The 59,668-nt window shown below is 38.7% G+C and overlaps 3 protein-coding genes across 12 annotated transcripts; 2 read left to right on the top strand and 1 right to left on the bottom strand.

The window, feature by feature from the left end:
- Window positions 1-376: 376 nt before the first annotated feature.
- LOC129751920 (ras-like GTP-binding protein RhoL) lies at window positions 377-50,387 on the top strand. Of its 9 annotated transcripts, none has more exons than XM_055747701.1 (5): window positions 377-499; window positions 6,430-7,301; window positions 32,366-32,622; window positions 32,683-32,800; window positions 49,611-50,387. In XM_055747701.1, exons 3-5 carry the CDS (start codon window positions 32,383-32,385, stop codon window positions 49,814-49,816), a joined length of 564 nt encoding a protein of 187 aa, XP_055603676.1. In that variant the 5' UTR covers window positions 377-499; window positions 6,430-7,301; window positions 32,366-32,382; the 3' UTR covers window positions 49,817-50,387. The 9 variants fall into 9 exon arrangements, with proteins under 9 accessions (XP_055603676.1, XP_055603673.1, XP_055603681.1 ...); XM_055747698.1 differs by having other exon boundaries at window positions 384-527; XM_055747702.1 differs by having other exon boundaries at window positions 404-516.
- Window positions 50,388-51,958: 1,571 nt separating this feature from the next.
- Window positions 51,959-53,006, bottom strand: LOC129756284 (transcription initiation factor TFIID subunit 9). 2 transcript variants are annotated; one of them, XM_055753106.1, is made up of 3 exons: window positions 52,922-53,006; window positions 52,690-52,858; window positions 51,959-52,628 (listed from the first exon to the last, which is right to left on the bottom strand). In XM_055753106.1, the coding sequence occupies exons 1-3, from the start codon at window positions 52,928-52,930 to the stop codon at window positions 52,018-52,020; spliced, it is 789 nt and encodes a 262-aa protein (XP_055609081.1). In that variant the 5' UTR covers window positions 52,931-53,006; the 3' UTR covers window positions 51,959-52,017. The 2 variants fall into 2 exon arrangements, with proteins under 2 accessions (XP_055609081.1, XP_055609080.1); XM_055753105.1 differs by having other exon boundaries at window positions 52,690-52,870; window positions 52,922-53,001.
- A 1,735-nt stretch (window positions 53,007-54,741) lies between these two features.
- Window positions 54,742-56,283, top strand: LOC129755874 (replication factor C subunit 4). The gene is made up of 3 exons (XM_055752565.1): window positions 54,742-54,968; window positions 55,031-55,898; window positions 55,958-56,283. The coding sequence occupies exons 1-3, from the start codon at window positions 54,847-54,849 to the stop codon at window positions 56,048-56,050; spliced, it is 1,083 nt and encodes a 360-aa protein (XP_055608540.1). The 5' UTR covers window positions 54,742-54,846; the 3' UTR covers window positions 56,051-56,283.
- Window positions 56,284-59,668: the final 3,385 nt, after the last annotated feature.

The raw sequence follows: 59,668 nt of genomic DNA, 5'->3' as shown, positions 1-59,668 counted from the left end.
TTTACAATTGTAATTTAAGTTTTACTCTATGGAGACCGCATTTTGTGTTTTGTTCCAAGTTTTTCAATATACAAAATAGCACAGCCCAACACTTTTCATTTTACCTTCACTCCATACACGCTCAAGCATGTTTGACAAACTTACTCGGCTTTATATGGTGTGTGTTGGTTGTACTTTTGAATACACGAAACGGGGCTAGATACAAGCAAGTATAAAAAAAAGTTAAACTTTGGGGGTTCATGTTTATCAGACTGCACGGGGGGCTCTAATCAAGTGAGTGCCAACGTGGACGCTGTTTAGAGAGAGCATCTAGAGAGTGAGAATCCCCCCAAATGATCCAATCTCGGTTTGATACTGGTCTAGCTGTTCATTCGCCTCCGGTAATGTGTTGTGAACGGTTGTAGAGTCACGTTTCCCCCATTCGGTACGGAAAGAAGACGCGCATTTCGCGGCTCGTGTTGTTTCATTTATCGGTGTGTCGCGAGAAAAAAATCTTTCGGTAGTGTGCATATTCTGGTGGATACCTAGTACGTAGTATTTGCGATTCAAAGCTTCTTTTCTAGAGGTGGCAACAACAAGTCGATCACGTCATCTTCCCTACAAGATCGGGAATTCTCTCGGCCAGAGTTAACCATTGGAAGGGCCTATCAACAACAACATTGTGTGGGCAGGGCTTATTTGGTCTTCTTAAAGCTCATTGGGTTTCCTTGGGCAAAGAAAGTGTTTGAGGATTGGCGACAATCGTGCCTTATCATTATCAGCCACAGTTATCAGCCTATCGCATATCCTGTGTCGTTGTGTCCATTTTTGACATTCTAACTCGATAGAAATACACTGCATGAACATGTGATAAAGGGGATGAAATTGGTGATGTGTGTCTGATTTTTATGACTGCCAGTCGTAAGATGCCCGTGTGTGCACCAAACATTGTGAAGATTGTTGTATTGTAAGATCAATTGTTTACTTAGCTAATTAAAGTGGATCGAAATATTTCGAAACAGAGAGCAAATAACAATACGTTGTTGGTCGTTCGAGTGTGGAGAACGTCGATCAACGTCGAAAGCTGGTTCGGTTTGGCGTGTGATGTGAATTTTAATTGAGACAAACTTGTTATCGTCGTCGGACGTTATCTTTTCTTCAGATCCGGAGGTATTTGGATTGTACAACTGAAACTTGGTCCACGTAAGACAGTGTTAGTTCCTACGTTTTAGAGGTTTCAAAACTTCATGACAACTCATGAAAACGTATCACAATAATCTTAAATCTCATTAATATATTCTAACAAACTCTTTACATTTTTCGAAATTTCATAGTTTAATTCCACAAATCAACACAAATGGATCTTCACTCATCCTAATCTAAGTTTTGGTAGCGAAAACTTGGGTTTTTACGGGATTTTCCTTCTTATGTTTGACATCGCTTAAAGGGAGACGTTGATTAATATTTTGAAAACTTGCATTGAACTTATTTTTGATTATCAAGGCCATCAGTTTCACAACCTGCGAACAACGCGACAAAATCATTATCACGATTTAGAAGACGTCTGTCGGATGGAATACAAGTAGCTTCGCGAAATACAGATACCGGTTTTTAAGTAAATATTTGTTGCCATCATTTGTGTGTGTTATCATCTGTCGATCGGGTTTTCAAAGTATTAGATAAACAGTTGGTTGCACAGTTTAATTGAAATGGACGATTGGTATTTTGGATTTGATAAGCAAGGTTTTCATTTACTTTGTCAAGTATCTTATCAACTACAGTCAAATGTGCAAAGCGAAAAATATTTTGTCTAAGGTTCACGACAACATTAGTTCCAAATTTGCTAATAAGAAAATTTGTAATGAGTTCATTTTCAAGGGTGTTTGAAAAACCAGAAAAATTTCGAGTTTTTAACCTTAGACTGCCCCAAATTTGTATGGGAAATTTAAAACCTGTGAAATGTTATACACTGCAGGCTAAAATTTATACTTGGCATAGTACAAGATCTCACGATAAATTGGCCAGATTGGATCACAGGCAGGGATCTCTCAATGTTCCTGGAGTTTATATGAGATTTTGAGACATTTTTTTTCGGAAGGAACACGAAAAGCCAGTATTTCATCTATAATCTGTGACCCCCTCGGCCCATTTCATTTGAATACGATTTTTCTTAAAGCTTACACAATGACAAATATTTCATTCGAAGACTGGGCTTCAAAAATGGGATGACTTTTTAAGGCTGGTTTTCATCACTGTTAATGAATCATCAAAACGTTCAACCGCCTGGGCACTTAAACAAATTGCATGCCATTTCATCTAATAATAACCGATTTCAACCAGTTTTGATGCTTCAGATAGTGAAATCTTTTTTTTTATGTTCAAATATTTTCACCAAGAGGCTAAATAAAATCATTTCAGTCAAACATACTCGATTTTTCGATCTTGAAGATTCAGAGAGATTCAATTTCGGTTGTTTTAAAATTTGATCATGGCTCTCAGTTCGGTCTGGTCGAAGCCCGGCACATTCAGACAATATTCTTCATCAATCATTTGATTTCAAGTTATTGATAATCGAAAAAGCACAAAAAAATATTTAAGAAAATATTATTTTCAATTGATCAACCCTCAAAATAGGTTCAGACACATAAGAAAATACTGAGTAAGGGATTGAAATCTAGACGTAATTTGACAAATATTGGCGTTCTTGGATTCTTATGAAAAATAAATTTTCAATGAATTTTTAAAAGGAGCTTTTTTTTAACAATTTGAATATTTGCATTTTTTGAACCATTAACAACTTAGCTTAGCTTAGCTTGATTGACTACTCACATCCACCTGTATCATTAAACCCGAAATGCTGCCTTATCAATTTCATAAAATAATCTGCACTGAAAAAGTTCTTTTTTTAATGTTATTGAATGACATCATTTTTGTCCCTTTTTTACAATGAATGCATTTCGGAAACAGTGATCGTAGGCGTGGTTCAGTAGAACGAATTCCACATCGCCAATGGTTGCTACTCCGTGATTGACCGAGGCCATGAATTTTGTTCAAAGGACAAAAGAATGATACTTAGGATTAGCAACTCATTCTCATTGTACAAAATTCATGCTCTTTCTTTTAACATCAATAACGGTGCCGGCCACGTCCTAGTAGTCAATAGATTGATTGGAAAAAAGAGAAAAAAAATGAAAGAACTAATTTGAACCTTAGGACCGAGGTCTCCTCTGCATCATTTTTTAGGGATGGATTAAAGGATATGATCAGGAGACACTTTTGACTAGTATGAAGATCTCTATAAACAATCAATGTTATCCTATTGCTGATTGCTTGAGAAATTTGAAAATTTAATAGTTGATCGATGATGATGTTTCTATGTTACTTTTCAACGAATAACTTCTACAAATATTATGGTAGGCATCTATCTTATCTGTTGCTTTTATCCGAATTTGATCATTTTTTCTCAAATATATTGGTTCCATAAAAAATTGACAAGTAAGCATTAACTTAGAAAATGTAACAATTTTGCAATCTCAAAGTCTTTTCATTGGTACTTTAAACCAACATATCGTAACTGTTGTGTATTGACCTAACAAATTCTAAGAAAAAAACAAATTTGACTATCTTAAAAATCTCGAATGAATAACTGTCACTGATCTTTTCTTAAGAACAGATTATCACCCTTATAAAATATATCGAAAAACATGGGAAGCTGTTCTATTATGGTTAGTCGGTTTTAAACATTTGAAAATTAATGAAATTCCGTAACAAGTTTCTTTTTCAAGTTAAGTTTAAGAGTAAAATATTGAAAAAAATCTAGCTAAGAGATCGAAAATCATGGAACATATAAATATCCAATCTTGGGACTTATTAACGTACGGAAATTCATATCATAAGATGCATACTTTCAAGGGTTTTTACATACATATTCTTCTTGAGAAATCTCTTTTCATGGAGTCGTTTCATTTTGTCTTCAAAAATGGAAGTACATTGTAAATGGTGTTCTGTTAAAACTCCGATTTTCTGGATTAAAATAACCTAAAAAAATAATTCTGTATTAACTTGAGCTTGAGCTTGCTATCAACTACGGTCCACCTGCGGCTCCTTCTGGCCAATGGCATAATGGTTGCACTCCGTGATTGGCTCGAGATAATCAACGTTGGCTCGAGATAATCAACGTTGGATGATGAACCAAATGAAAGGTGCTGGCTGGGAACAAGCAACACATTCTCACTGTCCAATTTTGAGAATCTCTATCTTTAATATGAACCAATAACGACGCCGGCCAAGTCCATGTAGTCGATAGGGGAAAAGGAAGTGCTGCACATGTGATGATTTGTTTTGCTGAGACTGGCTGTACGCCATCCCTCCACAAATCTCACGCTGAGTGTTTGGGGATAAGGGTAATGTGACATGGTGGCATATCACCTCGGTAAGCGATTGACCACTTTAATGCAAAACTCCTAAGCTCCTCAACTTCATAAGTTTACTCAAGAAACTTTTGATCAATCACAATAAAAAAAAAATATTGAATAAGGACGATACAAATATAAGCTAGACAGAAATCTTAAATGATCAAACTGAATAATGATATTTTCTTTTATTAGTTTTCCATGTTGAAAGCCTCAACCCAGCCCAAAACTTTGAAACATCAGAATAGATTTTCGAAAGGGCGAAATTGAAATGCGGTTTTAAGGGCATTAACGGCGTACGACATTAAAATCGATAACTTTTATTATGACAACATTTTTACGCTCAACATGTGTAGCTGACTCAAAATAATATGGAAGCATTTCTGATTATATTGATTGCTTTCAAAATATAATATATGAATGATGTTTTGTTGTTCAACACACATTTTTGGTCTAGTGAAGTAGAGAAGATAGTATTTATAAAATTTAACCAGATAACTTTTTAAATTCAAAACTTTATATATTTTTATGCATCTTTCATGAATTATTTTCTGTGCGTCTCTACTTCAACTTGATATTATTAATTTCCATAGTAAATTGTTTCCAGATAAAAAGTAATTTTACATCACGGATCAACTGAGAGAAGTCTTAAGACAAAGTCAGTTTAAAATCAAATTACGAAATCTTTAAGATACATTAAATTTAAATACGAATGTTGCATTGTATATGAAATATAACTGAAATCAATTAAAACGAAAGTTAAAAATGGAACGGGCTCACCAAAAATGTTATAAAAGATGACAATTTTTGATCTGTAAGTCCTCCACGAAACACTGGTCCTCGAACCCACCAAGCGATCCACTTTCCGAAGCTCGAAGGTATTGTTGGTCACTGAACTGGTTCCATCCGTCTAGATTAACCTATCACTCTTGATCAATTTCAATCTTCCAGATTTTAAAATTAAAAAAAAATAATTCTGTATTAACCGTGGATAAACTTTTAAACCTTATCTTTTTCGTAATAGTTTGAATTACGTAATGATCAAAATTTCAAAACTTGATCACTGAAATGAAACCAATATGTACATACCTACAAATTTTTACAGATTTTCATAAATAAGTTTGTATTTTGTTTTATTTTGTACTTTGATCAAAAGCACTAATATTTAGGTAACAATATGGTAGTTGTCTAATTGTCCCTTTAGGACTATTCTTGAATTATATTTTACAGTTTCCATCTCGGTCCCGGTCCTGTCTGTTTGAAGTCGTAATCGCTCGAAGATTGATCTCACAGTGTCCGGTTTTCACTTACATAATTTGAAATCCGCGGGTTCAAAATACTTAGCTTGGATTTTAGTTTGTCATAAATTTCTTCACGAAAAATTTTGCTCTAAAACAAACTACGTTCACTTTCTACGAGCACCGCCTACTCCTCATTTTATGAACCATTAACAACTATAGAAGAAGTTTGATAGACGTCGCCGTCGCTGATGTTGACGAAAACTCTGGTTTGGAAATTCGGCGATACTACATTTTTTCAGATTGACCCAAAAAAATGACCTGTGCCAAATTTCAGCACAATCGAACTTGATTTAGGGGTGCCTCAAAGCGCTCAAAGTATAGGTTTTTGTACCTTCAAAAATCACGAAATGTTCGTAAAAGTAGTTGACTGAAATCCTGGGGAATTTCACCATTCAGAGATGTGCCATGTTTTTCCTTTATCTCGAACTCAACTGTAAACCTTTTGGTGCAATTCGGGTCCTAGGTATTGTTTTGAGCTTAACCGAAATTAATTAAAACTATATGACAACAATCAGCAGGTGTGAAAACTAGCACGACAAACTGTGGTTGGGCACTGAACCGTGAGCTGAACAGACAGAGTCTCGATTTTATTCATACGACTTTCGGGGACTTATTCGTCGTCCGTGTTGTTGTTGTTGTTGCTGTTCAGTCAGATTCAGGCAGGGTGTTTGCCGAGAGTGCAGTTGGCAAGTGATTTACGCCTCAAGTATGACCGTTTGCGTCCGTTTCTTCCACAGCAGGGTGAGTGCAACGATGATGGTGTGATGGTGGTTGGTGCTTATCTATTGTGAAAAAGTGAAGAAAAAATTATAAAGCAGACAGCCACACTTTTGCAGACTCGGAAGAAACAACAGTGAAACAAACCCTCACATCACCAGAAAGAGAAGCAATATCGCACATTCGAGTGATAAACGCTACGGGATTTCTTATCATCGCTTGAAGTACGTACGAAACAAAATTTCATATTCGCTGCCTTGAGTTTCCCCTTCAGTCAGTCTGGCAGTTGGAAGACGAGAACGTCGGGAACGGATGCCTATTTGCTGTTTTTGCGCGGCCTTTGCAACTAGATATATGGGTTATTGCGCGTAGTGCTAATTTTGGAATCCGCGAGCAGTGAAAAAGGGGTCGCTAATTCAACACCTTTCGTCAAGTGGTGCTCGATAGAAATTTTTATTACTGTGAAGCAAGTTCAAAACCTCTTCCAATCAATCAACGAAGTGTTACGAAGACCTCGATAATGTTCCAACTGAGATAAGAAGAGCAAAAAATCAAATTTTTGGCAAGGTTTTTTTGTTGGTGATTACATAAAGAAGAGTGGTTTCTCGTGTGTGAAGAGCGCTCGAAAGCACGTTGTCACCTGTGCAGGTTAAGCTCGAGAGAAGAAAGAAGAAAAAACCAACAACCTGTAACATCAAAGGAGTTTCGGTTTCACTGGACCGTTGCCTGAATCTGCAGCACTGAGAGAGAAAGCTTTGTGATATTTAATTAACCGGTGTGTATCAAGCGAGGAGCAGGAGAGTAAAGGAAGAAAAAACTGGATTACATCAGGCCGAAACACCGGCCACAAACCGTCGACAAAGATACACTTTTGTAGGCCAAGAAACCAAAGGTAAGACAAAAGGTAACCAGTCATGCCGAAACGAAAAGTTATGATCATGTTTTTCTAGGAATTTTATCTCAAATTCCACTTAATGGGTGAGTGTGGAGTGCTCCGGTCGGTGATTCGGTGATTCACGCCGTGATATTACAAATCACAGACTCTCGCAGTCCTGAGTAGAGTTCAAATGCTCGCTTCTGCCCGGTTGGGTTTTTGTATTGGAGCAGAAAATAATGGGTGGCTCAGAGGCACAAACGTTTGGGAGGAAGGAAGTGTGAAATCTTGAAACCGACTGGATGGTGCAGGAATACCGAATATACTGTAGAGGAAGCGACGAGTTAATCGAGAAAAGTACTGGGTGTGGTACCTACACTTTGACTGTTTCGAGTTTTTGTTTGCTACTACTAAATACATACCCACCTCTAAAACAATCCACTGAAATGGCTTACTCATTTTACAGGTTCGAAACGTAAGGTATCGAGCCCCATTATCAACATGTGTGTCTTAAAGAATACATCAAATCAAGACGCAGATCCAACATTCGGTATAGCTACCACCTTTGTTGTCCTGTGTTGAACTCAAACGAGCACAATCATGGAAGTACGCGTGACAATGTTTGATCTTTAAAGCACGGTTAAGTGGAACATTTTGCATAGCAAGCAAATTATCGTTAGGATGAATTTTTTTCAAGAATCTGTGAACTTGAGATACAAAAAAAAACCCTAAATTGAAAAATTCAAAATAATATAATAATAATTTATTTATAGCTTAGTTAGCAAGTCAGTTGCCCGCGAGTTCGAGCCCAAGAGTAAACAGCAAACACATATGCACCGGATAAGTTCTTGAATAACTGTCCGCCAACTGTTACGTTAATATAAAGTCGCGTTTGCCATAAAGATGTTGAAACAAAAAAGAATTATTCGTTATGAAATTATGAGTTATTCACCGTAAATTTATTTATGAAATTATTTTATCGGCTGTATCTATGAAATGTTATATTCTTCGAGAAAGAATACCGTCAAACGGGGCATCATGCAACAGCGGGGTTCGATGCAACATTTATATAACACTACATTGAATCAATTTTTAATTTAATGTATTGTAATACAGTTATCTTTTAATGATAACAAAATGATGATGACATAATTTCTCGTATCTTAAGCTAGTTGTCTTAAGTTTTTTATTTTTATGTAAAATTTGAAAAATCGAGCAATAAATGTACAAATTTTAACATTTTTTGATGCCGAAAAAAACTTTACCCAGTATGACGGATCGGCTTGATAAAATTACCTACAAACTTTTTACAGGTTTCCTTATGTTATACCAACATTGTTGGTGTAAAAATATTTTTCGAACAATCACCCAATTATTTTAAATGAATATTTTTAAAATTCAGTTAGGTGTCTGGGGTTAAATGCAACAAAATGCAAATCAAAGAAAAACCTTGTAAATCTCGTTTCCGTGTGCTGGAATATGAATGATTTGCATCACGCGTTTGTAAACATTTAAATTTCATCCATCCAAACACTTATTTTCATGATTTCAGCTTGTAGAATTTTTCGTAGTATTATTTAACCCCTAAATGTATGCAGCATCCTTATTTTCAGAAAAAATGTGAAAATATGTTTTCACAGACCCAAAAACTACTGCAATTGGTCTTGTCATGCGTAATGGTCTTTAAGGCATCGCAAATATATTAAAAACTTCGAATTTTCGTACGTGTTCATAAGATTTTTCATTAAAAACAAAGTTTGTTGCAAGTTACCCCGTTTTCTAAGGAGTGTGAAAATCGCATGTTTTTAGAAAATTAAAAATAAATGAGGAAACCAATAATTTTTTTAACTACGCCAATTTGACGCCCCAGCAACCTTAAAACTTTTGATGCATAAAGGATACGATTAACTGTGAACATAAGTTTTTTAGAAGCCATTGAAGTTGAAAATTGTTGCATGTTGCCCCAGTTGACGGTATTTAAGCATTGAAAGATTATAGACGAATATAAGATAAGAATAAGATGAAAAATGTTTTAAATGAGCGTAAGGGTAGTTTTAATTTGAAAAACTTTTCATCCCATTTCATTTGTTTGTTTATAAACGGCCTACCTTGCAGTGGAAGATACATCCACGTGGGCCAACCACGCACGGCCTACTATTGTGTGGTGGTAGCTACCATGCACTGCAAGGTAGTGGTGAGGAACAAGGCTGTATGAGGAAAAAAGGGGGGAAATGTGATGAAAAGCTTTTCAGATTAAAATTACCCTTTCGCTTATTTTCAATATCTTTAATCTTATTTCGATTTTCTATCTGTCTATAATCTTTCAATTCTTATATATTCTTTCTCAAAGAATATAACATTTCACCGAAATAGCCGATAAAATATTTTCATGATTCGTTATTTTTATCACTTTTAAAGAATCATATATCAGAATGATGCTCCTTATAAGCAAATACCGTGAAAATGCCATAATTTTTTTTATCCCAATCAACTAACCATTATATTTTTTTGTGATGGTCCCATGAGGCCGATTTAGATCCTCTCTCCACCCAATACGTATCATTTGAAGTGGGAGGTACAATTTATCCTTTGAATATTAATTTACACATTTCTTTGTTATTTTCTGTACTACTTGGTCGTCTTATCAACTCCCGCATATGTCCATCACTGTACAGATTATATGTCTGATATCAGATTTCCATCGCATTATTAAGATCCCATTTGGGATTCTTGCATATCTTAAAAGTTTGACTTCACATATAGTATTGCCATTCTTTTGAGAAGCTTTTTATATTTAAGTTATCTTTGATGTCTTGCGGCAAGCTTCTATACATCTTTCTTAGCAATCTGAAGTCTAAAATCACATGCCTTCTCGTAACTGTAACTGTGAATGTCGTTTCTAAACGGTAGATCTCGAGCCAAATATGAAGGTAACATTCCAATTTTCATTTTATGGACAAACACTAGGCTATTATAAGCAATTCGATGTTTCAAAGACAGCTTTTTAAGCATGTCAAGCATAAGGCGTGTACCGTTTGCAACGTGTCACAACTCTCATAATCTTATTTTTTTTCTGCAATCGCTTTATTTGTGTGTCTGAAGCTTGAAATAACATTGTAGAACAGTAATCAAAATGTGGCATAATTACTGACTTCACATAAATCATTTTTGATTATTATATGATTTTAATCGCCGTAATTTGTATGATTATAATTTTAATGGCATGTGCGGCGAAATGAAAACTAGAGAGAATTTATTTTATAGAATTTGAAAGAAAGGTGGATAGACAGGCATTAGTGCGCCAATAGGAGAAAGCTTGATAGGTGTTGAAATTTTAGGCTAGAGGGCATGTTGATGAAAAGCTCCCATGAATTGCTCCCGCCTTTGCTCTGCACTAGCTAACTATACATGAGAAACCCAGAAAGAGAATTCCCATGTATAGCGAGCCCAGTGGTTTGAGAGCGTGTTTTTACGCACAAATTTTTACCAGTCCAATAAGACACTTAATCATCAGCAAACAGTTTCAGGTTTGCACATCAGGCACATTTTCACAGGCAGCTATATATATACAGGATTTGCATGACACTGTCAACAAAATATTCGTTGAATTTTTCCGCAGTTTCCAATTCGTTTTGTACTTCGGCCAATTTCTCTCACATTTCTGACGGAGAAACTGTACCATTTTTTAGACATTTTTCTGTGTATGCCTCGTTCGCTAACAAGAGCAATGATACTATTCTTCAGTAATGAATGAAAACCTTTAACAGATTCGTTAAAATCACAGCAAACCAATGAACCCAATCCTGATTCAAGAATTCTACAGAAATCGATTTTATTGTACAGACTCCAATCTTTTACAACTTGAAACCTTATCGATGTATTGTATTCCTAACTAAATCCAATATAAACGCTTATTGATTCATGATCTGACACCCGCAGATTTGGAAGAATAGTCGCTTCAGTTTCTTCAACGTTTGTTAAAACCAAGTCTATTCTGGTACTAGTGGACACCTGATGTCTTTGTTTTAACTTTTGAACAGGGACCATTTGGGATAAAGGTTATTTTGGGAAAAATCCCGCCAAACACACATATGAGACCAAGAGAGGGTCATAAAATAATTAGCTTTGTCTTTTGTCCAACATCTTACTAGAACTTCACCTGTAGAATAATAGTAACGCACAGATTTAACTCCTAGCGCCACCGGATCTAAAACTGATCTAATCTCCTTTCGAGTAACTTCAATATTCTGTTCACTGAGCGGCTTCAAACGAACTTCTATTTTAGTTAGCGAATTGTTTATCTCGTTCCCATCACTGTTTGGCGATACATTTTTTAACGACTCAGACTTATTTGTTGGGACTAATTCAATAACTTTTTTAGTGCCTTGGTTCTGATTAACAGTTTTTTTTTTCAAAACATTGGAATACGAATTCGACTTTATCGTTCTCATTCAGTTTGCGTTTTTAAGAATTTGAACGCAACTGATATCGAACTGCATCATCTCTTATATTTATATTTAAACTAGTAGCTGGTGTTGGAAGGTTTTCTTAACTTGACTAATGTGTGGGAGTGCACAAAGGCATCGGAAATAACTCCACAACAACAAAATAGGCCACAACAAAATAGGCCACAACGAAATCAAAACTAATATTCATTGCTTTGCATGTATTCAGGGAAATTATCATGAGCACTTACTCTTTGTCATCGCGTGACCTCCGCAGCATGTAGCGAATCGAGCGCCGCTTAGCAGCGACGATTTTCCGCAACTGGAACATGCATGGAACAGAAGCGTGCCGGCCTCTTCGTAAGCGCCTTCAAATCCTGAGAGCATTGGTGGATTGTCGAGCATGCTACATTAATGAATTCTCCTTCGCACATCCGGAAGATCCTGATCAAACATGCAGTGCCCTAGGCACCGAAACTCCTACTGGTGCTGCCACCTAGCGACGAAAGGTAACACTTGGCACGGGACTTCCTGGCCTTGGTGACGAGTCGATGTTTTTTCCTGACGCAGAGTCCTGCGCAGCTCCAAATGCGGCGGCGGCAACCATTTTTGGATTTCGGAATGCTTTCTCCCTCGACGACTGCAACTTTGCTGATGCCGCTTTGGCGGTCACTCCTACCGGCGATGCTGGCTTAGACCGTTTCTTCCCGAGGACACGTTTCAACCAGTAGATTTCCGGACAATGTTGCTGTCTTACTGTTCTTGGTGTTCGGTGAGTGCAACGAAATTCTCGATGGTGCAGCGTTGCCGGTTGAAGCCAGATTGACCACACGATTAGTTCTCGATTCTGTTTTGTTGTTTTTCGGAACTTACCCTAGATTGGGGTTATTGTTCAAGGGTTCTGCCTCCTGACCAGTGTGCTGTTCTGCACTCTGCAGTGAATTGCGGTTATCTGCGTGCACAGTAAGCGCAATCAGAATTAACCCAAAGAAAAAATGTTAAGTATACAATTAATCGATTTGTGTACTTTTTGACACACATAAAGGTTTTAACTCAATTTGTACTTTCCCGAAGACCGCGCGTACTTCTGTATTCTGAGAAAAAAGTTGTGGAAGTTTTCTTTTGGTTTATTTTTTCAAAATCTATAAAAAAAAACGGGAAACCTTTGACGAACCTTACAAAACGAACTCGACGCCATGCAAAACAGGTAAAGATATCAGCTTTCTTCGTTTGCGATAAGCTATTCTACAGCTGACGAAAATTTTTGAACGTCACAGCATAACAATTTTGTTTATTTATGACGATGGAGCGCAAACATGACGACTGTTCTCAAGATGGGAAATCCGATAATATTTAGGAGGAAAAGGGTAAATTGTGGAAATTTTGGGGAAATCCGTTTTGTCCAAATGTACGCAAAAAAAAACCTCATTTACTTAATGCGATAAGGGTCTTCTTAAATAAACTACAATAAACGAAACTAACCTCGGCAAACTGTTTGTTGATGGAGTGATTTATCAACTATAAGTTTGCCATTTTTTGTTTATTGAAGAAACCTCTTATCGCATTTAGTAAATGCGTAAATTTATACTCAGATAAAAAATTCTAATAAAAATATTACGACTGGCACCGTATGATAATTTATCCTCTAAAACACAAAACCGTTTTATCAGTTTCAGATACCACGTGGACAGAAAAATTAAATTTTCGACCCCCTCCGTGGACAAGCGTGGACAATTGGCAAACCCTTACCCCCCTCCCCGGATGTCCACGTGGGCAGATTTAAAATTGTTTTTTTTTTCTTAATCTAATTTGACAGTTAGAATACACTACTTATTGTTATGAAATGGCTGATTTTGAAAAAAAAAACGGAATAAGCATTTCTTAATATATATTTTTTAATTTAAATTTCTAAATTATCATATTTATCATTGCTTTCAAGTGGCTATTGTTAAAACATAAACTGGAAGGCTTGGCAATTTTAAGATATGCCCGGTGAATAGTAAAATTACAATTACTACTCATCTTAACTCGGCCGGGCCGACTGTGCAGTATTGGACGCAGAGACAACTGGGACACAGGGAGGAAGAAACGTGGACAACAGTACCATACGAATTCCATGGCTACTTATAGATGAGGTTTTAACGTTGGAAGCAAATATGCTAAATTTTCTGTACTCTTTGATAATGGTCCGCATGCGTTCGTCCTTCTGTGGATGGAAATGATGTTTTTCTGCACAGAAATCTATAAATCCAAGGTATAAGTGATAATTCCTTCCAAATTTGCTTATTTTTTCCATGAACTTTTATTTTTAAATTAGGATTGAAGTATTGTATTAACGTGACCATTTTCCAACCCGTTACTTTCACAGCACCCCTCTAACAAAAATCACACATCAACAAAAGACTCTTTACTGGCTTAAGAACCCGGCAACGTTACACGATTTGTCTATGTATCGCGTGACGAACATCTTTTAAATAAGTGGTCGCGAATCTCGTTTTTAAGTTTTTTTTCCTCAGTTTCAAACTTTTTTTTGCCTTGAGAGCATAGGAGATGAAAGCTTAAATCTGAGAAAAAAAGGTTAAATCTGTCAAAAAAAAAACGGGGAAATCTGAAAGATGTGCTCCACACGGTTTGTATAACATTACCGGGATGTGACTGGCTTACGAGATGGAAATTTACAACCAGATTTAAACAAACTTCATCACCAACAAGCTAAGTTTGAAAGGGACAAGAGTTATTCTGAAATAAAGTTAGGAATAAAAATTCCTTTTAACTGCTATCATGAAGTTTTACAGATTTAAGTTTAGGTGTGATTTGAAATTTTGAGATTTTTATGATTACTATAATAACACGTATAATATGAAATTCAAAATGGAACTCGAAATTATAGATTTTCTTAAAAAAATTGCTTGTTTTAACGTGACCAGATTTTTTTCATATGATGAAACTGCTGACTCCTGAATAAGATTTTTTAACAGACTAAATGAAAATGTAAACAATGTAGGTAGGTCTATTTTTTCATATAAATTTTCCAAATATGATTAGGAAATGTTTTTTTTTTCTATTGGTAAACTTTTATGATTTTGAGCTTCCAAATAAAAAAACACGGCCTTTTTCTGGGCTTCCTAGGCCATAATTTCAAATGTTATTTATATTTTTAATAAATATATTTTCAAAACTTCTAGGAAAAGATCTTTTATCAATCCATTAATTTAAAGTCTCTAGATGAAATTTTTTTGGGTAGAGTTTAGTGTTAAGGCCAATTTATACTTCACGTGAAAAAATCTTATTTTATCAATGACTCTAACACGCGACATAACTGGCATATGAAACATGGGAAATATGTGAAGGATGAAATTCCAGCCGGACTTATCCCTTAAAACCTTCTAGAACTGTTTTTATTTCGATTCCCCCGGTTTTCACTGCGAAAATTCCATCATCGCGGGGGAATCGGAATAAAAATAGTTCTATTAAGTTTTAGGGAAGGAGTGCTACTGGAATTTCATCTCTCAACCATTCCCCATCGATTTAACTGAGTCACAAAACCTAGTTTCGTCGCGTTGTTAAGTTATTGACGAAATCAGATTTTTCACGTTGATTTACCCGTGAAGTGTAAATTGGCCCTTACACTGTGTTAAGTATTAGGGGACACACATAAATTTTCTGGAATGAAGATCCCAGAAAATTAGTAATGACTTTAAAAAAATCCAACTTCGGAAATTTAATTTACGAAACTTATTTAATCTTAAAACTCTACCCTCAAAAACATTTTTTTTTAAATAAAAAAAATTACCAAAAATCACGACGCCCTGTGGTGCGAATGGCCCCGAAATAAAACCTCACCAGGCGCCTGCCGAGTGTCAAACCGACAAGGCGCGAAACGAACGTACAGGCAACTTAATTGATGTAGATTAATCTGAATTAATTGTAACGGTCGGTCAAAGATCAATAGCTCAGAATTTAATAAACATAATTCCAAACAGTAGCTGCCAGCAATACTGGTGGTCGTTGGAAGAGATTACACACATTGCCTTGATACAACAGATAGATTGATGGTCGAATAGTTCTCGTTGCAGAATAAGTACGTCACGTGATGCGCAAAGTTTTATACTTATGTAGTTATGTATGTGCAAGTAAGCCTACTGGAAAGTTTATTGTTTTTTCCTGTCCATAAAGTTTGATGACCAAACACCATGAAAGGTGCGACATTGATGCTTATTTTTATTGGCCGTTCCAATCATTCTACAATACCTAGTAGCAACAGCATTTATTTGGCGTCTATGATAGACGAACAGCACTTTGACTAAAAATCTAAAACATAAATTCGACTTTTCCGCTTTTGCTCAGGAAACCGGTAATTGCAGTTAGCACGTTGTCGTTCGTTGCTTTGAGTCATTTCGACACATCGAGAGATTGAGCGAGGGTGCTGGCAGTTCCTGTCTTTGCTACTGGCATTCGCAAACTAACGAAAGTTTGTTTTAAACTTCTTTCGCATACTCCTAGTACATCTTTCATCGTCATAGGTAAACCAGTTGACAAAAGAGCGATGGTTTGTCCAGTAAATATCATTCCGCGAAGTAGGGAATTGTTGACGGTCAAAGCGTGGTGAATCATATGATCGGCTAACCTTCTTTTTCCAACCTTCTGCGGAAACCCAGATAAGCGGCATCGAGTGTACGATGGCTTAGTCAACCTCAAAGCTGGTTGGGCTGTAATTTGGTACCAGTTAACCACATAGCTTCGAATGTTTATAGTGGTTCAATTACGTTAAGCGTTTTCATACTCATCACTCTGATATGTGGCACCACACCAACTAAGCTTAGCAATGGACGGAATGATCGGAATTAAATTTCGTAGTAGTTCTCATAGCGTACTCTATTTAAAGCTCTTATCAACGGACATTAGTTATTGTTAAACATTCTGTTCTTCTTAACCCTCTACTGCATACAAGCCCATATATACCCTAGAAGTTTTTTTTTTACTTTTTTTTAGCATAATTCAGTACTGTAAAAGAAACAATACTATAATGCATCAAAAATTCAATTAGCAGTTAAAAAAACCTAAAAAAATGTCTCTGATTGAAAGTTTAGAGCAATGACACTTTCTTCATGAAATTTGTTATGATATCTGGGGATTTTTTTTTATTATCTGACAATTTGCGCCGGGGGTCTTCAGATTTTCCCCAAAATTGAAAATATGGTTCATTTTTGCGACTTAAAAATTTATGTATTTTTTCAGATTTCTAACATTTTTATTTTTTGAGTTAGCTTCGGTTAGATTTTTTTGTAAATAAAAAATAACCATTTTTCAAAGCTACATAACTCTGTTGTTTCTCAACGGAAATTATAAAATAGCACATCAAAATGCATTAAAATTTTATCAGCTTTCCAAATAGAATAGTTGAAAAAAAATTAAATAATGACCTTCAACATGAAAAGTTGTAAATAAACTTTAAATGGCGTCTAAAAGTACCGTCTGCACCACCGAATATTTTGCAAAAAATACCATTGTATAGCTCTATTCATGATGCAACTTTCATCTGAAGACACCAAAGTGGGCCATTAACACCTTGAAGAGTTATGAAAGAAATAATGACAATAAATCTCTTTTTTTACATCGAAAACAAACAATGGTGGAACAACTGCACTCACATATGGAGATAGCAAGCACTTCTAACAACATGGAAACAAAAGAACTTACCAAAGCAGGTAAAAAACACTACTTTTTCGTGCTTTGTAGAGTGTTTGCAGCAAAACTGACTTTAAATTTTAACCAAAATTCTGAGTATCGTATTGTTTATGTGATATAACTAATAATGGGAATGTTGCTTTTACAACCTGGTCATATACTATATAACTTATTAATTTTTCGATCAAAGATCATTGTGAAGCATAATCAATGCCAATAGTAGAAGGTTCAGTCCCTGTGTTTGGGATCACAAAAATGTGATTAAAAAAATGAAATATAGACGTGCTTTACATAGTTTTTATATCGATTGCTAAGCACTGGACACCAACATCCTTTCCCATTGATCAAAAAAGTATGAGAAAGTGGAACAAATGTTGTAGATCAAAGAGCTCAGTATGGCCAGCTCAGGCTGTAAAATGATGAAAATATGATACTTTTACCGTATTCGTTTTCTACATTCGCCCAGTTTTGAGGTTTACCATACTAGAACGAACATAATTCGTCGTCAGTGTTTTGCTACCTCGATCGCTCACACACGAATCTTCAGTGTTGCACCGTCCATTTTAAATCAAATCTGGGGAATTACGGATGCAAAACTTAGCGCATAAACTTCTAAAAATGATAGTAAAATGTGCATAATTTGTTGTGACCTGGTGCAAAACTGGGTATAAACGAATACGTTATTAGATTTTTGTATATAACATGAAGTCAGTTATGCTGCAACAATCAAAAATAAGCAAGCGAGACAATAAGCTTTTTCTGTTTTGGAATATATTTTTAAATTGTGACCACCACTTTCAGCATAAACGAAAATCGTTTCTAGGTTGTCATAATAAATCGTTAGACCTGGAATTTTCGAAATTGGGTTATTAGTAAGGTCGAGAGCACCATTTTTATTCATTATGGGACTGTTAATCGACCATATTTGAAACCTTTCTCAAATCTACTAGCATAACAGTCCCATACAAAATATATTTTTCTCACCAAGCTACTTTCTAAGACTTGAATTTGATCATTTTTGAACTTCTAAATGCAATTGTCAAAAAAAGAAACATACTTTTGAAAAAAATTATCATGAATTCCACATTGTAAGTTGAATCTTTTTACGATTTTTGATTGCATCCGATAGTTTTTCGCTCAGGAAGTCATTCCTAAGAAAGTCAGACCTGCCTTGGAAAACTAGTGTGCATCATTCGACATCAAGTGAGTCAAAAAAATGTTTAAATGATTCAAAGCAATAAACCAAAGACTATCTCGCCGAAAGAAACATTGAAAAGTAACCAAATCCGTGGTATTTCACATATGTGACTGTTATTCAGGTATATTTCATATAGGACAGCCACGAACTGATTTTTTTTTCGAAATTTCTTGAACAAAACCTCTTTTTTTAATCTTTTATGTTGAAGCCTTATATTGACCTAAAATGACGAAAATTCATATGGGACTGTTATGCGAGTAGGGGCAGTCTGAAAAGGACGAAAAAATAGTGTTTTTTACAAGCTTTGATAAGTTCTTTTGTTTCCATGTTGTTAGAAGTGCTTGCTATCTCCATATGTGAGTGCAGTTGTTCCACCATTGTTTGTTTTCGATGTAAAAAAAGAGATTTATTGTCATTATTTCTTTCATAACTCTTCAAGGTGTTAATGGCCCACTTTGGTGTCTTCAGATGAAAGTTGCATCATGAATAGAGATATACAATGGTATTTTTTGCAAAATATTCGGTGGTGCAGACGGTACTTTTAGACGCCATTTAAAGTTTATTTACAACTTTTCATGTTGAAGGTCATTATTTAATTTTTTTTCAACTATTCTAGTTGGAAAGCTGATAAAATTTTAATGCATTTTGATGTGCTATTTTATAATTTCCGTTGAGAAACAACAGAGTTATGTAGCTTTGTAAAATGATTATTTTTAATTGACAAAAAAATCTAACCGAAGCTAACTCAAAAAATAAAAATGTTAGAAATCTGAAAAAATACATGTGTTTTTAAGTCGCAAAAATGAACCAAATTTTCAATTTTGGGGAAAATCTGAAGACCCCCGGCGCAAACCCGTCAGATAATAAAAAAAAATCCCCATCTGTTTTGTTATAAATTTTTTTTGCTGGAAAATTTCACCAAATCAAAATAGATCTAAAAAATTACTGGAACGAGTTCCGAAAACAATTCATATGCAATGGCATCGAGGAAAGACCGATTCGATTTCGCATTCGAAAGCAACTTGTCCAGGAGTATCAGAGAAATGTTTCCTTGCTAGCCAAAAAACCTATTTGAGAAATTGTGAGTCTGTTCCTTTTTGTGGGTTAAATTTATAAAGTAGCATTGTACTGGTTTTTAAATACTTCCAGTCCAGTAAAAGATTTAAACCGAATCCAGAATGTCAACATATAATGAATAACCAAATCTGGAATTGGTTCAAATCTTCTATACCATCAGATTATCAAATACGACTTGTTTTATAATTGGTTACCATTACCTAAGGGTTCGGCGCCGATTGACCGAGGCATAGGGCTGAGATATTGCGGTTACTGGGAAAATTTCTAATCGAGCGACGGTAGCCTTCCGTGCGGTAGGCTAGCCGGAGCAGTAAACACAGTTAAAAAATTCACTCTTACTCACTAATTTCAAAAGTTAAGTTAAGAAGTAATTCTTGAATCAATCTTCAAATCATTATTTTGCAAGAGAGGACAAAACATGAAGTCATCGGAATGAAATATTATTATTCTTAGTATTCATTGAGATTGAATTAATTACGAGCGTTAAAATCCCAGACAAAACAAAAAACAATCTACATTATTGAAAACACATTTTTCCATAGCCTGAGAATAAACGAATTTGGCATGACGAAGATTTTTGATGCGATAAATGCGTCTTTGATACTTTATATGCTGGTCGAATTCAATTATGTTGTCGTTAAAATGTAACAAATCGTATATGAGAAGTTAAAAAAAGGAGTTGTGTACGGATAATGATCTATTATAGGAAATAATACCATTCGCATCGCAAAAAATTGGACTGCGCACTCATAACTGCGAAACTTGTGCGATCTGTCAAATCAGTATAAAATATATCGGTTTTCTACACGCTAACCGCTTTTCAGTTAAACTTTATACGGATAACTCCGACTGCAAAACATAGCACGAAATCCAACATTTAATGAATGATCGCTACCGTGTCGTCGAACTCTAAACTTATTTAAACAACTACAGCGTTTTCTTTTTTTTCGTGAATTTGTCCGCTGATTGACCCCATCGTTAACTGTTTTTTTTATTATTCATTTTTCCGTGATTTCGACCGCTGATTGACCAAGCTCAAGGCAAACACAATTTTTTGTTTTATAAACAATAGATAATCCGATAATAATATTTGGTATACATGTTTGTTTGACAACTTTTTATTAAATCATCTTTAAATGTTTTCCGCTTGTTCATCCGATTTAATTTCAGTCGATAAATAATCCTTATGTAGAACAATGCTCATTTTTTTCTTGAATACTGTAATTTTTTTTACAGTGGTACCCTACGGGAGCCCAAATCAGCTATCGCAGAAATAGAAAAAAAGAGTGGATCAGCAATACAAGATATTCACTGCTGGCGATCCGGAGCACAGTGGTTCAAAATCAAAAAAGTTGAAAAAAATTACTAAAAAGCTTTTTTGTCAAGAATTATAGGTGGAAAGTTGAAAAAAATAAAACATTGATTGTTTTTCAAAGTTTGCTATTTTTTTTCTATAATTGCCAAAACGGGGTTTGAGTTTTATGCTGGAAAATAGAATATTTTTCAATTATTTATGAATACTTTTGTTTAATTTTAGTATGGGCTCCAAAATTCCTCAAGGTTAGTTGTGTCAATACTAAAACTGATGTTTTATAGTGAAGTTCCATGTATATCGAAGCAAACAATGCTTGGTTTACTTTGTATAAAAACTTTAAAATTTCCATTTTTGAACCAAACAGGGTTCCGCTCAAAGACAACGTATTCTAAAAATAGCAAAAACTAGCAGCTGATTTCAAGAAATGTTTTTTGATGAGATTTTTACCTATCCAACGTGTATAATTTACCACGGCGATCGGCTGCGCAAGCTATAATTTTGCTTCCGAAAAATAAATAGAGCAAATTGAAAAAAAATTATCATCAAATGTTGGGTTCTAAATCAAGTGAAACTTTATTAGTTCATGATATTGAGGACGTTTTTCATCTCCAGACTGTGAAATAGATTATAATATACCACTTCAGTAGAGACATCTATAAATTTTTAAAGATTTATAAGCTTTTTTCAGTTGTTTTGTGTAGAGAATAAAAAATCCTATTTTTAATTCTTGTTTTTAAGTTGTCGTTCATATGTTTGTTCCATGGAAGGTGTATCAAAGGTCCTAGAAAATATCTTACTACATCATAACGTTCCTTTAATATTGGAGGTTCGATTCCAACATAAAAAGTTGGTTGTCGCTGACTTGAAAAATGGACTTTTATCCAGATTTTGGGGGATTTGAACCACTGTGCGGAGCCAGCGTTTTCACTTACTGCCAGCCAAGGTTCTCGTCAACCGTGTGGATTTCAGCGGCTAGACTACGCCGCCACGAGCTTCTGGGCCTGCCTCTTCTTCGATGTCCATCTGGATTCCAGTCAAGCGCCTCTCTGCAAATCTCGTTTTCATCTCTTCGCAGCGTGTGTCCAATCCATCTCCACTTACGTTCTCGAATCTCGTTTTCTAGCGACTTTCGATGACACCGGCGATGAAGTTCCACGTTTGAGATCTAGTTGCTATGCCACCAAGCGCGGATGACGTTCCACAGGCAGCGATTCACAAAAACTTGCAGATTTCGCGTCGTCGCCGCATATGTGCACAATGTTTCGCACCCGTACAGCAATACGGATTTGACGTTTGAGTTGAAGATTAGGATTTTAGTTCGAATAAAGACCTGGCGTGAGCGCTAGATGTTTCGGAGACTCGCAAACGCAAATCGCACTTTTCTGATACGGGTCTCGATGTCTTTCTTGGTATCACCAGGCTCCCAAGCTACTGGAAGCACTCCACTTTCTCAACCTGTTGTCTAGCTATCACAAAATTGGAACGATGTTCTGTGTTGATTTCCATCGGCTCGGTCTTTCCGACATTGATTTTGAGACCCGTTACCTTGGAGCTTTCGGTGAGGTCGTTGAGTTTGCTCTGTATATCCGGTTGTGTTTGGGCGAGCAAAACAATATCGTCTGCCAGGTTAAGATCGTTCAGCTGCTCCATTGTCGAAGGATTCCACGGCAATCCTTGACCTTGCACGAAAATGACTCATATTGTGCTTCGATGAAATGGACTAGTTTCTCTGGGACTCCTCGTCGTCTAAGAGCAGCCCAGATGTTTTTGTGCTTAAGGTCTGGAAAGGAAATCAATTAACACCGGCAGAAGAGAATCCTGGAATTCATTCATTTGTTTCAGTATTATTCGTAGTGTTGTGATGCGGTCCACACATGATCGTCCGGATCGGAATCCAGCTTGTTGCCGTTGGAGTGTAGCGTCGATTTTCTCCTGAATCCTGTTCAGGATCACTTAGCAGAGTACTTTGAGAGTTGTACAGATCAAAGTTATGCCACGCCAGTTACCGCACTCAGTTTCTTCGGGACCTTTACAAGGATACCCTGCATCCAGTCGGTTTCAGTATCCCAAATGTCAGCGAAAAGACGGTGCAACATTTGTGCTGACAAGACAGGGTCGGCTTTGAGCATCCCAGCAGGAATGCAATCGATTGCAGGCTCTTTGTTGGACTTCATGTCGTTGATTGCCGCTACTATTTCAGCCAGCGAGGGCGCTTCCAAGTTGACGCCATAAATGCGACTTACTGTTGGCGCTTCGAGCTGCGGGTTCTGTTAGCCATCGCTATTCGTGACTCGGAAGATTTGTACAAATCAAAATGCTCAGTCCAACGCTTGAGTTGATCTGTTCAGCTGACCTGCTCGGTATTTTAGCGGCATTCTTGCATTAGTCCTTGCTCCACTAAGGCGGCGAGAAAGGTAGTCACTTCGGACCGAAGACGACATTGATTTTCTGCAAATTAGTTTAATCTTTTCGCAAAGTGGTGCGACATCAACTGCCTGCCTTTGAATCGCAGTAAATGTGCAGTCATCAGTTTCTCACGAAGACGGCAGCCTTTTTGCGCGGAGTACTTCTTAGGAGATGAGTCCATTGCGCGGGTGGACCACATCAATGATTTGGGCGTAATACTCGACCGTAAGCTGGAATTCAAAACACATACGAACTACGTCGTCGATAAAGCTTCTAGAAGCCTCGGATTTTTATTCCGAGTGGCCAAGGAATTCAAGGACGTGTATTGCCTGAAGAGCCTGTATTGCAGCATAGTTCGATCCATCCTCGAATACGCCTCAGCTGTCTGGTGTCCTTACTACCAGAACGGTAATGAGCGGCTCGAGGCCATCCAGAGGCGCTTTTTGCGTTATGCCCTCAGACACCTTAACTGGCAAGACCCATTCCACATGCCAAGCTACGAACATCGATGTCGTCTTATAGACATGGATACTCTTCAAGCCCGAAGAAATGCAACACGAGCTTCTTTTGTCGCCGATCTACTGACATCGCGTATCGATTATCCTACGCTACTAGAAGCTATTCCTCTTAGTGCGAGACCTCATGGACTGAGAAACCAGGACCTTCAACTGTATGTCCTTATTCGATTGAACAACTATGGAGCCAATAGTGCATTCATCGGTGTAATGAAAACGTTCAACCGCTTTTCCGAGCTCTTCGACGTCGACGATTCGCGGAATGTTTTCCGAAGAAGTGTTTTAAGATTATCAAGAAATCATTAATTAGATGTAAATTTTATGTAACTTTAACTTTAAGTCGTCATTTGGACCTATACTTGGTCCGTTGATTGAATAAACAATAAACAAATTTCATGAAGTAATCGGATATCTCCATTGGCGGCGGCTCTTTCTCCTTCATCGGCTATGGAGTTTGTCCAGGCTCTCTTTTCTCGTTTACAAGCTCGCTTAAATGTCTTTTCCAGATCCGCATATCGTAAGCGGGCGGCTGCTTTGGCTGACCCGGGACATGCCTGCTCAATTCCGACTTTTGCCTTTCTCATCGACCATCCATCGATCATCGATCATCGACCATTCTCCAGGTTTCATCCGACATCTATTCACTTCTTCTTCCATAGACTTTACCGAGAGTACCATGGCTCGTCGTGATAAAGGCATTCTTGATTCTACACCACTGTTCTTCGACTGTTCCGTCTGTCGGCAGCTCCGAGGCTCGGGATTCCAGCTGTTCAACTTTTCACCTCTGGATTCTTCAACCGGCGGACGTCGTATCGACATCCAAATTCTCCTCTCGCCGCTGGAAACGCGCGACTCTCAGTCGTATCTCGCCAAGGTCGAGGTGATGGTCAGATGCAATGTCTTCGCTTCGTGAAATGTAACAACTCTCATAAAACTGCAAATAGAGATCCTTCTTATATGTGTTATTTGAAGTGATTTGAATTAAAATAAGATAATTTTTCAAGATTAGAACTAAATATACCTATTTAAAAGATTGCATGCATTAAGAAATGAAATTAAACAGCTTTACAGATTAGAGGCGTTCTACGACAAGCTTGGATAATATTTTCGGCTTTGTTCAAACTGTTCAAAGCGTTCTTGGATAAAAATTTTTCTTTGGGAACCCAGCTGCTCTTTGCTCATCTGTTATTTCAAACAATTTTCTTTCTGCTAAAATAGTTGAAAAAACCTCCAGAAAACTTTCCAAACTATGTTCAGCTTGTTGTTATTGTTCAAACATTGATAAGTTTATAAAACATTTTCTTTACATTAGCTCGTACTGTAACCCTATCCTCGATTTATGAAAAATATTATCGTTCAGTTCAGATTAATAATAAAATTTTACATCAATAACGGAATGGACGATAGACTTTTCAAATATGTATCAAAAATATTGCAGAGCTTTCTACTGAAACGTGCCTGTGAGTCAAGATATTTCTTACATGCTTACATATTTTTCTTACACAGCTTACACACTGTATCTTTTTTCTCTGTTGGTTGAGGAGACATTTTATCCGAAATATGTCCATTCGTCATAACAAATTTAAGATCCCTAAACTCTCAATTTGCATTCTGAACAAATGCAAAAATTAATCAGTTTTCAAGTTTTGTGTTTAAATGTGGAAAATATCTCAGTAAGGCTCATTTTAATTTTATTTATTTTTGATGAACAGGTACTACAAGATGGCAACGATAAAATATTTTTGGCTTACGTTAAAACTTGTGTTCAAAATTCAGGGAAAATATATTTCACGAGAACTGTAATTAGGTAATCCGTAATTAGGTAATATGGTTGAAATAAAAAAAGGATAACTTTGACAGAATTATCATACAATTTTATGATTTATTCATGTCTACCGAGTTCTAGGAAAAACACTTCCAGAGCTTGCACTATGAACAAATTGAAATTTAGAACGCCCGGTTCATTACGGTCAATTGACTTGAATTGAGATTTTCTTCTCCTCTCTGATGAGTCTTGTGGTACTATACCATAATTTGTACAGCAAGTGGCGGTCTTCTTTATGGTGCTAGCTCTAGCAGCTGGCTATACCTTTGTGTATAATTTACTTGTGATCATAAATATTAAAAAGAACACAATTGTATGAAATGGGTGGAAATTTTGTGGAAATTTGTGGAAAGAAGATAGAAAAAAACCCATTTCGAAATAGTCTATATGATCACTATATATTTATGAAAAAAATATTACAATTTCAGTGGCGTCTTTCAATTTTTTTTTCAAATAAAACTTAAAAAAAATCACAGACTAACACTGTAAAAAATCAAACTTTATCTTCTTTATGATAAGGTCTTTTTTCTTGAAATAAGCAACACAATACAAAAAAAATCGAATAGGTCATTGTCCTCAAAATAATTTTTTAGAGTTTACATAAGACAATACTAAAAAGTACTGAAGTTACAATAAGATTCGGAGCAATTAATCGTTCTTGGAGCACGTTCAACCAATAAAATAACTTTAGTTTATATGATGAAAGTATTGTTTAAGTTTTTTCTAGATGATTATAAATCTTAATTTTTCGACAGAATCTTAGTTCAATTGCTTTTTACACGCCATCTTTTTCAACTTAACTAGTCAAGTAAACAATGCTGAAAATTTTCTTGACTTTCAAATTTTTGAAACTTATTTGAAATATATTTGTTAATGCACAAAGGTTTTTTTACACGATATTAAATTCGCCGTTTACGTGTAGGACTTGAAATATTTCTCTCGAATAACGTGTTAATCAAGGTTGCCGAAATCACAGAAAATCTATAAAGTCTGCTTCATTTAATATTGGAACAAATTCATTTGCTCATTGTGGCGCTCCTAGTGGACGGATTTGGAAACTTTTTTCACCCACGTGTCGGGAAATTCATTACCTTTCACCATGTATTTATGTCATAACATCAAACGATAGCATTTTGTAAACAACCGCCATGGAAGCCGAACGGAGATATCAAATTGTGCACAGTTTTCTTACGAGTACGAGTACGAGAATTTCTTCGAAACAGCAATGAATAATTTTTTTAATTTTTTTTATGAAAGAGTAAAGAAAATGCTACATTTGTATGAAAAACAAATTATGAATTCGTTAATAAATGACTGAACTACACGCAATTGTTTGTGTTCCAATATTAAATGAAGCAGACTTTACATCCGTCGAACTTGGTCGTACAGCTTTCGAGCACGGATTCTGGCCACATTGTTCTGCTTCAGCGTCCGATTAGGCTGTTTGCTGGCTCGGAATGACCTTATTCCTTCCCGGAGACGAATTCGTCGCACCGTACTGTGAGCGGCCTGGAACTTATTGGCCAAATCGCGGTCTGAAAGATTGGGATTCCTCTTGACGGCCTTGATGACTTTCCCACGCAGTTTCCGGTCGACAGTTCCATTCCGACGCTTCGAATGCGGCTTCCGAGCCGTCGTCAATGTTTCCTTGTACTGCTTGATAACACGCCATACGGTATTTCTGGGCATTTTAAGCTGTTTAGCTAGCTTCGATGCCGACAACAATGGATTTTCAAGAAAACTGTGCACAATTTGATCTCTCCGTTCGGCTTCCATGGCGGTTGTTTACAAAATGCTATCGTTTGATGTTATGACATAAATACATGGTGAAAGGTAATTAATTTCCCGACACGTGGGTGAAAAAAGTTTCCAAATCCGTCCACTAGGAGCGCCACAATGAGCAAAAGAATTTGTTCCAATATTAAATGAAGCAGACTTTAATTAGGTACAAAGAATTTTGAGCAAATTTTCTTCACAGAATGTTTGTCACAGAACACAGAATTTTAGAAATATTCACAGATTCCATAAAATTTGAAAATTGCACAGATTTAAAAAAAAAATTTACTTAGTTATTCATTTTGAATTTGTAAGTATGAATTGGAAAATATGAAACGATTAGTAATGTGCTTTGACTCAAGTAAAATGTTAAAAAGACGTAAATGACGTACATGAATTTAAATGAAATTATTGAAAAAAGCGCCACAGAAAACCATCACAGAATTTTTGGATGAAATCTTAGAACATCAGGTTTTTTTCATCGTCTAAGTACAAATTTTTCTTGACAACCTTGGTGTTAATTTGCGAGAATCGCGAAACCGTGTCGGCAAAAAACCGTGTAAATAGAAGTCATGTTAAGAAACTTGAGAAAAATTAATCCGTTTTAAAAAAAGCTGTCTACTTTCTTCAAATAACCTTGGCTATACGTATGAGTATGGCAATACAATTAAGCTTTTTTTATAGAGTTTCCTAAATGTCCCGCTTTTTTCGGCTGTGTCCCGCTTTTTTGTCGTGAAATGTCCCGCTTTTTACTGAAAGTATCTGGCAAGCCTTGTATAGGTATATTTTTGGAAGAACGAGTCAATCGGCTGGGCTAGTTTACTTACAGGCAGAGCATACAAAATTCACCGTCATCAGTCATAAAACTGTGACTGTGAAAAAGTTAAAGCAGTCGCATTCATAACAGACGCCTTCAAATGAGTAACCAAGCAAACAATCTCGCCTCAACCTTCAGTCAAATGAAGCGTCGGAATAATCATAGTCGCCTTCAGCCCGTCGTCGTCTTTTTGACTGTGACGGAATAATGTTTAGATAAAAAAAAAACCATCGACGACGACGCCGAAAAACACAAGTTACGTTTTGGTCGTGGCTGAAAAAAAATCATAAAACAACGATCATCGTTTCCGTTTTTGGAGATCAGTCCAGGATAGTTCGGGACCGGGACATTTTCGAACGTAACATCAACTGTTACGACTGATGAGAATTCGCTAGGGACTAGAAGGACAATATCGACTATGCGCAAAAAAATTGCCTTTCATAATTATCTATATTGCGGTTACTGGGAAAATTTCTAATCGCGCGACGGTAGCCTTCCGTGCGGTAGGCTAGCCGGAGCAGTAAACACAGTTAAAAAATTCACTCTTACTCACTAATTTCATTGAAAAGTTAAGAAGTAATTCTTGAATCAATCTTCAAATAATTATTTTGCAAGAGAGGTCAAAACATGAAGTCATCGGAATGAAATATTATTATTCTTAGTATTCATTGAGATTGAATTAATTACGAGCGTTAAAATCCCAGACAAAACAAAAAACAATCTACATTATTGAAAACACATTTTTCCATAGCCTGAGAATTAACGAATTTGGCATGACGAAGATTTTTGATGCGATAAATGCGTCTATGATACTTTATATGCTGGTCGAATTCAATTATGTTGTCGTTAAAATGTAACAAATCGTATATGAGAAGTTAAAAAAAGGAGTTGTGTACGGTGAATAATCTACTATAGGAAATAATACCATTTGCATAGCAAAAAAAATTGGACTGCGCACTCATAACTGCGAAATTTGTGCGATCTGTCAAATCAGTATAAAATCTGACGGTTTTCTACACGCTAACCGCTTTTCAGTTAAACTTTATACGGATAACTCCGACTGCAAAACATAGCACGAAATCCAACATTCAGTGAATGATCGCTACCGTGTCGTCGAACTCTAAACTTATTTAAACAACTACAGGTTTTCATTTTTTTCGTGAATTTGTCCGCTGATTGACCCCATCGCAAACAGTTTTTTTTTTATTATTCCTTTTTCCGTGATTTTGACCGCTGATTGACCAAGCTCAAGGCAAACACAATTTTTTGTTTTATAAACAATAGATAATCCGATAATAATATTTGGTATACATGTTTGTTTGACAACTTTTTAGTAAATCATCTTTCAATGTTTTCCGCTTATTCATCCGATTGAATTTCAGTCGATAAATAATCCTTATAAAGAATAATGCTCATTATTTTCTTGAATACTGTAATTTTTTTTACAGTGGTACCCTACGGGAGCCCAAATCAGCTATCGCAGAAATAGAAAAAAAGAGTGGATCAGCAATATAAAAATTCCTTTACAATATTGTAATTCCGCAATTGGTAGTCCGCAATTGAATCCGAATTTTATTTGTTTTTTACATGGCAAATCGCCCAACAAGCAATCCAAATACACAAAATTTTTCGAATCATAAATACATAAAATGCTTTGAACCGACGCCGTCAACTTGCTTGACGACCGTCGTTTGAAAAATAACATCCGTCACGTGAACAGAAATCCATGACGATAGTCAAGCTTTTCCACTCCCTTGAAGCTTGACTAGTAGTCAAATGAGAATTGAAACGTGACGATGAAGGAAAACCAGCAACCATATCAACTATGATGCTTGAAAAATGTCTGCTCTGCTTACAGGTATTCCGGTAGTTTTCTACTCGATACCGGAAATCGAAGCCAGTACGCCTGGCATACCAAAACCAGACTCGCGCCAGCCTATCCGCTAGACCACATCGGCGCTTTCCAAAAATTAAGCCGAAATACAAAATGGCTGAAAAAGATCGTGTTTTTACTTAATAATCAGCTAATATTCAGAAAACTGGGTTGATATATAATATATTTTGTAAAAACATCAAATTCAATGGAAAATTACTAAATTCCATTTAATTTTTGTCAATTTTATCACATTTAGAACCGCAAAAAACACACCATGCGAGATTTCCGGAGTACCTCTTGCCTTTTTTCAACATAAAATGGACCAAATATGCAGATTTAATATTCTTGACTTAATCAAAGGTTCGAAATTTAAAATTTTAGGTTAATTGTGCACAGTGTAAAGAAAAGCAAAAATCGATAGACCTTACATTAGCTCTTCAATATGTTGAAATTCTATGAATGAGTACTCGAATAGATCACCCTATTTGTCTCCGCATAGTAAAATTAAATGTAATTGGTTGATTTTCTTAAAGTCTAAGTTGAGACAAATATTTCACCCGAAGACTGTAACTCGATTGGATTTGAAACAGAAAAGTTATTGCGGTTCAAAGGCCGCAAATTTTGCCCAACACGCAATGAGTACTTTTTACCCATTGCGATTTATACGACAATTTTCGACCAAAATACAATCTTTGAACCGCAATAACTTTTCTGTTTCAGTTAAAGTAGCCATAACTTCTTTAAATTTCAACCTTTTTTTAATAAATAACCACTTGAAATCTTCGTTTTAAATTGACATTTATGCGCAAAAGAAAATCAGATTTTTTAAATGCTACCATCGAGTTTAAAACTTTCGTAGAAACAAAATTAAAATCAAACATGCGTCAAAAAAATGCATTTTTTCTAATTTTCTTCCTCATAAAGTCACTAATATCAACAATACTGTTGGTCAAACGCAAAAACAGTGTTGAGATGATCGATAGAAAATTTATTCACCTTCAATATGCAAAAGAGAGATTTCAAATTACTGTTATGCCGTCCGAGATATTTTAATCTAAGTACAAGAACTTTTTTAATTTTTACGAAATTTCATATTTGGAGCATAACTCAAAAACGGTTCTACTGAGATTTTTTTGAATTTCATTTTCAGATTCAGAGCCCGATTTTACATTGGAAATGACCTTCAGTTTACTGAGTTCAAAAATGCTGTAAACTAGTGTAATTGTTCAAATGAGTTTTCAACTTAAAGATATCTTAAATTTACCACCCCAACTTGAGTTGTTTGTTAAAAATGCCTCTTGCATTTCTTTCGCATACGTTTGATGCTCTTCAGCGAAAGGCATCCAGATTCCAGGATACAACGAACAAATGGGGTTTCGCCTACTTAGTTCATCCGTCGTGTATAATGCATACATTGGATCGGCTCAAATATTGACTCTCAAATCAATAAATTTATAGTTATAGGATAGATTTTTGGATTACTCAAGGGTTTAATTCTAAAAATTCTTCATTACTTAAGTTAAGACAAAGTGACTTTTTGAGCGTTTCACTGGAGAAAGATATTAAAAATTTCTTCAATATGTCATAAACCGGTATTTAAATAACCATATAAACGTTGGAAGGTTCCAATTGTAATTGCGCGAAGCAAGATTTAGAAATTCATATTCGAGTCGGTCTTATTGGCATGTTGAAGAAGCAGATACTTGTTGGGTTGAAAAAAAAAAACAACAGGCGACTTTAGGTCGCTTAACCTCCTGTCACACTTGTCTAATCAATTATACTGCTTGTAAATATGAACAACATTTATGGAAATGATGAGTAATTATCAATTCGACAACATGGAAAAAAGTTTATGAACTTTTCTAACCTAAAAAATCGCAAAAAAAACTCGAAGGGTAAAAGATTAAACCATCGCGACAAGAAAAAGCTATGTTTCTATTGCATATTGGGTTAACTATGTGTATACTATGTATACACCTCACCTTCGCTGGAACTTTCAGCTTATTCAATAATCCACGTACATATACTCCAAAGTATACATTATTGCATATACTCTACCAATCTCTAAAAATGGAATCCTAAGAATTGTAATAATATTCAAGCAATGATAATAAATTAAAAATATTTTCTCTAACTAATTGCAGACTGAACAACCGCCAAGATGACGATAGGCAGCAACATGCGACCACTGAAGATCACAACCGTTGGCGACGGAATGGTCGGGAAAACGTGCATGCTAATCACCTACACGCAGAACGAATTCCCCAGCGAGTACGTTCCGACAGTTTTCGACAACCACGCCTGCAACATCACGGTGGACGAGAAGGAATACGCCCTAACACTCTGGGACACGGCTGGCCAGGAGGACTACGAAAGGCTGCGGCCACTCAGCTACCCGAATGTAAGCGATTTTTGTATTAATCTAATGCATTTGACTGATTTTTCCCATTATTTTCCGTAGACCGACTGTTTTCTCATATGTTACTCCATATCAAGCAAGACGTCCTTCGAAAATGTGCTATCGAAATGGTACCCCGAGATAAGGCATTTTGCACCAAGTACTCCTATTGTGTTAGTGGGTAAGATAATGAAATTTAGTGTATAAGCTACTTATAAGTCATGTACCTCTATCATGTTGTCACTGGCGATTATGAGTATTTGACACTCAAGCCAGAAACAAAATAAAATCAACAACCCCTATCATGTATAGAAGCTCAATGATAGCCGTCGATTTCGATTGTCTTATTAATCTCACCGTTTTAGTTACACTGACTTATATAGAGCTTAGAAATCGTAGGAATGCCAAATCTTGCACCTTATATATCAGGAACTATTGAACAAATTTCTAGCATTGAAGTACTTCAAAACTTAAATGACACAAAATTTTCTTGCTGAATAATGTATTTTAGAGCTAAATATCCAAATGTAGAGGCCAGTTTTTTTTTGTGATAGAAAAATTCGACTGGAAATATGTTTTTTCCGCAATTAAGTAATAAACACTATTTTAGTCCCTGAAGAAGATCCAATAAGGATCGAAACGTTTGAACCGCAAATCAATACGTCGTTTTTGCTAAAAACAAGACTGTAAATTGTTACTTCCGGATCGCGGTAACAATGAAAGTTCGTTTTCAAATTCGTAACGTTCCCTTTTATTTGTCCGTTCGAAGCTCTACCGGGACACGTTTTAAATTCCTACGGTATTAATTACAATTAGGGACAATAGAAAATTCTGAATTATAATTTGTTATCTTACGTTTAGTGAACTTTCTACCGTTTTATTCTGCCTCGATTTCAGCCTTTCGCTTCCGCTAGTCCCTACACCTTAAAAGACCTAGGTTAGAGATAAATCAATTTTCTCTATCGATTTCTCACCTTAGTTGGAGTTTGGTATGAGCTGGCGATTCCGAATTTAAAACGCTTCGCTGCGTGGTATTGTGACCTAAATTGAACGGTCGCACATTACTAATAATCATTTTTCATATCTAAGAATAAGCATACCTGGGTTCAACTTTCCTGCGCAGTTTTACTTCGCACCCTTCCGTACACTGCAAAAAATCCACACTTTGGATATATATTTCCCCACACATACGGTATCAAAATTGCTCTGAACATAGATTTTATTCAAATCATATGATTTTTATATGTCACACATGACATTTATGAGGAGATTATAAAGTTCATTAGTTCTTGACACATAAAATTTATGATTTTCGTCTTTGAAAATTTTCACTTCTTCAAAATGGCTACCCTGATGTAAAAGTTGGGGTGTCCGTGCCAACAATGGATATAAACCAAGAATTAAGTAAGTTATATTTGTTTTTGAATAAGTTTATGTGCTTTAATCTATTTTGACCATAGGTATTTAACGATTGGTCACATCGTTGTTGGAATGATATCATTGCGATCGGAACAGTCGGCTTTTCCGTGAAAATTGATGCAGAGGTAAGTTTATTGCGTTTATTGCAAAAAGATTTAACAGGTTTTCTCAAAACACGTTTTCATTTGCAGGGTTTCTAATACTAGTTGGTGAAAATAAGCAATCCTCTACTTTGTAGTTTTCGTTCATGGATCCAAAATAATTAGAAGGCGTGAAAAATTTCGAAGCAATCTGCCACATTATGAACAGGAAACGAAGCTTATCAGTTGCCATTAGGATGCCGGAAATGAAGATAAGTCTGAGATAATGTTTTAAAGTTAGATTCAATTTGTAATGAATAAAAATTAAAAAAAAACACGATTGCAAAGCGAAACTAATAGATCTCTAAAAGCTCCGAATCCTAATAATAAATCGCCTTAAGTTATGCATATGCATAAAACTAAATCGATGCCTATTTTAAGGCGTTTACATACGCATGTAGTATACTTATCACATCTATGTGTGTGATTTTGTAATTTTTATGTGTCGCATATGAATATGAAATGCAGGCATATGATTTTCAAATGTGTGTCACATTGCAAAAATCTATATAGGTCCACACATAGCGCCAATGTGTGGATTTTTTGCAGTGTACTAATAAGTACTTGCAATTGCCTAGATAGAGATTGATTTTTGATTTAGAATTTATGCTACACAATTCCAATTTCATTCTGGGCCTACCTTAGCACGTAAATTTAGGGTAAGTATATAAATTTCACAATAACCACTGTGCACTAATTAGCCTTAGTTTTTTACTTCGGATCACCAAACTACTTTAATTGAAATTCCACTACCTTTGTTTTGTTTACAATGCTAACTCGATTTTATTTTTCCCGCCTAGACTCCAAAGCTCACTTCTCACCTACATTCGAACTCATCTCCGAATCCTACAACTGTCATAGCGCGAGTGCGTTCAATGGCACATTTGGGTTCGAAAGTCAGTTCAGTGACACTCCCCCCTAGTTTGCTGACTCCGCCTCTGAGTCAGCAAACTCCTCCTTAGCTCTTACGTCTATCACTGCAACCTTTACCGCCGGTCTCTCGTAGACGCCTTTCGCCGTCTTAATTGTTACGGTACGCACCTGCCCGTCTCGGTTTACCGTTCCGATAACTCGTCCTTTGGGCCAGCAATTCCTAGGCAGCTCCGAGTCGACGATGACCACGATGTCACCTTCTTTGATCGGTGGTACGTTTTGATGCCACTTGGAACGCCTGGTGATCTCCGGCAGGTACTCCCGCAGCCATCTTTTCCAGAAGTGGTTCGCGATCTGCTGCGATAGATGCCAACCTCGACTCAAAGCGATGGAGTTGACTTCCAGTTCGGTCCATGGTTTGAATCCGTCGGAACTGCCCAGCAACCAATGGTTCGGTGTGAGCGCTGGTGCGGCCTCGTCTTCGATGGGTACATGGGTAAGCGGCCGTGCGTTGATGATGCCTTCAATCTCGACCAGAGCACTCCTCAGTTCTTCCTCCTTCGGGCGATGGGGTAGCTGCAGTTCCACTAAGGTGCGCTTGACGGACTGCACGAGTCGTTCCCAGCTCCCCCCCATATGGGGAGCTGCCGATGGATTAAAACACCAAGTGGTTGTCGCCGAAACAAACTCCTGAGCCATCTTGTGCTGGTCGATGTCCTGCAGGGCTTGCTTCAACTCTCGATCGGCTCCGATGAAGTTAGTCCCCCTGTCGCTGTAGAAAACGGAAGGTGTTCCTCGTCGCACAATGAAGTTGCGGATCACCATTATGCACGAGCTTGTTGTTAGAGAGCTAGCTAAATCAAGGTAGACCCCGCGAATAGTGAGACAAGTCAATAGAACCCCCCACCTTTTTTCAACCCTTCTCCCTATAGCCACTTCCATCGGTCCAAAATAATCGATGCCGGTGTGTGTAAACGGTCGAACGAAAGCTGCTAGTCGACACTTTGGTAGGTCAGCCATTGCTGGAGGACGCGGACGAGCTTCCCGCAGCTTGCAGCGTTGACAGTTGGACCTGACCTTGGCGTATACTCTGCGTAGACAACTGATGCAGTATTTCTGGCGAACTTCGTTGATGACTGACTCGTGGTTTTGATGATGAAACTTCTGGTGGTAGCTTTCAACGATGAGATTCGTTATCGGATGGTCACGCGGAAGAATAATAGGGTTGGCGATTTCCACTGCTAGAAACTTGCACGCTCCAGTCCTGCCGTGCATGCGCAGCAATCCTTTTTCATCGATGAACGGGTTGAGCTTGTACAGCTGACTTTGCTTGGGAATCGTTGCGTTGCGGTCGTCGCGTCGGAGAATGTTAAGCTCGGTTTGGAAGACGTCTTGCTGTGCTGTGCGGAGAAGGTAGTCTTCAGCTTGGTGTATCTCCTCGCTCGAAAGGATTTCGATGGTGCGGGTGAATTTCTTCGGTCGAAGCTGGCGTAGATACCGGAAAACGTAGGCGGTTGTGTTGACCAATCGTCTCCAGGTTGAGAAATCTTTAACGGGGATAATCTCGCTTTTCGTTTGGAAGTGCGCGTTGACGCACGCTCGCAGCTCTTCCACCGGTTCCGTCAGTTTTTCCGGGGTATCTGGCCATTCCTTTTCTGCTTGCCACAGGAACTCTGGTGCTTTGAACCATCTGCTGTCGTTCGTCAGAGAGGGTTGACACTGCCACTTCGTGCCTTCGTCTGCTACGTTCCACTTTGTTGGGACCCACTTCCAGCTCGATACGCTCGTGAGATCTAGGATTTCGCTGACTCTCGCGGCGACGAATGCGTTGTATTTGCGGTGGTCGGCACGTATCCAGGCGATAACGTTGCGGGAGTCTGACCAAAAAACTCGACGGGCAACCTTGATCGATAGTCCCTGCATCACAAACGCTGCTAATCTGGCTCCAATTACTGCCGCTTGAAGTTCGAGCCTCGGAATCGAGAGATACTTGAGTGGTGCTACACGACTCTTAGCGGTGACGAGACTGCATTCGATGTTGTCGCCTTCCACGAATCGGAGATAGACAGCTGCCGCCGTGCCATTTTCACTCGCGTCGACAAAGGTGTGCAACTGGATCTCGGTGTGATGACCGATCGATGAAGACATCCTGTAGCACCGTGGAATACTGACGTTCTCAACGTCCGGAAGAAGATGCAGCCATTTTCGCCACTTTTCGAAGCACTTATCGTCGATGTTTTCGTCCCAGCCTACTCGGGTCCGCCAGATCTCCTGTAGCAGTACCTTGAGAAACATTAGGAAGTGCGCGATGAGACCTAGAGGATCGTAGATGGTCATCAGGGTGCGGAGTACCTCACGTTTCGTAGGGCAACGATTGCCTTCCAGCAGCTCACGTCCTAGCCGATCCCAGTTGATTTTGTAAGTGAAACAGTCGGTCTTAGTACACCACCACATCCCCAATACTTTCTCGGTCGCTAGGCTGGATGACAGGTCGAGGCTTTTCTCTGCACAGGAATCTCCACGAAGCGCTGACAGTATGCCAACGGAGTTGGACATCCAATTACGGATTTCAAACCCGCCTCGATTGTTGATGTCCCAAACAGTCTTCGCCAACTCAATCGCCTCCTCTTCGGTCTCTGTGCTACACAACATGTCGTCGACATACGTACACTGCACTATGGCCGCAGAGGCCGCTGGGAATTGCTCGCTGAAACGTTCCGCGTTCATGTTCTTCACGTACTGTGCACTTGATGGAGAACAGCACGCCCCGAACGTCATCACCTGCATAACGTAAACACCGGGTTCACCTAGCTCTCCCTCATCTCGCCACAGAAATCGCTGGCTATGCTGGTCTTCGCCTCTAATTCCAACCTGGTGGAACATTTCCCTGATGTCGCCACAAATACCAAATCGATGTTCGCGAAATTTGAAGAGCACGGTGACCAGCGGAGTGGTCAGATCCGGTCCCGTGAGTAGTAAAGAGTTCAGCGAAACTTCACGCGTTGTTGCTGCGGCGTCCCAGACGAGTCGAACTTTTCCTGGCTTATTGGGGTTGATGACCGGAAAAACTGGTAAGTACCAGGCGCGCTCGTGATTTTCCTCCAGCTCCTCCTTTGCCAGCTTCCGAACATAGCCCTTAGCGACGTAATCAGCCAGTTTCTGCTGCAGTACTTCCCTCAGCTCCGGGTCTTTCGCCATACGTCGCTCGAGATTCAAGAACCGCTTCAGCGCCATCGGTTTGCTGTCTGGCAGATGCGTGATGTTGTATCTCCAGAGTAGGCCGGTTGAATATCTCTCGCCATCGAATTTGGTTAGCTCACGTAGTAGTTTGAGGGCCCTCTCATCGTCGGCGGAGCGCATCGTCTTTGTGGGGGTAGTTATTCCTAAACTCTCAACAGAGAAGAAATCCTTCACCGCGCGATCCAGTTTCTCATCAGCGTCATCTTCCGTCTGGTTGTCACAGGCATAAACGTGGTACGTATAGTGCACCATACTATGCGACTCTCCCATCGGCACTCCTCCGTAGATCGTCCATCCCAGGTTGGTCTTAACTGCAATCGGTTGACCAGATTCGCCCTCTCGACTTTTTCTAACCAGCGTCGCGTTCGCGTGTTGCACTCCAATGAGCAGACGAGGTCGGATATCGGTGTACGAATCCACGGGAATTCCTCGTAGGTAGGGGTTATCTTTTTTAAGCTGCTTCACGTCGAGCGTTTGAGACGGCAGTTGCAGCTCCTCCACTGTCCTTACATCCTCCAGGTGATACCGCTTTCCTTTAAGTCCGGACACATCTAAACTGACGATTTGACTGTTGTCCTCTGTTCGATATGTGCCTCCAGTCCACTTGAGGCCCAAGGGACGAAGTTCTCCTTTTAGGTTCAGCTCATCTGCTAGGTCTTGGTCCATAAGCGTTAGCGAGGATCCGTCATCCAAGAAGGCGTAGCATTGGATCACAATCCCGTTTCCATGCACCACGACTGGAACATAGCGAAACAGGACAGCGCTGGACCCGGACAGGTGAGTGTTGCAGGACCGCTCTTCCCGTTGCGCGTTGTCTCCAGTCTGGATGGGCGTAGACTCTGAGTTTGGCTGCATAGGTGCGGACTCTGGGTTTAGCTGCTTGTGCAGCAATGGGTGATGTTTGCATGTGCATCCGTTGACTCCGCAGTTCCTGGACACACATCCTCCTCTGTGGCGCTTCAGGCATTTCCGGCACATCTTGGCTTCGCGTGTGATTGCCCACCGCCCATCGTATGACAACTCCCGAAAGCCTTGGCAGTTCGCAAGAGATGCACAAGATCCCCTACAGACAATGCACGCTGTGGGGTAGGCTCTTCTGGCACCGGCTGATGATGTACTACCTCTTGGCAAATGAGCGTGGTACTCCCCTTGGTGCTCAACGTGAGCATTCACGTATGCCTTAGTTCTCCTGCGTGGCTCCTGGTTGTGAGACGATGCTTTGGTCTGACGCGGCTTCGAAACCAGACAGGCGTCTTCGCCTATTTCGTAGATCCACTTGCCGAACGTCTTCAGGTTGACCTTCCGAATACTTCTGGAGTGTTTCGCCCACTGTAGTTGCATTGGTCCCGGAAGCTTGGAAACCAGTGAGTTCAGCAACGAAGCATCCTGCTTGAGCTCCTTCCGACCACAGGCGTCGATCGTCACTGTCAGGTTCTGGACGTCCAGCGCGAAATCGACCATCGCGTTCATCGACTCAGGGTCGACCGGTGGAATGGCAAGAACCTTGTCTTTCAGGGATTCGATGATAAACCTCGGCTGTCCAAACTTCAACTTGAGCGCATCCATCGCCCTGTTCACTGTCTTCGGATGGAGAAGAAAACTTCGAACGGCAGCAAACGCATCTCCCTTCAGGCAGTTCCTCAGTCGAATCATGTTTTCGTCGTCTGTGTAGCCACACATCCGGGTCGTGCTCTCAAAAGTGGAGAAAAACATCGGCCATTCCTCGGGATTCCCTGAGAACAACGGCAAGTCCTTAGCGACAACATGGCGAGCGGCGAGCTGATTGCGCGTCAAGTTACAGGTTAACCGGCTACTGGTTGCGTCTTTTCGCTTGCTTTCGCCTTTCTTTGCTGGCGTAGAACGACCCTTCGGATTGAAGCTGGATTCGTTAGTTCCTCCCTTTTCGTCCTCACTAGAGTCATCGCTGCTGTCTGTCACCGTTTCCTCCTCGGAATCATCGCTGGAATCCATTTCTCCACCTTCTTCCTCTTCTTCGTCATCGGAGCACTCTTCTTCTTCATCCGCACTAGGAGATTCCTCTTCTTCTTCTTGGCGCCTTCCACCAGTGGCGCCTAACCAGTTCTGCACCTTGGTATCAGCGTCTACTTCTTCTTCATCAGCGTCTTCTTCGTCCTCCAGGTCGACCAACTCCTCCAGAATGCTGAAGTGTTTCTCCATCAGCTTCCTCTTCTCTTCTAACAGCTTCTGTTCTGCTTCGAGTTTCTGCAATTGCAGCTCCAGATGCGCCTTCGCTGACCTTCTCGATCCCGCAGACTTAACAGATGCTGCTTTGGTTGGTTTTGTGGTTCCCACGGGTTTCTTCGGTAAAGAATCTTCCATCTCTTTTGGCGCAGATGGAGTCTTGTTCTTCTTCCCGTCGCTGGTTTTCTCCGGCTTCGACTTTTCGACCTTCTTCGCTGCAGCGGTGTTCCTGGCAACCTTCGTAGCACCCGTCTTCTTCTTTTTCTTCGCCTGGCACTGAGCACAATTCCACTTTTTATTCTCCACACTTTGGTTCACTCCCACACAACTAAAATGGTTCCATCCATCACAATCATCGCACTGAACCATCCGGCTGTTATCGACCGACTTACAGGTTCCACAACTGTGACCGACATTAACGACCGTGTTCGCGGAGGAAGTATGGCTAGTATTGTTATTGGCTATAGGGTAGTGTTTTTCGGAAGAGGTTTTCTTTTTGGTTTTTGTCGTGCCTGGTTTCGATTTGCCGTTCTCAGTGTTAGGGCCAAGAGCAACGGACTTGAGTTGAGGGGCGGTATCACTTTTCGCCTTAGGGGAACTACTCGCTAAGCTCTTACCTTTTGGGGCAGCAGTGGCTGCGGTGCTGGCTGAATCGGACATTTTCGTAAACGAATTTAAAATGTAAATTGTTACTTCCGGATCGCGGTAACAATGAAAGTTCGTTTTCAAATTCGTAACGTTCCCTTTTATTTGTCCGTTCGAAGCTCTACCGGGACACGTTTTAAATTCCTACGGTATTAATTACAATTAGGGACAATAGAAAATTCTGAATTATAATTTGTTATCTTACGTTTAGTGAACTTTCTACCGTTTTATTCTGCCTCGATTTCAGCCTTTCGCTTCCGCTAGTCCCTACACCTTAAAAGACCTAGGTTAGAGATAAATCAATTTTCTCTATCGATTTCTCACCTTAGTTGGAGTTTGGTATGAGCTGGCGATTCCGAATTTAAAACGCTTCGCTGCGTGGTATTGTGACCTAAATTGAACGGTCGCACATTACTAATAATCATTTTTCATATCTAAGAATAAGCATACCTGGGTTCAACTTTCCTGCGCAGTTTTACTTCGCACCCTTCCGTACTAATAAGTACTTGCAATTGCCTAGATAGAGATTGATTTTTGATTTAGAATTTATGCTACACAATTCCAATTTCATTCTGGGCCTACCTTAGCACGTAAATTTAGGGTAAGTATATAAATTTCACAATAACCACTGTGCACTAATTAGCCTTAGTTTTTTACTTCGGATCACCAAACTACTTTAATTGAAATTCCACTATCTTTGTTTTGTTTACAATGCTAACTCGATTTTATTTTTCCCGCCTAGACTCCAAAGCTCACTTCTCACCTACATTCGAACTCATCTCCGAATCCTACAACTGTCATAGCGCGAGTGCGTTCAATGGCACATTTGGGTTCGAAAGTCAGTTCAGTGACAAAGAGTGCAAGACGCAAAAACTTCCCGAAAAAAGAGGCCAGTTTTTGTTATTTATATTTTCAAACACTACCCAAGCATAGTTTCTCGGCCCAAAGGCTAAGATAAAAAAAAACTTCCCAAGCTATCTACATTAGGGTGGCCGATAGTACCTTATGGAGTGGCTCATGGTCGTGATATAGAAATTCTGGATTCCATACCACTGTTCTCGATTGTTCCGTCTGTTGGTAATTCCGAGGCTGTTCAACGCATGCTCTCTGGATTCTCCAACCGACGAACTTCGTATCAACCCCTGACTTTCTCTTCGCGTCGTTGGACACGCGCAACTCTCAGTCGTATCTCGCCAAGGACGAGGTGATGGTCAGATGCAATGTCCGCGCTTCGTTTGTTGCTGACATCAAGAAGGCTCCTTCTCCATTTTCGGCTGATGCAGATGTGGCCAATTTGATTTTCTGTTCGGTTATCTCGGGGTACCCAAAGTGTCCTTATGTGCTGACCGATGGGGGAAGATTGATGTACCGATCATCATGTTGTTGTTTTCGCTCATCTGTCCTTGACCATGGCGCCCCATGATGCGCTTAAGTTTCTGATTGTTGGAGCCAATCTTTGCGTTGAAATCACCTGGGGATTTGAATGTTCGGACTTTCTCAACCACGCTTTTCAATTGACTGTAAAACTGCTCTTTCTTCTGCAAATCGGCAACGTCAGTTGGCGCATAACACTGGACCATTGTAAGGTTTCTAACCCGTGTTCTGAATCTGGCTGGTTCCCATCGAATGGGACCTCATGGGCCTGCGGACTTAACCAGAAACCAACTCCTCGTTCCCGAGTAGCGTGTTCTCCACGTATGCCAGAGTAAAGCATCACGTGTCCGAACTGTGTCGTGTGTTCTCCAGTGTTGGGCCATCGGACTTCGCTCACTCCAAAAATTTCAAGCTTCAGGCGGCTAGCAAGTTGAGCCAGATTGCCTTAATGGGCAAGGTTTAAAGCGTTCCAAGCTCAATTTCGCGTCCGTGCTTTCATGCTTAAAGTCGTCGCCAAAGTTCCAGGTCGGTCTTTCGGATTACGTAACAGATTAATAAATCAGGAACAGTAGGTTGTTAGCCTAAGGTCCAAGTACCGGGTCTAGAATCGAATCTGGTGTCCGTAAGCAAGCTGACTGAAAAAGGTGCCGAAGTGGAGTTTTCCGGAAGTGAGTGTTTGATTTGGCGTAACAATGAACTGGTGGCAACTGCGTTCTGTAAATACAGTCTGCCGACAAGGTCCATTTCGAAAACGCCGTACGCTTGCAGTTGTTTGGAAGTCCTGCGTTCGTCCATGTTCCAGATCAAACCTGAAGCAAACTGAAACCGAAAGCAACGAAAATGATATTGGTAGGCTACTCCGATCAACACAAAGCCTATCGGTTCATCGATCCTGTGACTGATAAATTCGTTGTCAGTCGTGATGCTCGTTTCCTGAACAGTGGTTCCGGAATTAAGTTGGCTCAACCATCGCAGATAGTGGAACATTTCTCTCCACTGGCACCAAATCAAGAAAAAGAATCCGAAAATCCAGAATCTTTGTAGACCGAAACTGAGTTGGATCCAGAGTCTACATTGATTGAGGAGGAGCTTTTGGATAGCAGCCTCGATTATATCAGCAGTGAGGAGCTGCAATCCCCAATCCAAGTCCGGAGGTCCGAAAGATCCACGAAAGGAGTGAGGCCAGTGCACAGTGGTCCAGAAATGAAATTTAGCGGGAAACAATTATTTGCGCTCTTGCCTTAGGTTTAAGACATTTGGTGTCCAAGACAAAGTTGTACAACATCACAAGGCGCTATTTTTGAATGAAACATTTTTAGGGTGGTTCATAAAACTCCTTAGATACGAAAATTATTTTTTTACTGTAAGGAGATAGTGCTGTATTATGTTCAGCAATTATGTAGAACAACATAATTGATGAAACTTTGTAGAAGACTTTGAATGTCTATCTATTAATGTTTAGGTTTTATGATGACTTTTCGTGTACAAGTTAGGGTGGTCCTACAAAAACAAGTTTTTTTGTTATAACTTTGTTAGGTATCAACTTATCAAAATCATGTGTTCGGCAAGTATTTAGCAAATCATTATGCGCGTCTTTTGTAGAAAACAGATTTCTAATATCTGCTTTTGATTCGCAGTTATCATAAATTTTGTGTTAAAAAATGGCCGTTTTGTATGAGCCATAACTTCAAATGGAGCAAACCAAAAAATTCAAACTTTAATTCGTTTGAAAGAACATGTTAAAATCTACATCATATCAAAAAACTGGAGAGGTGTTTTTTGTTTAAAGCTTTTTATTTACATTTGAACTTGACCAAAATTGCCATTTTTCATATAACCTTTATTTATGATTTTTGACTACTTTTGGCTGCGTGAGGAATAACCGTACACATCGTAACATCTACATCATCATTATATTTAACAGAAACGGAAAAACGGAAAAAAAGTTTATTTGAGAAATCAATAAAAAATTCATAGAAAACAAAAAAAAAACACTTATATTCTAGCAATAATGAAACTAATAAAAAACGCGTTAGGGGTCACAGATCAAATAACGGCTGCATTCAGGAAGGCTGATTTTTGAATATTTCATACATTTTCTATTGAATAGGGAGAAGTACGGATCTGATGTCAGGAGGAGTCTTTTAAAAACATCCTCCAGACTAACCACACGATCGAACTTTCTGGAGTGGTTTCCTCGAAATCTTCGTAAACTTCTGTTTCTTGTTTCACCAGCTTCTTCCGAATACATGCCTATGGGTAAAATATGATGTTTTATGACTGCTGCTCCATGCACTAACAATTTGTGTACGGTTGGAGAAACGGGATACCAGCTATATAAATTGTTATAAAGCACCCGAGTTTCTTCAGCAGACCCTTCAAACGAGCTACTGTTGATAATAGTTAAAATCACGTAAACTTTTCCAAAAGCTGAACATTCAGTCCCGTAATTTGTGCAACTTCAATCCGTTTCTCGAAGAATTTCCTGGCAATATTTCCTGTATTGGAATTCCCACCGGTGACCCTAGGCTCATCAATACATAAGTTCAGTTGTTCTTTTAGTATGTTCCGAAGACTTTGACGCCGTTCATTCATTTCTATAATGGTTTTCCTGACTCTCCAAGTGGGTTTGTCCATACAAAGACGATCTGCGATCTTCATGAACATTTCCAACGAATCTTGTTAGATCTGCACTTTCCTTAGCAAAAATGAGCCTAATAGGTCTGCACAAACTCACTGAAGATGGGCAATCGTTACTCCAGATAATGTTTTGTATCCCATTACATTTATCTACGAGACGTAACGGAACAAGAGAAACCGCGAAAATGTGTGAATCGCTGTATTCACGCATGTCTCCTTCATCATCTTCGTCAGTGAATGATTGATTAATTCTATATTGAAATAATTTGAACATTAAAAGATAAAGGTTCGTTCAAAATAAATTTATACCTGCTGTGGTTTGAGCTACCATATGCTCCCCATTTGAAAGTCAGTTGAAGCATTTTTTCCGGAAATGTAGAATCATATTGTAAATATTTCAACAACCTTTCCACTGTATGATCCACCAAATTAATTTAAATAATTAATTTATTTTTCAATGTTAATCTCGAAAGCTTCGGATCCATTTTTAACAGAACTTCAACCACATTTTTTTCACTAGACCCCTTCAGCCAGTGAATGGCTATAACTTTCCTTTGAACGTTCATCACGCATAATCGAAACTCTTGAACTGAAAACTGTGTGGTTTACTTGGGTTTGATCAAAATGATCACCGGAGAAACCAAAACTGGCTTTCACAGTCAAAAGGACATAAGTGAATAATAACTCCTTCTAAGAAAATACAATTCAAGACTTTCTTGTTGGGTAGTTAGTAATTCATTGTTTTCAGTTTATGGTTCTATACATTAATAATCTAGAATCCTCATTTTTTTCATTTGTGCCCCTCTGGCTATGTTAGTCTTTCAAAATTTTTACAAAAGGTTATGAATAGGAAACTCTGCTTTTGTAGAGGTGAAAAAATTCGAAGAAACAATCTTGTGTGACTTTGAGCAGTACGGAAGCAGAACACGTCGCTTTGGCTGAATGTTGCCAAGAAATTGCCTGGCTATTGCGCTTGCTGGGTGATTTTGCTGTCAAGGTGGACTTACCGCTGAACGTGAAGGAGGACAATCAATCCAGCATCAAACAACTGATAGCCCCTGGTATTGGTCGTCGCTCCAAGCATATCGAAACCAAACATCATTTCGTCCGGGAAATGCAGCAAAATGGAACCATCATCCCAACCTACTGCCCGACTACTGGAGAGATGATCGCAGATATGTTAACGAAGCCCCTACAAGCAACAAAACTGAAGCAATTCCGAGAAGCAGCCTCAGTACTTCCATCGAGGAGGTGTGTTGGAGATAACGGTGGAAAACTGAGCAATCGGGAAAATAATAAACAACCGAAATTACCATAGTTACCTGTAAATTTAGCTATTTAAAAAACGATCAGTTCAAGTAAAAGTTAGTCTTAATAAACCTGTTAAATATACCAGTAGTCTTCTCTTGGTAGTTCGATCTATGGCCATAAACCTCCAATATCCTTCATATTTCATTCCTTTTTATTTATTTTCTTTTGAAAGATCCAATCCAATCCTCCCTTAAAAAAAATTACCTAATCTAACACATTTTTCATGTCAGATAACTTGTTCACTTCTTTTATAAGTCTGTCTTTCTAGATTGATTTTCATTTTTCATTATACTTTCTGTTTTAGTTATTTCTGTATTCAAGTCATACTTGCCTCCTTACTGGAATTGGGAAGAATGACCTTGATGTTAAATTCCCGGAAAAAATTGCCTCCTTACTTTTTTCAACTTTTTTTCTTTTATCTTTCTTCACATCTCCTATTAGTTCGTTATTTCGCGTTCATCTCAGCAATTCATACTCCGTTTTCCTACTGCTCAACAAACTTTTTTTTGTTTCATTTGCTTTATTTTGCAACTTTCTCTCTTCTTATCCATTGATTTTTTTTCACTAACTTTTTTTTATTTGTTGCCTTAATCTGAGTTCAGGAATTTGCCATTTTTATGTTCTCTTCACCTGACCGTGAGCTTTTCTTCGATTCAGGAGTTTATCTTATTCTACCTGACCGTGAGCTTGAACTCTAATTCAGGATTTTAACTTTTAAATCAGTTTCGCCTGGGCTGGAACCGACTGCAAATTTCAACACTGCCTGGAGCGGAACTCGGACTGGTTTTCGATGATGTCATGACGTGGTACTCAATTTAACCCCATTGGACTCCGCGTATCTCGTTTTAATTTTGCCTTTCGCATCGCATCATCTCGCGCACAAAAAAACCTTGAAAATCACGTGGCCTCGCCATTCTGCCCAACCTGCGGTGACACAGTAGAGAAACCAGAGCACGTAGTGTTCAACTGTCCGAGGTTCGAAGGGGTACGCGGTAACATGCTTGCCGCCTGCGGACCAGACACGACAGCCGACAACATCGTGTGGATCATGCCAATACTTGGCGCATGTCAGCGATGGGTTCCGCGACCGGTGTAGGGTGACTCCTTCGTCGGGAAGCATCTGAGTAGCTGCCTGGTACGTCGCGCGTGTGTGTAGGATACCTCCAACGTTACCGTCCGAGTCGAACGCGTCCTCTGCGACGGAGGCTGTGGGGATAAGACAAGACCTACTCCGCAGTCGAACTCGTAGGGGTAAGATTATTCACGTCGCGGAGTACTCTCGGGTAGAGTGGTCTCACGTCGCCGTCGAAAAGCAACTCGAGTCGGGTAGGATGACATCATCGTTGGGATTCATGTGAGTCGTAAGCGTTTAAGTCCCGTACGTGTGCTGTGGCAAAAAGCCTAGGGTTACCAACCCCAAAGTTGCAAACCAAAGGAAGGAGGAAGACCGGACCACGGTCGGAGAAGAATGCCCTTTCAGCGGGGGGTATTCGAGTAGTATGCGTCCGATCCTAGCAGTAAAGCATACAATAATAAGACTCTACCTTCTGCGTATACCGAGCTGTTAGGTACGTCGCGAACGTTGTGTAGGATACTTCCACCGCCGCGGAGTATCTGAGTAGAACGCGCTCCCTACGACGGAAGCTGCGGGGATAAGACTTGACCTTCTTCGCAGTCAAACTCGTATCGGGAAGAGTATTTACGCCGCGAAATACTCTCGGGTAGAGTGACTTCACGTCGTCGGCGGGTGGGTCACTCGGGTCGGTGTAGGATGAGGTCTTCGCCGGGAATCATCCAAGTAGTTTTTGTAAGTCCCAGGACGTGTGCTGTGATAGGCGCGAGTCTAGGATTTTACATTTTATAAACCTATACTAGCTTTTGAAAGATTCTGGAAGTGCTGAAGCTACGCTTACGACTCGTTTCCGAATAATTTTGTTGTTTACTTTGTATCCGACGCGCGCATATAAAATTTTACACTGTTTGTGATGGAAAGTTTATTGATCACTCGATCTTTACTTATCGGAATGTAAAATTATAGCAAAACAATGTATTTCTATTCAATTTTTGAAAAAAAAAAGACGAAAATTACATCAAAAGGAGTTGAAAATTACATCTTCTTAGAATTACACTTGTGAAAAATAAGACTTATTCGTGTTTTAGATTCCGTATACTTTTATAATTTTTTGCAGTATATGTATTGCATTATAGAGGCATTGTGCACTTGGCGGGTGGAGATAAAAAAGGCTAAGAATATGAATTGGAATTTTATTAGGTACCGTCAAACGGGGCATCATGCAACAGCGGGGTTGAATGCAACATTTATATAACACCACACAGATTCAATTTTTAATTTAATGTAATGAGATAAAGTTATCTCTTAATGATTACAAAATGATGATGACATAGTTTCTTGAATCTTATAATACATAGTTTTTTTTAAGTTTTTGATTTTCATATAAAATTTGAAAAATCGAACAATGAATGTACAATTTTTAACATTTTTCGATGCCGTAAAAAACTTTACCCAGTATGACGGATTGGCTTGATAATATTACCTACAAACTTTATACTGGATTCCTCATCTTATACCAACATTGATCATGTGGAAATATTTTTCGAACAGTCACTCAATTTTTTAAAATAAATATTTTTATAATTCAGTTACCCGTCTGGGGTAAAATGCAACAAAATGCAAATCGGACCTAAATCTCATAAATCGCGTTTCCATATGCTGGGATATGATTGTTTTTTTTTGTTGGAGACCAGGCGCGTGTAGGCCCCCTTCTCAGTCTGCATGCGACCAAGGCATCCACCGGGGTTGGTTACTCGATCTCTGCTAAGGTTACTCGTATCCCAGCCAGCACCACGGGTGTGATATTGCTGTTTGATGTTCCTCTCCTGACTAAGCTCTGCTCTCGACTATGCTCGATATTTGCGATATGCGTACTCGGTATTGCACACTTGGCGGGTGGAGATAAAAAAGGCTAAGAATATCATTTGGAATTTTATTATATCTTTTCATAAAAATATATTTGTACTTTGGATAACTCACCGTTTTAATTCATAAATGACTCACCTTGTATATAATGACAAAACCATCCCTCAAGATTAACTAGTCGTCTAATATTTTTCATATCTGCTTTTTAGGTACCAAGAGCGATCTGCGGGTGCATGGCTCGGAAAAATTTGTGACAACTGTCGAGGGTAAGAGGCTGAAGCACAAAATCAAGGCCTACTCGCTAGTGGAATGTTCTGCCAAAAAGAAGCTGAACCTGGGTGATGTGTTTGACGAGGCGGTTCGAGCGGTGGAGAAAAAACCTCACAGTAAACCACGTGCCTGCACGATACTCTAGCCACTTCCGGTTTTTTTTTGTCCGGAAACGAAAACAACGGAAGCACAAGTCCTCCTTATTCCGCTTAGTTGTCAATATACCTAAAATCCTATGTTAGGGAACGTTCGCGTAAGGCAAAAGCCAGTGATTGATAAGTAGGGTGCTCTACTTAAGCCGTTGACTCAAAACAAAAAAAAACATTCAACTTCTTTAGGATATTTTTGTAGCATTAGCAACCAATAATATTGGTAAAACTTAACGATCGGCCTTGCAGTGAATTATTTGATAGAGAAGACAAGACGAAAGTATTCGCCAAATGATTTCTTACCGATAAAGTATTGTATATACCTTCAAAATTAACGTATGGACTATATTTGGATTGATTCAAATCGACGAACTTCTCACAAGAATAAATGAGAAATGGAGTTATGATTATACCTAATTGATGTTTTCCGATTTCGGAGGAAACGTGCTTTCCTATGTAACTGTAATTAATTATAGACGATGATAAATATATATTCGTTAACTAGTCATATTATTTTTGTGAAGTAAGTTTGAAAATTCAATGAAATAAACTATCAATGAAACTGTGTTAGAAGAGAAAAGCTATATGATACAGATATCACAACTCTTTAGGGATGAATGACAGCATGCTGTTAAATTCCCGGAAAAAAAATCACAACTCTTGAAATAGAAAATTTTTCATATTGTTTGACAGTCACTCAACGTGTTTTTAATTTAATTCTACTTATAGCCCGTTTTTAATTATCCTTCAAAGTCATACAAAAACATCTTTCCTGGGTCAGAAGAAGTTTCTCTAAAAAAAAATCCCGTCGTCTTTGAAATTTCGACCACGTTTAAACTACTGGTGTTAAAAAGGGTGTCATAAACGACAAGAAAAATAAATAGACAAAATTTTCTAAATTGACACAAACGATAAAAGTGAGAAAATTTACGACAATTCAAAAAGTTTATAAATATAAAAAAATTACAATATTAAAAAACACTTTCATTTCATTCAATTTATTTTATTAGAGAGGCTTGCTTGGTAGATCCGAGCTCTTCGACTTCGTCGTTTCGAGGGACGCTTTCCGAAGAAAAGTTATAAGTATCATGAGAAATCGGTAGCTAGATGTAAATTTTGTGTAATTTTACCGATTTACCTTTTAATTTTAACACTTTCGTCACCACGCTCATTTTGGTAGTTTTACTAACCGGGCCCAAAGAAATTCTCGCCTAAAGGTAGAGAGAATTCCAAGATTTGACACGCATGGCAAAAATGAGCGGCTAATTTGAGTAAGAGAGCGTCACTCGTTTGTGATGTGACGGGGCCTTCCAGGAAACATTTACCTCGTCCTAATTTGGCCTAATGGCCATTCGACCTGTGGCAGAATTCTCGGACTTGCATTGCCGAGCTTTCGCCTGAATGGATTTGAAACGAGAGAATAAAACAGTCTTACTTTATCTTGTATGCTAAACGGACGACTTTTAATTCGATTATCCAATTCCCACAGGCCTAACGATTATTCGGCCTGATGACCATTCGGCCTAATGACCGTTCGGCCTAACAACCTTCTCCTGGATAGCCGTCGGCTGGATAACCGTCGGCCGAATAACCTGTCGTAGCTTAAATCAAAGATCTCGCTTGGGTATTTTTTGTAGAGTGTTTCACACCCTCACAATTTTAACAATTAAAACTATTGAAAAACATTTGTTTCATTAATTTGTTAGTAAAGTGGTCAAAAAAGTCGATTCAATCGGCGGAAAAATTAACGAATTCATAAGCACTAATGGTTGAGAAAAAAAAACGCCTGAATTTATACTATCAATGGAATACTAAAACAGCTGAAACAAAATTCGGGCATTCTGCCAAAATCGAAAGTATCTTTTTATTGCTCTATCTTTAGAAACCGTTTCAACTTTTAACATTACCCAAATACCTTTTTTGTTTCATTAAACAAAATTTAAAAAAAACTGAATCTATACTATCAATATAAAATTAGTGGTATTCATTGAGAATAAAAAATTGTTAATCGTCAAATTTAGATCATACAATATTCGATTAGTATTTTTACTCTCAGAGCATCCAGGAAGGTAAAATTCAATTCGATAAGATCTAAAGAATTTGTTAAAATCTGCTTACAATTCCAAATGAAATGTCTCTTTTCCTCATATAGTATAGGTAGGTTTATTTAGTAGTAAAATGCAAATCGTATGAATAACTATTGAACTATTTCAAAATCGTCTTCTTCCCGCTTGCGTTTACCGCCAATTTCCGAATCACCAAACGGCATCGGATCTTCCACTTCGGTTTTTATTTCGATGACACCTGGGCCAATATCCGTACCAACCATGGAACTACCGGCAATACCTTTTTCCGATTTTATCGTAGGCGTTTTCGCAGTTGTGGTAAACTTGAACACCGGTTTGGGAATAGAAACATTTTGCGTTTTCGGTGTGGATTGAACCGGGGGACGTTTCACGCCGCTGGAAGCGAACCCTTTACCGACATTCGATTTAACTGTTGATCGTCCTTCGATAGCTGACTTGGTCATCTTTTTAGGCTGCTGCGCCGCCCTTAGTTTGTAATTGCATGCCGACAGGCAGTAACGATCCGGTGGCAGACGGAGACCGCAATGGGTTTTGATTAGCGGTAATGGGGTGTTGTTTTTGTTACGGGCTATCTCAAGCAAGACGTCTCTTGGAGGAGGACTCGTAAATGCCTTGTCCAGAATCATCTGACTAGCTAGCTTTACGTCATCCAATTCGATGATTTTCTTTCTAGCGTGGTTCGCGTACACCTTAGCGTCATCAAGAATACAGGTAACATATCCTATTTAAATGAAGTATAACTTATTACTAGCCGATTGCAACAACCACAATAAAATACTTACGGTAAGTAAACTCAAGCAACTGATTGATGACCCTTGGCTCATAGTCGGTAACACCGAGTTCCTTTAAAATTGACATTATAACCTGAGCATCTTTAGGAATATGTTTCACCTGACTGGCAAGTTTCATTTTTTCCGTTTTCTCACGATCGGCTTGGTGGGAATGCGATGGCTGCAAATGAAACTAGGGATTAACATAACACAATGCAATCGGAAAAGTTTAAAAATATTTTACATTGTCCATTTTCGTATCACAGAAACCACATCAAAACAAAAAATTAATTTGGTTTGAACAGCGCGACGCGACGCTTCACGCTTCATGCAAATAGTGCTAACAGGGTTCCCTTTTTTACGAAGGTTTTTTGTTTTCTGCAGAAATGGGATTTGAACACTCTCGTGTTATTCATCCACTAGTGGTTTCTCGTGGTTTCTCAAAAACACAAGATTTGAAATGTGATCATAATAAAAAACCAAACTTGCAAAAAATATTATAGATAGTTAAAGATGGATGAAACCATTTTAAAGATCGAAAGATTTTAGAACCAAAAACCAAAAATATAAAGCAGCTATCAAATTTTGGCGAAAGGACTTGGACCAGATTTGAGAAGCTAACTTCACATACATGAGTATCCTGAACTTAGAGTGTATAAAGAAAATAACGTAACGTAACAGCTCATAACGCCGATTTTGTTAAGCGTTATCAAGCATTTCGCTTAGGACACGTTTAAAAAATATCATGCAGTTGAATTCAAAAAATTAACTATGTCAAACTTTAAATTTCAAATGCTTTTATAATTTGCGAACGCCAGCATCGATGAAAATTAATCCGATAGAAAAAAAAAACAATTTACGAGCACGCCGTTATAATTTGATACATGATAAGGTTCCTCAGTATGGTTTGCCATGAAAAAAGCTTCTTATGTTATTGGACAGTGTGCAATCCCGGGATAGAATTTCCCGTGCATGAAAGAGACACCTCAATATCTTTACCCCAGGGGGGTGACAATTTGGTTCTTCTTGCGAACAAGAATCTTTTTCTTTTTTTCTATCCATCGGGAGAAACGTTTATGGTGTTTTCCTCTCAAAGCAGTACAGAGTTGAAAAAGTCAAAATTTCAACCAATGAGGAACCAGAATGATGGTTGTGTTAGTTTGCAATCATTCATAATTCTCTAGGATTTGACATCTAGTCCGGTTCCTTGACAGCAAAATGTCAGGTTTGTTATGGGCCCAAAAAATCGTGGGCCCGTAATTTTGATGGTTGTCAAAATCAATGACAAAGAATAGGGCTGTCACCCCCCTGCTTAACCCCAATGGGCCCTTTAATTAACTGTCACTGTCATTTTTGTGAAAAATTCTGTAAATGTGAGAAATGAGCTTTTTTTCCCAGGTTCGACGTAAAGGTTCACATTTTCCTTCAAGAACAATGTCAAAATTTAAATGTATAGGCGATCGAAACGCTGCTGAATTTGGGTGATGGTTTTACGTAAGTGCATGTGGGATATATCTGAAATTTCCAAAGGACTGAAGCAACTGTCAAATCACATACAAACCGACCGTACAGACTTTTTGGAACCAGAACGTCAGTTTCCCTTTGATTTCAAGGGAATTTTGGAGCCGAAACGTCAGTGCGGTACTAAAACGTCAGTTTGGAAATTTTCTTCTCTTTCAGCCCCTTGGAAATTTCACTCAACTTTTGACAGATGTTACGGGTTTTTCTTTATGAGCGATTCCAGAGTGCCTCCAGTAGGGTGGGTGCATATTGAGGAAAAGTAGGCAAGGGGTACCAAAAGTTTCTCATTGGTGGGGGGTGGAGACGGTGCGCTTTTTGACAGCGAATTGTTCGCCTACCATGCCTACGATTACGATTGCCTGTCACAAGATGGACGATTCCGTGCAATGGTATAAGAACACACCTGAAGCTTTACCCGCCTTGAGCGATTCCATCGCCCATTATTTGCAAGTTTCAAGTGCATTTTGTGCTGAGTGTGTACAGTGGAGTGAAACATAACGTGCATAACGGCATCTCAATTTGCGCGCCTTGCATGTGTAAACATTCGAAATTTCATTAATGTGTTTTCATCCGGCTTTTTCCAACTTTTTCATTAACCTAACTCAGTTTAAACTTAAATTTTTATTAATCGAATCAATTTAAACGATAATGCACGCCTTCTTGAAAACTGGCAAAGTGACGGATTCCCCGTCTAAGGCTGGAACCAGCGCTGATGGCCAGATTACGGAGAAGCGCAACAAATCGCACTCCGTTCCATGGGTTGAGAAATAGTAAGTATACAGTGTTCATCAATTTTAGTGCAAATTAAAATTCTTATTTCATTTTTTTTTAGTCGCCCCAAGTCCGTGGACGACGTTGTTGAGCAGGGTGAGGTAGTTGCTGTCCTGAGAGAATGTCTGTCCACGTCTGATTTACCGAATCTGTTGCTCTATGGACCACCTGGTACCGGTAAAACGAGTACGATTCTAGCGGCCGCTCGTCAATTGTTTGGTGACATGTTCAAAGAGCGAATTCTTGAGTTAAACGCATCTGACGACCGGGGCATTGCTGTTATCAGGAACAAAGTCAAAACATTTGCCCAGCTGTCTGCCAGTGGAACACGCACTGATGGTAAACCTTGTCCTCCGTTCAAAATCGTTATATTGGATGAGGCCGATGCCATGACTCACGCAGCTCAAGCAGCACTTCGGCGAACTATGGAAAAAGAAACCAAAACAACAAGATTCTGTTTGGTTTGCAATTACGTTTCGAGAATTATCGAACCCATCACTTCTCGATGTACTAAGTTCCGCTTCAAGCCTTTGGGTCAAGACAAGATTATCGAAAGACTTCGTTTAATATGCGACCAGGAGAAGGTTGATGTCGAGGAAGAAGTCTACCGAGATATTGTTGACATATCTGGTGGAGATCTGCGAAAGGCTATTACAACTCTTCAGTCTTGTCATCGCTTGAAAGGCAAAAATTCAAAGATTGAACATTCAGATATTCTTGAGATGTCTGGGGTAGTTCCCAACAATTATTTGGAAGAATTCATTACTGTTTGCAAATCGTCAAATTACAGTAAGCTAGAAGACTACGTGAGGAACCTCACCCACGATGCGTATAGCGTTGGACAGCTTTTTGAGCAGCTAACTGATTTCATCATTACACACGATGGGCTGAGTGATAAACAAAAAAGTATTATTTGCGATAAAATTGGGGTATGCTTTTTTCGTTAAGTTTTCTATTGAAAAATATATCGAATTTGTATTTTTTACAGGAGTGTTGTTTCCGCTTGCAATGTGGTGGTTCGGAATATATTCAAATTATGGATCTGGGATGTGTCACAATTCAAGCGCTGCAAATCAACTAATTATTGTTAGTGATTAAAAGTTTCATTACTTATATAATGATTGACTCGTATTGAGTTGTGGATGACAAACATTGTTAGTTGCCTAATTCTAGTGTCAAAAGTAGTTTTTTTCTAGGTCATGTTTTTTTTATCATGAATAGGTAACTGTTTGCGGGAAAAATAAAAGTTTTGATAATTCGTAAATGATTAATAGCCAGTGCTTGTACATGGAACGCTACAGACTTAAAAAATGTTTTCGAAAAATTTTCAAACGGAAATTTGAAAATCGTCATGTTATAAGAAACCTTTTAAAACATCATTTATTTTAGATTTTTCTTAACGTCAACGACGACAAGGCTCTAAAAAATTCAAAATGTTTGTGAAACAGGAAAAAAACACTGAAGAAAATTATTTCTTTAGAGGCTGTTCATATTCTTAGTCAAAGATGAACAAGTTAGGAGGTATCAAAGAAGAATTAGTCGTGTTAAATATTAACGAAGAAATTTGTTATTTGTACAGTAAGAAGTGCTTTCGATGAAGGAGTTGAATAGTTTCGTGGAAGTGAAAGAAAATGGTCAATCGAATACCGTCATCTTCCGTCAGTGAAACTTGCATACTTGGTTGATACTCATGAAGATTAGAAAAAGGGTGGGATATGCTCATTATTCAGGAACCGAATGAAGCATTCCAATTTAGTTTTGAAGAAAATGGAAAAAAAAAGTTCACGAAGGAGAACACGAACCTTAGTTATTATTACTCATGCCTGACAAAACCGGTGCAGATAACAGGTAAGCGAAATTTTTCGATTCTTTCTTCCGAACTAAAATTTACTTGAAATCTGAATCAGAAATCACAATCTGAAATCTGCATCTTAAAAAAATATCAAAATGATTAGAGATTCAATATTCCTTGAGCTCAAACAGAAAATGGTAACCCCAAAATAATTTGTGCATATGCGGCCGCCTTAAATGACCCACGACCCCCACTTTTCCCTAAATTTTCCAAAAGGCCCAGTGAAATTTTGGAGGTTCTATCATTTTTATTTCAATTTATTAACAAGCGAAGAGAGGAGTATGAAAAAGGGATCAAGTATCCCCATTCTATCCTACTAATTTGAAAAAGGCATTTTTTTATTAAAAAAAAGATAAGAACTTGCTTTTTAGTGGCTAGTCAAGCGAAAAGGGTAGGTACAAAGGTCTTCAACTCATTTTTTCCTAATATGTAGGTATAAAGATCATTCATTCGTACCGCATCACTTGCTATAAACGGTCGTGTTTTTTCGCCTCTGCTAGTGTAGCTCAAAGACAGTGACGAAAAGTTTATTGTGCCAAAATTATTCGGGTGTGAATACCGTTCGGTAGTGAAACACGATTGTGATATTATCACTGATCACGCGATCACAGCTCAGTGATAAAATTTGTGACAAATTGGGTGTGCAGTTGTCAGGAAAGCCGTTTCTATCTGTACGCATAGAACAAAGCCACCATTGACCTTGGACTTCAGCTGCTTGGAACAAAGGGCCACACGTTTGGTCGGGCCGAGAAGTTTGAGATTGGTATAGGGTCACCAGACGGATAAGTATTTGCAAAAAAAAAAATTTTTTTTTCTTCACTAGTTTTTTTTTTAACTTATTCTTGTTTGTTATTTTGTTTGGTTTTATTATTTTTATCCACTTATTATTGATCCTCATTCTTTTAATTTTTTTTTCTTCTGATCTTATTTTAATTGCTAAATTTTATGACTACACACAGTGTAATACACAGTAGTAAAGGTTTCGTTCTCCACTTTTGCCCGTTATGTCGGAAAGCAAACGACTAACGGATGACGATGGCGAGGATGGTATGCATCCTCCATTCAAAGAGGGAATGCGCACGGAAGATAATCTTTTGGAGGAACCTCCTTCTCAAAATATCCCTATACAACCGATGTATCTTTCAGATACAGAAGATACTCCTGCCTCTGCTCCTGAACTAACTAAAACTCCTAATTCGTCAACACCCTTCATATTCGGTAATCCCCGCCCCCTTTTAACAAATGAAAGTTCAAAGTTACCGGAAACTACCCCTCGCCGTCGGGTTTACCAGTCTCAATCGACGGGACCCTGGGTAGTCTATATCCGGCCCAAACAGAATGGGAAACCACTTAATGTGATTTCAATCTCCCGAACCCTCGACCGATCGTACCCTTCCATAATCAACTACCAGTCGATGAATCGGAACAAGATGCGCGTTGTCGCTGGTAGTCTGAAGGAAGCAAACGCCATTGCTTGTGACGAGAGGTTTACGATCGAGTACCGCGTTTACGTTCCCGCTCGTGACGTGGAAATCGACGGAGTGGTAACCGAAGAGGGTTTGACCGTCGATGACCTAATGGAATCAGGGGTTGGCCGATTCAAGGATCCTGCTCTTCCAACGGTCAAGGTGTTGGACGCGCGTCAACTAAAGTCAGCATCTGGCGAGGGGGAAAAACGGACGTTTTCCCTGTCGAACTCTTTTCGGGTTACCTTCTCCGGCACTGCACTTCCTGATTACGTTGCGATCGGGAAGGTTCGTCTACCTGTGAGACTTTATGTGCCTTCGGTCATGTTCTGCCAGAATTGCAAGCAGTTGGATCATACGGCCGCCTACTGCTGCAATCAGGCACGCTGCTCTAAGTGCGGGGAGAAGCATGCGGAAGCTTCGTGTACAGTACAAGCAGCAAGCAGGTGTTTGTATTGCACTGGTGAAGCATCTCATGCTCTCTCGGCGTGCCCTAAGTACATATCGCGCCGGGAAAAAATCAAGACTTCCTTGAAAAATCGAGTAAAAATGTCCTATAGAGACATGGTTCTGAAGTCTTTGCCAATCGTCTCAGAGAACCAGTTTGACCTTCTAAGTGACTGTGAGTCCGAAGGGGAGGATCCATGTGAAGGGACTTCAACTGGGCCATTTTTAAAAAATAATGTTTCACAGGCTCCAAAAAGGAAACGCATCACTAAAACACCAACCAAATTAGCTGCCAGCAAAATTAAAAATAAAAGAAATCCTCAAAGTGGAAATAGTAATTCTGCCCCTCCTATTCAGAGTCCTCCGGGTTTTAATCCGTCCCCGAAGGACTTCCCTCCACTTTCTGGGAAGTCAAAACCCCAGGCTTTCCTTCAGAATTCAGGCCCAGCAGTAACTAACAGGAATGCAACAATTTCCAGAGAAACTGCATCTGATCCATCGTCGAAAGGTTTTCCCAGCTTTTCGGCTGATGGTAAGATGAAATTCTCGGAAATTGTTGCGTTCATCCTGGACTTTTTCAGTGTACCAGCAGGATGGAGGACTATGATCAATATGTTTGTACCGCTTTTGAGAGAAGTCTTGAAAAAGAAAGCTCTCACCATGACCCTCATCGCAGAGACAATTTCTTTTGATGGCTAACTCATCCAATGAGGGAAGAGAAATTGTTTCTGTATTGCAATGGAACTGCAGGAGTATTTTACCAAAATTAGACGCACTCAAAATATTGGTACACAATTTGAATTGTGATGTGTTCGCCTTATGCGAAACTTGGCTTTCTCCTAACGTAGATTTCAACTTCCACAGCCACAACATTATTCGCCTGGACCGTGATGGTCAAAGAGGGGGTGGTGTTCTTTTGGGGATCAAGAAATGC

The sequence above is a fragment of the Uranotaenia lowii genome, chromosome 3 (assembly GCF_029784155.1).
Source record: "Uranotaenia lowii strain MFRU-FL chromosome 3, ASM2978415v1, whole genome shotgun sequence".
In the NCBI taxonomy this organism is placed as follows: Eukaryota; Metazoa; Arthropoda; class Insecta; order Diptera; family Culicidae; genus Uranotaenia; species Uranotaenia lowii.
Note: the sequence above shows the minus strand (reverse complement) of the source record. Positions and strands in the feature narration are given on the sequence as shown.

Excerpts from the sequence above, each read along its gene's own strand:
- LOC129751920 (XM_055747701.1), top strand. The coding sequence starts at position 32,383 with ATGACGATAGGCAGCAACATGCGACCACTGAAGATCACAACCGTTGGC. Across the intron at positions 32,623-32,682 it reads GGCCACTCAGCTACCCGAAT|ACCGACTGTTTTCTCATATG; the intron begins GTAAGCGATTTT and ends TATTTTCCGTAG. Across the intron at positions 32,801-49,610 it reads TACTCCTATTGTGTTAGTGG|GTACCAAGAGCGATCTGCGG; the intron begins GTAAGATAATGA and ends TCTGCTTTTTAG.
- LOC129756284 (XM_055753105.1), bottom strand. Across the intron at positions 52,629-52,689 it reads GTTGCTTGAGTTTACTTACC|GATATGTTACCTGTATTCTT; the intron begins GTAAGTATTTTA and ends TCATTTAAATAG.
- LOC129755874 (XM_055752565.1), top strand. The coding sequence starts at position 54,847 with ATGCACGCCTTCTTGAAAACTGGCAAAGTGACGGATTCCCCGTCTAAG. Across the intron at positions 54,969-55,030 it reads GTTCCATGGGTTGAGAAATA|TCGCCCCAAGTCCGTGGACG; the intron begins GTAAGTATACAG and ends ATTTTTTTTTAG. Across the intron at positions 55,899-55,957 it reads TTATTTGCGATAAAATTGGG|GAGTGTTGTTTCCGCTTGCA; the intron begins GTATGCTTTTTT and ends TATTTTTTACAG.